This window comes from Thermobia domestica, chromosome 17 (assembly GCF_964235325.1).
Source record: "Thermobia domestica chromosome 17, izTheDome1.hap1.1, whole genome shotgun sequence".
NCBI classification, from domain to species: Eukaryota; Metazoa; Arthropoda; class Insecta; order Zygentoma; family Lepismatidae; genus Thermobia; species Thermobia domestica.
The window spans coordinates 122,706,861-122,778,949 of NC_137470.1; the positions used below are offsets into that span (position 1 = coordinate 122,706,861).

General features: G+C 35.4%; 1 protein-coding gene across 5 annotated transcripts; it reads right to left on the reverse strand.

Annotated features, from left to right (window-relative positions):
- Positions 1-3,905: 3,905 nt before the first annotated feature.
- On the reverse strand, positions 3,906-39,562 carry LOC145674683 (uncharacterized). 5 transcript variants are annotated; one of them, XM_081744912.1, is made up of 4 exons: positions 39,108-39,504; positions 27,164-27,309; positions 20,013-20,511; positions 3,906-4,350 (listed from the first exon to the last, which is right to left on the reverse strand). In XM_081744912.1, the coding sequence occupies exons 3-4, from the start codon at positions 20,495-20,497 to the stop codon at positions 4,041-4,043; spliced, it is 795 nt and encodes a 264-aa protein (XP_081601038.1). In that variant the 5' UTR covers positions 20,498-20,511; positions 27,164-27,309; positions 39,108-39,504; the 3' UTR covers positions 3,906-4,040. The 5 variants fall into 5 exon arrangements, with proteins under 5 accessions (XP_081601038.1, XP_081601037.1, XP_081601035.1 ...); XM_081744911.1 differs by having other exon boundaries at positions 27,120-27,309; XM_081744909.1 differs by lacking the exons at positions 27,164-27,309; positions 39,108-39,504 and adding an exon at positions 39,515-39,562.
- Between the last annotated feature and the right edge of the window lie 32,527 nt (positions 39,563-72,089).

Consider the following 72,089-nt stretch of genomic DNA (forward strand, 5'->3'; position numbering starts at 1 on the left):
ACACAAAATTAGCCATCGAAAACCCACATGTCCTGGGTTAGAATACCATAGATGAAAACTCTACCACTGAGTCATCAATCACCCGCTTATTAGTTTTGTTAACTATTATATTAATATAAATTAATGAATGCCTGCTTATGTTAATTATTGAACAATTACATTGTATACTTCGTAAAGTCAAAAATTATAAATTTGTATTTACTGTACATACAGTGAGCGCAGAAAGTGTTCATACACCTATGCTATTGAAACGAGAATGCCTGCGAAAAAGAAACAGAAAATTTAAGAAGTGTAATAACACACACAATATGAATAATGAAAACTAAGCTTTATGAATATATCAATAAAGAACCACAAAGACAAGTTTAATGGTCAGAAAGTAAATAAATTCCGTAGAAAATGTATAGAGTCGACGCAAAAAGTGATCGTACACCTGACGTACGAATACGAAACAAAGATACCACAACTGGGGTTCACTAGTATTCACCTGAGTATACACCTCTGTATAGTATGACGAGTAACAGAATGAGTTTAGTTGTGAATAGGAGTGAAAAAAACTGCACGGTGGGCTGTCGAAATGGGAAGCAACCGAACAGAAACAAATGAGGAGACAAGAAAAGTAATTATTAAAGTGCATAAGAAGGGTAAGTCTTTGAGAAAGATAGCAAACCTCAGGGGCAGATCCAGAGGGGGGCGATCGGGGCCATCGCCCCCCCCTCCCCACAAGAGGAAACTTTCTTATTTTATATATAAATAAACCCATCCATAACAAGTTTGGTGCTCTTAAAAGTAGCAGTATTACTGCCGACCGCCCCTTCCCCAGAAGTCCGTCCTGGATCCGCCCCTGTATAGAATAGCCACAATCGAGTATTTTCCGCTGTATGTTTGGAGTCGTTGTCTTGCTGAATAATAAATTGTTTTCAAGAACCATCTTCTGCGCACTAGTATGGAGATATTCCTTTAATATGTTAATATACACTTTGTGGATCATCACTCCATCGATAAGGTGGAGACGACCCACTCCTGAGGCACTCATACAACCCCAGACGAGCACGGACCCTCCTCCTTGTCTTACTTTAGGGACGAGATTTTGAGGATTCATCTCTGTATTCACCTTGCGCCATACCATACGCCTCCCATTGGACTCGATAAAATTAAATTTACTTTCGTCCGAAAATATGACCCTATTCCAGAAAGAAGCCTGATCCCTTATCTTTATACTCTTTTTCAAACTTTAGTCTCTTTATACGATTTGTCTTGTTCACCCAGAACATTTTCCTGGCTATCCGACCATGATACCCTGCAAATATTCCGCACTGTACTGGCTGATACTTTAACACCGCGTGTTTCCAGATCCGTTGCCAATTGCACAGCACTACTTTTTGGAACCTTTTTTCTTTCCCTAATAATGTAACGTTTAACTTGTTCACTCAACACTCTTGGTCTTCCAGTTCTTTTTTTTATTATTATTATTTTTTTATTATTTTTTTATGGTTTCGCACAGTGATAGATAGAAACATTATACATCGCAATTATTGTTTGTACTGTTGAACGAGGCCTGTCTGCAAGGTTTGCCAGGGGCGGATCCAGGACGGACTTCTGGGGGGGGGCGGTCGGCGGTAATACTGCTACTTTTAGGAGCTCCAATCTTGTTATGGATGGGTTTATTTATATATAAAATAAGAGTTTCCTCTTGTGGGGGGGAGCGATCGCCCCCCTCTGGATCCGCCCCTGACTCTATAATACCTTGAAACAGCTTCGCACACCTCCCCAATCCCCAGACATGAACCCCATAAAACATCTATGATCTGTTCTGGAGACAAGAATCAGAAGGCACAGCTTGTCTACTAAAGAAGGCCTAAGAAAAGCTATTCAAGAAGAATGGGACATAATCAGTCCCGAAGCTACAGAACTACGAACTACTACAGGTGAAATCAATGCCACGAAGACTACAGACAATCATTAACACACAGGGTAATCCCACAAAATATTAAATAACGTAATATACTTTATAAGCATTAATTCAAGCATAAGTGTACGGTGACTTTTTGCGTTTACAAAAAAGGAATTCTCTCTTTTCTTCTGAACAAAACAGTGATTGTCTTTGTTTGGCCTTTCTCTTGTATATAGAAATAAAATGTATGAATGTGTAGTCTTAATTCTGGTTATACAGTATATATATTTTCCACCTTCCGTTCTCATGCTAGCTGTTTTCAATATAAAGTATGCACGGTGTACGAACACTTTCTGCGCTCACTGTAGGTATGTTGACAATAAGCGAATATTATTAGAATATTTGTTGAGATTTATTTTCCTTCACTGCCTTTCGCCTGGTTAAAAAGTAGTTTGCAGTGCTTTGGAGCAGCTGCAGGTGGGAACGCGATAATGTTTGAGACATACCGGCGACCATTTTGTGTGTGAAAATAAGACCTTTCTCATAAAGTAGTAAATAACTGCAGTAGCAATTGTCTACGTAAATGATAAAGACATATCCAACTACAAGAAATTAATACAGTATATATAGCCTATTCATTATTGTGTTTCTCTTTTAATAGCTACTAGCTAAGGATGGCCAATTCCAGAATTTTTACTTTCCGGAATCCGGAAAGTAAAATCGGAAAAATTCCGGATCTCGGAAAAATTCCGATTTTTTCTAAATTCCGGATTTTTTCCGAATGTCGGATTTTTTCCGAAATCCGGAATTTTTCCGAATTCCGGATTTTTTCTGAATTCCGGAATTTAGAAAAATTCCGGATTTTTTCCGAAATCCGGAATTTTTCGAAATCCGGAATTTTTCTGAATTCCGGAATTTTTCCGAATTCCGGAATTTTTCTGAATTCCGGAATTTTTCGGAATTCCGGAATTTTTCTGAATTCCGGATTTTTCCGAATTCTTCCGAAATCCGGAATATTTCCGAATTCCGGAAAGTAAATTTTCCGATTCCGGAAAAACAAATTTCCGGAATCCGGATTCCGGAAAATTTTGGCCATCCCTAGTATATAGATAGATAGTCTTACAACTGGAATAAAAAAAATTGATCTTTGCCTATATAAATTCCACACAATTAGCACATATAAATATACGGTTCTTTTCTGTGTGTGTTAACATGCAGGTTCGCAAATTGCTGTGGACAAGAAAATTATTTTTCATATTTTTGGACGGATAAGGATGCTTACGTGTTTGGGATTCTACAAACATTAAAAAAAAAAAAAAAAAAAAAAAAACATGATTATACTCCTACATACGAAATTACTCACCTCTATGTGATAACATATGGTTTCTCAAGATTGATATTCGACTGAATCTCTTCCCACATTCCTGACAGGTAAAAAACTTTTCACCTGTATGTGTCAACATGTGGGTTCGCAAATGGGCTTTCAGACCAAACATTCTTCCGCATTGGTGACACATCTGATGTTTCACATCACTATGTTAATCATGTGAGTTCTCAAATGTGATATTACCCTAAATCGCATGCCGCATTTCTGACACATATGAGCTTTCTCACCTGTATGTGTTAGCACATGCCTTGACAACGCATTTCTTTGAGCAAATCCCTTGCCACATACCTGGCAAGTATGAGGCTTCTGACCAGTATGCGTTAATAAATGGTTATTCAATCCTGCTCTTTGCATAAATTCTTTTCCACAACAGTTACACATATAACGTTTCTCACCTGTATGTGTTGTTATATGGTTTCTCAAAACTGATTTTCGATTAAATCCCTTGCCACATTCCTCGCATGTATATGGTTTGTCACTTGTATGTGTAAGCTTGTGAATTCTCAGGTAATTTTTCGAACTAAATAATTTCCCACATTCCTCACAGATATGAGATTTTTCCACGGAGTGTTTTCGTATAATGTGTTCTTTCAAAGCTGATTTGACAGTAAATCTCCTTTCACACTCCTTACATACGTGAGGTTTCTCGCCTGTATGTATTAGCATATGGGTTTTCAAAACTTGATCTTCGAGTAAATGATTTTCCACATTCCGGGCATATATGAGATCGCTCACCTGTATGAGTTAAGAAATGTTTTCTCAAACGTGATTATACATAAAACCCTTCCCACATACGCCACATGCAACACGTTTCTTATGAGAGTTCTTACCTGTATGAGTTAACAAATGCTTTCTCAAATATGATTTACACTTGAAATGCTTCCCACACTCCTGACACGTAACACGTTTCGTACCTGTATAAGTTACAACCTGGCTAGTGAAATTTGATTTTTGAGTATATTCTTTGTGACACACTTCGGAACTATGATAATTCTCATCAGAATGAGAAATTATTTCCTTGGGTGAAATATGTGAGGTCCGGCATCCGAAATTAATCACTTTGTGGAAACTGTAAAGTAATTCAAATTGAAATACAATCGAACAGTTAAAACTGCAATACAGGTCAACATGAAAAACGTGTTCTTGACTTACAATAATCATTAAGACATTCTAGAAGGGATCACTTACAAGCTGTGTATTTTGATAAACAAACCCCGAAATTAACGTGCTATTATATAAAATATGTATTAATAAGAACCCAAAAACTCAACGGAGTCCATTATAATTTGATTTCTCTAAGCTAGAAAGCAAATTACATAGTCGCTATTATAATTATACATATTATACTGTGGTTTGAGAAAAACAGAAATAAATATTGGAAAATTAATCAGATCCCATTCATAGCATTTATATTCATCCATCTATCTGTCTATATATATATATATATATATATATATATATATATATATATATATATATATATATATATATATGTATATATATATTTGTGTGTGTGTGTGTATGAGTGTGTGTCTACACGTGTTACAATATGCCATGATAATGTGGCGTGTTGCAGAAGAGACGAAAGGTACGATCTTCGTAAGTACAAGTGCGTAATATATCGTTAATTTATGGGCACAAAATAACTGTTATTCATACAGTTTTGTAAATAATCGGTCAGAGGCCAGTACATACGACTTAATATTAACACTAAGGTGTTTGAGTATATTTCATAAGTTTACATACTGTCATATTTTCTCTATTTAATTTTGGCGTGGTTTCAACTACTTTAAAGTAAGTCGGTAACTTATTATACAGTTTAACAGATAAAAGAAAGACACTTTTCCGGGCACATGTATAGTTTTGCTAAAATGTGTATATGTTTCTTTCTCGTGTGTCGTGTGAATGTACTGTCATCTGCTAGAAGTAATTCACATATACCCTAGTATTCGCATATATGTAGAAATTCTCGTATACATTTACCCTTTTGAACCTGGCCCCCCCCCCCACCTCGGTACAAACGATTTCCGCATTTCAATAAAAAGTACTTCGTCTGTAACGGTTTGTACCGCAAACATTTTTGTTTGTACTATACTGCAGTATGAGAAATTAAGAAACAAAGTGGGGGGCCAAGTTCACGCAGCCCCCCCACATTGTCCTAGAATCGATTTAATTGGCTCATTTCAAAGACTTTCGTTTGTACCGGATTGTACCGTAGTTTGTTTCGTTTGTACCGTTCTGGATTATGAGAAAATTAACGAAACAAAATGGGGGTCCAGATCAAACAGGCCCCCAAATCATGACTTAATACACCGGGTACACATCATTTTTGTATGTCATATGAAAGTACGTGGTTAGTACCGGATTGTATCACAAAGAGTTTTATTTTAGCCATAATAAATTATGAAAAATTAAGAAAACAAAATTGGGAGGGCTGTGTGAACCTGGCCCCCCACCACGTAGTACAAACAATTTAGTTGGCTCATTTGAAAGATTTTCGTTTGTACCGGATTGTACCGTAGTTTGTTTCGTTTGTACCGTTCCCGATTATGAAAAATTAACGAAACAAAATGGGGGCCCAGATCAAACAGGCCCCCAAATCACGACTTAATACACGGGGTACACATGCTTTTTGTATGTCATATGAAAGTACTTGGTTAGTACCGGATTGTACCCCAAGGAGTTTTATTTTAGCCATAATAGATTATGAAAAATTAAGAAAACAAAATTGGGGGGCTGTGTGAACCTGCCCCCCCCACCACGTTGTACAAACGATTTAGTTGGCTCATTTGAAAGACTTTCGTTTGTACCGCATTGTACCGTAGTTTGTTTCGTTTGTACCGTTCTGGATTATGAAAAATTAACGAAACAAAATGGGGGCCCAAATCAAGCTGGCCTTCAAATCACGACTTAATACACCGGGTACACATGAATTTTGTATGTCATATGAAAGTACTTGGTTAGTACCGGATTGTACCACAATGAGTTTTAGTTTAACCATAATAGATTATGAAAAATTAAGAAGGCAAAATTGGGGATCTGTGTGAACCTGCCCCCCACCACCACCACCACGTTGTACAAACGATTTATTTGGCTCATTTAAAAAAGTTTCGTTTGTACCGGATTGTGCCGTAGTTTGTTCTGTTTGTACCGTTCTGGATTATGAAAAATTAACGGGCCAAACTGGGAGCCCAATTCAAACAAACATTCTAATCAAGTTTTAAAACACAAGATACACACGACTTTCGAGAAATTTGAATTTGTCATGGCAGGTTAACCTGGGCCGCACATCTTAGTTTCCTTTCCAATTCGAATCAAAACGTCAGCAAAGATTTGTACCCAATATGTATCAATTTATAGCATCAAAGATAGAATTTGTACCTCCATCAATTTCGAGAAATTTGAATTTTTGGTAACAGGTCAAACTGATCCACAAAACATATTTTTCTGAATTCGAATGGAAACGGTACAAAAAAAAATAAAAATGTATCCAATATATGGCAATGTGTAACAACAAAATAAGAATGTGTACTATTACCAGGGTGTAGATGTTTGAATTTTAATTGTCGGGTCAAGCTGGAACGCACTTCCTTTTCTTTCTAATTCGAACCAAAAATTTGTACCTAATATATACTAATCTGTACTACCAAAAATTTCAACAAACATGCATTTTTGTTGGCGGATCAAACTGCCCCGCACAACTTATTTTTTCTTCTAATTTGAATCAAAACGACATCAAAAATCTGTACCCCATATGTACTAATTTATATTACGAAAATTACTATTTGATCCCCCATGAATTTCGATAAATTTTAATTTTTGATGGCGAGTCAAACACAACAAATTTTTCTATTCAATTCGAATGAAAACAATACCAAAAATTTGTAAGAATTTTTACTCCCACCAATTTCTACAAATTTAAATTTTTGATGGGTCACGCTGACCTGCACAGTTTGCTTTTTTTTCAATTCAAATCAAGCGGAACAAAAAAATTGTACGCACTTTGTACCACAAAATTTAAATTTGTACTCCCACCAATTTCGAGAACTGTGAATTTTTGATGGCGGATCGAAATTACCCTCATAACTTATTTTTCTTTACAATTCGAATCAAAACGGGACCAACATTTTGTACCACCAAAATTAGAATTAGAACCCACACCAATATCTAGAAGATACCAATTTTTATTTTGGTAGTTCAAATTGGTACATAATGGGTACAAATTTTTGTAAGGTTTTTGATTCAAATTGAAAACAAAGTGTTTGTGGATCAGTTTGGCCCGCCATCAAAAATTCAAGCCCCTCGAAATTGGTGAGGCTAGAAATTCTAATTTTTGTGACAAAAGTTGTACATATCGGGTACAAATTTTTGAACAATTTTGATTTAAATTGGAAAGGAAAATAAGTTGTGTGGGCAAGTTGACCTACCAACAAAATTCTGTCTGATATGACCTGCCACGCTTCACGAAATTTCTTGGGATACAAATTGCAATTTTGGTGTTACAAATTAGTACACATTGGGTACAAATTTCTGGTACCGTTTTGATTTGAATTGGGAAGAAAAATAAGTTGTGAAATCCAGTTTGACCCCCCATCGAAAACTCAAATTTCTCGAAATTGGTGGAAGTACAAATTCTATTTTGGTTGTACAAATTGGTAAGTATGGGGTACCAATTTATGGTGTAATTTTGATTCGAATTGGAAAGAAAAAAGTTGTGCGACTCTGCTCTACCGGTTATCAAAAAATCCAATCTTTTCGAAATTGATGAGGGAACATATTTGTACATATAGGGTAAAAATGTTTGGTACCGTTTTGATTTGAATTTTAATGAAAAATAAGTTCTGCGGGCCAGTGTAACCCGCAAACCTAAATCCAAATTTCTCAAAATTGGTGGTTGTACGTACATATTCAAATTTTGCGACTACAAATTGGTAAATACTGCCTACAAATTTTTGATACCGTTTTGATTACTATTCGAGAGAAGATTAAGTTATGCGTGATAGCTTGAACCGCAATCAAAAATTCAAACTTCTAAGTATTGGTGCGGGTTCTAATTCGATTTTGATGGTACAAATTAGTGCATAATTAGTACAAATTTTTGTCCCATTTCATTCAAATTGTAAAGAAATTGTGTTGTCCCGTGTCCGGGCCAGCTTTTCCTCAACCAGGTACAAGCGAAAAAACTACCGTACAATCCGGTACAAACGAAAATCTTTCAAATGAGCCAACTAAATCGTTTGTACAACGTGGTAGGGGGCCAGGCTCACAAAGTACCCTTAATGTTGTTTTCTTAATTTTTCATAATCTATTATGGCTAAAATAAAACTCTTTGTGGTACAATCCGGTACTAACCAAGTACTTTCATATGACATACAAAAATGATGTGTACCCGGTGTATTAAGTCGTGATTTGGGGGCCTGTTTCATCTGGGCCCCCATTTTGTTTCGTTAATTTTTCATAATCAGGAACGGTACAAACGAAACAAACTACGGTACAATCCGGTAAAAACGAAAGTCTTTCAAATTAGCCAATTAAATCGATTCTAGGACAATGTGGGGGGGCTGCGTGAACTTGGCCCCCCACTTTGTTTTCTTAATTTCTCATACTGCAGTACAGTACAAACAAAAATATTTGCGGTACAAACCGGTACAAACGAAGTACTTTTTATTGAAATGCGGAAATCGTTTGTACCGAGAGGTGGGGGGGAGGTTCTCAAAGGTATCCGGTACTAACCACGTACTTTCATATGATATACAAAAAGCATGTGTACCCGGTGTATTAAGTCGTGATTTGAAGGCCAGCTTGATCTGGGCCCCCATTTTGTTTCGTTAATTTTTCATAATCAGGAACGGTACAAACGAAACAAACTACGGTACAATCCGGTACAAACGAAAATCTTTCAAATGAGACAACTAAGTCGTTTGTAAAACGTGGTGGGGGGCCAGGTTCACAAAGCCCCCCCAATTTTGTTTTCCTAATTTTTCATAATCTATTATGGTTAAACTAAAACTCATTGTGGTACAATCCGGTACTAACAAAGTACTTTCATGTGACATACAAAAATAATGTGTACCCGGTGTATTAAGCCGTGATTTGGAGGCCTGTTTGATCTGGGCCCCAATTTTGTTTCGTTAATTTTTCATAATCGGGAACGGTACAAACGAAACGAACTACGGTACAATCCGGTACAAACGAAAATCTTTCAAATGAGCCAACTAAATCGTTTGTACAACGTGGTGGGTGGGCCAGGTTCACACAGGACCTCAATTTTGTTTTCCTAATTTTTCATAATCTATTATGGTTAAACTAAAACTCATTGTGGTACAATCCGGTACTAACCAAGTACTTTCATATGACATACAAAAATGATGTGTACCCGGTGTATTATGTCGTGATTTGGGGGCCTGCTTAATCTGGGCCCCCATTTTGTTTTGCTAATTTTTCATAATCTGGAACGGTACAAACGAAACAAACTACGGTACAATCCGGTATAAACGAAAATCTTTCAAATGAGTCAACTAAATCGTTTGTACTACGTGGTGGGGGGGCCAGGTTCACACAGCCCCCCAATTTATTTTTCTTAATTTTTCATAATCTATTATGGTTAAACTAAAACTCATTGTGGTACAATCCGGTACTAACCACGTACTTTCATATGACATACAAAAAGCATATGTACCCTGTGTATTAAGCCGTGATTTGGGGGCCTGTTTGATCTGGGCCCCATTTTGTTTCGTTAATTTTTCATAATCCAGAACGGTACAAACGAAACAAACTACGGTACAATCTGGTACAATCGAAAATCTTTCAAATGAGCCAATTAAATCGATCGTAGGACAAAGTGGGGGCGCTGCGTGAACTTGGCCCCCCCAATTTGTTTTCTTAATTTCTCATACTGCAGTAGAGTACAAACAAAAATATTTGCGGTACAAACCGGTACAAACGAAGTACTTTTTATTGAAATGCGGAAATCGTTTGTACCGAGAGGTGGGGGGAGGCCAGGTTCACAAGGGTTATACATTTTCCACAATCACCCTCTTTCCTTAGTATATTATGTTTCTTTGTGCTTTTGTTAGCAGAACAGTTTAGCAACTGAAAATTATTTATTTTTTTCTGTAAAAATAAAGAAAAGTTAGAAACTTATAACAAAAGACCTGAATCGATGTGAAAGCTTAGTCGTGTTAAACTATTACCTAAAAAAATCATCGAAAAATTAAGGGAAACTCAGTCATTCTGGACAGTTAGGATCACACACAAAAATGTAAAGTGAACAAAACATGGAAAATACTACGTATTTCTGGAATGAGAAATAATCTATACAGTATGCAAAGATGAACAACAACCACTAAGATCTAGGCCGACAAATGCGTCTTAATATGGGATAAAATTTATGGTGTGTACCACCGATTTCAATGGAGGAAATATACCATTATATGAGAACACCTTGGGATCATCCAAATTAACAAACTATCACACATCGTTGTAAAGATTATAGAAAACAGATTTCATCTGTGTAGCATTGATCCCTATTTCACCAATCGGATTGAAGAAGAAAGTTGAAAAATTACAAAGTAATTTATTGATTGATTTATTTATTATTGAAACATATAATTGTTGTATCCGGATTTTACTGCAGGAAGTATAAAATTGTGAGAGAACACTTTGCAATGTAATAGTTTTCCTCATTTGTTGCAACTGGAAAATTAACTAATAGAATTGGAATATGTCCCTTAAGAGTTTTAGGTAGAAAAAAAAATTTAAACTGAGCCGATATCTCATTGTAATGTATAATTTAGTGTTGACTTCTTTATATATATATATATATATATATATATATATATATATATATATATATATATATATATATATATATAAATACTTAGCGCCACGTTTCCTAGCATTTAATATCATTATATGTTGAGGATTGTTCGATATTTCGAATCTTATTTTTTTAACAATTGCAAGCAAACTCTTTAGAATTTTTTTAAAAAATATTTTATTACAAAATTTTTTTCATGGTTCACTACAGTTTTATATCCAGTACAGTGTTCAATAATGTCACTGTGTTACCAAAATATTTCTTTCCAAAATATTATGAAAACTATTTATTTTATACATTTCAAAATTTGACCAAATATTTGTTAGTATTAATATTGCATGTTCAGTTTTATTTTTTCTTGCTAGGATAATATTAGAGTGCGTTAATTAAAAATTAGTTTGCTTCTATTTAAAAACAGTTTAATATATGGCCCTATATGTTGCAACAACGCACAACAGCAGACATGAGTATAACGACGTAGGTTTCTTTCATTCTTTGCCCCCGCTAGGTCACGTACGCGAACTTTCGGTTGTCCCCGGAGGTAAAGAAACCGATGGAATGCAGATTGACAGCAGATAAGGGCAAAGTCTGTTTTTTCTCCCTTCATAGATCTTAAAGATTTAATTGATTCTACGTAAACATCTCCGTGAATAGTTACCTGTAGAGATATATTGGGGTTAAGGATGTACGAAAGTTTCAGAAAATCTGTCTAAGTTGCATTCAAGTGAGGGAAGTGTGCATCTTATAAAAGAACGTTTACATAGAGAACGTTTATATAAAGAACTGACAAACGTTTACATAGAGATCAAAGAGGATTTACCCTGTTGTCATGTATAGCGAACTGCAAAATAGTTAATATATGTGTAAGAAAAAAACGACCGAGAACTGCTTTTCGATATATCGTATCGTTTATGCTGTATGAAAATCAATATTGAAACCGTAAATAGTAGTAAATTTTTACCATTTCTGGTTTTCAATAGAAATATAGGAATGGAGATGGTATATTTACTGGAGACATTGAATCAATTCCTTAAAAGCGCTTGCCGCTAGCTATTGTAGTTTTTGATTTATGTCCCGTAAATGGTAAATCTCTATAACATCCGATTTATATAGAAGATTGCCGGCCCTTCTCGATATCTCTTGCTGCTTTTGGTCTGATACATGTTAACAGACAGACGGATATAGCCGTTCTATTACACTTCTGATACTTATGCATAGAATAGTTTGGAAATTTAATAAATCCAGGTAGAGGAAATGTTATTTATCAAATCTATTTTCATGCAGATTAAGAATATGGGGATCTCAAGAATTCTTTTACATAAGTTTTTATGCCCTAAAGAATAACGGAGATCGCGGTGCCTCAGTGGTAGAGTGTTCATCTTTGGTGTGTGGGGTCTTCGGTTCGATCCCAGATCGCATCAATTGTGGGTTTTGTGGTGGATTAACACCATGTGCTTGTGTTTTCTTGGGATTCTCCCGCTTCCTCTCACTTTCTTGATTCCACCATTTCATTCATTCTCAACATCGCGTCCTTTAGCTTAGCCGACATAACAGTCAACGTCATACTCTAAGATTTCATTTTATTACTAAATAATAACCTAATGCATTCTACGGTGATCTCTTCTTGGCTAATGCCCTAATAATAACGTACAGATTGATGATATGCTTGCAGACTGATGTGCCATAACATCGAATATTCATGCGAAAAAAAAAAAAAACTGCACGAACATCTGCTAGGTAGTCTGTAAAGCCAAGAATGATATCCATTTCCTTGATATATATCATTTAATCATGGAAATATATATAATCAGATGTTACCATAGTAGAAGTAAGGTTTGCTCGTCTCGTCTCCTTAATTTAATAGGTCTCGATCCTCGAAGACTTCTTTCGCTCTTATCTCGAAATGTTATTATTCCGTTTTGATAATTTACGTAAAAAATTCCCTACATTTTTCCTTAATTTCATCCGGAAGTTATCACAACCGTTAAGCTCACAATTGCTGCAAGAATAGTGTGATATAACATTTAAACCATACTTATTATTGGAGTCAATTGTGTAATGACTTGCATATATTAAACGTAGATCAATGCTCTTCATTGCTTTAGTACCATCATTTTGTCAATTTGTAGTATTTTACATATGAATCATGTAACAATAAAACAGTGTTTGAGATCAAGACTTGGATGAATTTGTGTTGCCAATGGGACTTGAGAAATTTCTCGTCTCGAAAACGATTCGATAATTGTTGTGTTTCTTCCCTTGTCTCGAATTTAGAAAGGTACTTCTCGTGTGGTTTCCGAGATTATAATCAAGACGAGAAGAGAAAATTATAGTATCGTGGAGAACACTAACTTCAGAATAGGATGAACTGGTGAACTTGCACGGGGTGCATCTGAAGCGAGCAGGTGCGAAAGTAACGGTGGGAATGCGCGTAAACTACAAGTTTACCCAATCATTACGTGAACTAGAAATAAACAAATTATACGTTTCGAATCTCTAAAATGTAAATACATCAAGAATATCGAACATTATCCAGGTTTTTTTTTTTTTTTTTTTTTTTTTACGCCATAGTGATATATATTCCAGTATAAACTGTCAAGGGGCTTGTAGAGATGTTAGTTTGAAATGCAAATTAACAAGTATCTATGACACTTTCATTCAAGAGGTCAATCCTTTGGGAGTTCGTTCAACAATACGACTACAGTTATTACGTGTTTTTATTTCTGTGATAATTCAGGTTGGACTTCCTATAAAAGGATTTCTAATTATAATACCGATTCAAACATTATCAAAACCAGTGGCATATTTAAGATCTTATTTTGGAGTGGGAGACTTGAGAACCTGTAAGAAGAATTTGTATTGTACGTATAATTCGAAAAAAATAATAATGAAATTATTTCGGAGTGGCTTGAGCAAAATAGCCTTCTAAAAATGCCACTAATCAAAACATATTTGTTATAATTATTACTGCATAAATGTAAATTACCCTTAATAATATTACTAAATACTTATGTTCATTGCATTGTTCTCATAGAACAATATCATGGTGATGAAGAAAACATTTCATTGCTGTATCTCAGTTACATGAGTTACACGTTATCCAGGTTTTCGCCAGGCTAGATTGGAGGCCGCGAGATTTTGGTTGAGATATTTCAACCGCAAATAATCAACAGATCAAGTATTAACTCTGATGTGATGGATGGTCAACTACAAAATAGAAGCATGCACAAATCTGGATATATGGACTTGATATAGCTTTCTGTGGATATATTATTATTGATTCCGTCGCGATTTGTGATCATTCCAATTTGCGACAAGGTTCATGTATCGGCCAAATTTGATTGAGAGTTCCATAAGATTCCTCAGTCGAAAATAATAATTCCAGTTTGCGACCAACCGGTAATTGGTTCTTTAAATGAAACAGGAGAGTAGAAATAAAAAAATGTTGCCAGATATTTTCCCCTAAAATTATAAGCTGTTATGAACTACGTAGGGGAAACAAGGATAAACGTCTCTTTGTTCAAAAGTGACGTAATTGTAGATTCCTAAGATGCTACGTAACGTTGGTCAGGAAACTGTGTCAAAATACTATGTAACACACACACACACACAAATATATATATAGGCAATACCCTTGGAATACCAATATAGGGTCCAAATGATCTAGATCCTCAGAAATATTGTAATATTTATCTATTTATTTATTTTGTATATTGCTGTTACGCATACGCATGAAATGCTACCTTTTTTCTTTCATCTTCCCAGATATTTCTTTTAAAGTTTTATTTTTTAAAGTTACATTCCTTATTTTGGAAAGCAAAATATTGATGATAATGCATTTAGTTTTGCGTTTCCTCTGACATGTCTCCTTTTTCCATCGCGCAACAATCAAGATTTATGATCAAAAATTGTTGAAATGGGAAAATAGGGAAAGTACATCCTATTTGAGAAGAAGTTTTGTTGTAACACACAAAGAATAAGATGTGTAGGTATATAAGGTTGTCTCATTTCTGACAGCAGCTAGTTTCGCCTCCTGTAACCATTTCATCTTCCGATTATATGATCAGGTTGTCAACTAACATAACTTCGAACATACGCATTCTCCGCATTTTTAGATGAACGATCTTATCTGATTTCCAAACTTTGTTTCCCTCCCCTACAAACTTTCTGAAGATCAGTGAGAAACAATGGTGTGAATGGATCAGGAGAGCTTGTATCTGCACCTGTATAAGCAGGAAAAGAAATCCTGCTTATGTGCTTTCCAACGCTGTCATATTTATTTGTTAAAAGTAATATTAATTAAGTATAAGAGCTAGATTAAAAATAAAAATGTTAACATGTAGTAATAGGATGGAATAACATCTCAAGAAATTTTGAACTGCAGAAGACAAATAGTTTTCATAATACTTCGGAAAGAATTTCGCTATGTTATTACATAGAGATTGATGATCTCAACTGAAAACGTTAGACACGGCCTTAAAGGCAGATCATAGTTAGTTGAGCAGCAATGCGAACTTTTTCTTTTGATTTCCCACCTGTCTTGAAAACTGCAACATGTTTCTTAAACATCTCATTCCTTTTTAAAATTTTGATACGGTCACATTTCCTTAGGTCGTACGGCTTTGATGTTGTATCGCACTCTAACATAACATTCGCGGAAAGAATGTGAGAGCAAACTTCTTCACCAAGTTCTTGCTTAATTTTGTCACTGTCAGAGACAATTTTCTTTCTGTAGTCTGCTTTGCTTCATTGCGTCATCAATGACATATTGCATAACATCAGCCAGACTAACTTCGATATTTATTTGCTCACGTATGACTTGAGCAAGTTGAGACTTTCCAGAATCTCTTACATGCCCGCTTCTATCAAATTATGAAGGAGGATACGTGCAGAGCTCCTAAGAAAACACTTCTTTCAAATCAAAGCCAGTTGTTCGAGCACAGAGTGCCTGGTGGTGGAATAGTAGTCAGGCTCAATTACGAAAGTTTCAGCTTCACATTTAACACCTTGAACGTACTTCATAGACTTCATAAGTTTACTTTTCTTGAAAGTATATTCAGTAACTGTTCTATGAGTCATCTCACCGATAATTACTTTTCAGACTACTTCTGTCATATCCGGGTTCACTTCATTATCGTACGTTACTTCTATCACTATGAGAGGGTGTTATACAACATCAAAGCCATACGGCCTAGGGAAATGTGACCCTGTCAAAATGTTAAAGACGAATAAAATGTTTAAGAAACATGCTGCTATTTTCAAGACAGCTGAAAAATCAAAAGAAGATCACATTGCTGGTTACGAAACTATGATCTACCTTTATGATGGAAATTAAGGAGATACACTACACAAAATGCACTTTGGAATCTTTATATCAAGAGCGACAAAATCAACAGTTCAGGAGAAACCGGAAGGACCGCCTCCGTCAGCAGATGGATGCACATTTCATATTCAACGAGTCTATCACCAGGTTCAACAGCGGATCGTACTGAAGTGATCTATTTAGCTGGGGATGGGAACTTTGCTACGAACAGCTCACACTAGTAAAAATGGCTCAATCACCAGCACCCAATTATTTATTAAAAAATGTGAAATGCAGATGCAGCGTAAAACAAAGCATTGCTCTACAGTGCGTACGTAGAAGGCAAGGAACGATGCGTACAAATAAATGTACTCGTGGTAGATGTACAAGTTGTTGTAATTCTGTGAAATTGGACATGGATTATGATTGAGGTAAAAGTGATATTATAAGCGAAGGTATATATATCTGCCATAGCTGTTTATGACACATTCGCAAGTATGTTAATTAAGTTTGAAAATTTAAATTTACTTGTGTGAAACATTGGTTAGTTCATTTGCAGTTCCATATAGCAAACCTCAACACAGCAGTATACATTCGTACATGTAATTATTATTTTCAACATTTTGCATATAGGTTAAGTTGTGTAGCATATATTCACTTTAAAGTAAGTATCTTCTAACACATTGACACTCGTGAACACTGTACTGGATATAATACTGTAGTGTACCATGTAAAAAGATTATTAAAAGATATTTTAAAAACTTTTTAAACAGTTTGCTTTCCATTGGTATAAAGAATAAGGTTCCAAATATCGAACAATCCTCAACGTATAATGATACCAAGTACTAGGAAATGTGGCGCCCATACTGGAAAATTCACCATAGCTGACATATGCACTCTCGGAGAGTGGCAGGCTTGTCAACACTGTTTCTGTAAGGTATTTTTCATGAAAAAAAAAAAATCAACACTAAATTGTAAAATTCAATATGATCGCGGCTCAGTGCTTTTTCTACTTAAATTTGTAAAGCTGTTAAGAGCCATATTTCACTTCTATTAGTCAATTTTCCAGATTTTCCAGTTGCAACAAATGAAGAAAGCTATAACGTTGCAGTGTTCTCATACAATGGTATAATTCCTGCAGTAAAATCCGGATACAGCATGCGTATACAGCATTTATAATTTTTCAATAATAAATAAATGAATCAATAGTTCTTTGTAATTTTTCAACTTTCTTCTTCAATCCGGTGGGTTAAATAGGGATCAATGCTACATAGTTGAAATCTGCGTTCTATAATCTTTACAACGATGTGTGATACTGTGTTAATGAGAGTGGTCGCAGGGAGTTCTCATATAATGTTCATTTCCTCCATTGAAATCGGTGGTACACACCATAAATTTTATACACATATTGGGATACATTCATCGGCCCAGATCTCAGTGGCTGTTGTACGTTTTACACACAAATGTGTAAGATGTAGTAACATTTTTTTTGTTGCGCTACTATAGACACAGTGTTCCCAGAGATTAAATATTTTCAGAAATAATCGAGCTTTTTGTAATATCTTAAATTTCTTCTTCTGCTTCTAGTTGGTAAGCAAACTGGGAAACAATGTTACATCGTTGCAATCTTCATTCTATAAGCTTTACAAAGATGTATTACTCATTGCTCTATCTTAATTAGGAGGGGCATAGGAGGCACGTAAGTAAAACAAGGCGAATAGTAGTAGCGCATGGCAACCATGTTGGAAAATTATCCATATACTCCTTAACTCACTTCTGGGACTGGTACACTCTTCACCATCGTTTTCCTCAGATATTTTAATAAGAAGGAATTAACAGAAATTGTATTGCAATTTGTTCCCGGTTGACCTAACTTTCCTAGTCTACAGGGTGTGTTCACAAAGTTTCAAGACGGGTCTCAGAATAACAAATATATTATATAGTTTTGTACAGCAAACTAAAAGTTTTCGAAATATGACCCTTCGAAATCAACACACCACAGCCGAAGTGTTTTCCATTCATCATAGGCTCCCTGAAAGACTTCACGCTCAAGGATGTGAAGGGGCCTCGTCGAAGCCGCCTGGACTGCTGCAATCATGTCGAATCGCTTCCTTTCAGGATTTTCTTGATTCGGAGAAACAAAACAAAGTCGCTAGGAGCAAGTTCAGGGTTGCAGGGTGGATATTTCAGTCTTGCCAAGACCTGAAAGGGAAACGATTCGACACGCTTCCAGCGGTCCAAGCGGCTTCGACGAACCCCCTTCAAAGCCTTGCGCGCAAAGACTTTCACGGAGCCTATGAACAATGGAAAACACGCTGACAGCGGTGTGTTGGTACCGAGGGTTATATTTCGAAGACTTTTAGTTCTTTGTACAAAATTATGTAATACATTCGTTATTCTGAGACCAGTCTTGAAACCTTGTGAACGCACCCTGTATATATATTTATTTGTGTAATTGTCTCAGACTGAAGTATCTACATCATATGTTTTTAATATTGCACAACTTAATTCAATAAATAACCCTTTATAAATCCAAAATATAATTTCGAACCCTGGAATCACCTGAATTTAACATCTGAACTTCCTTTGATATATTACTTTTCTCTAAGCCAGTTTGATTAGACGCGATAATATAGTATACGTAATAATACAATAACAATATTGTAATATGTAATTAAATTTTCTAGATATATTTCCTTATTGAATTGATATCTTACTTAAATAGATTATTTGCCTGAAAATGTGCTATATAAAACTTATAAGTGGAAAATGTATTTTAAAACAATATATTTCATAAAAAGTAATAACGGAAAAAAGCTAAGCATATTAGCGATTGATATATATATATATATATATATATATTAGTTTAACATTTTGATTATTACATTTACTAAACTTGAACGTTATTCTATTCGGAGTTAAAAGACCAAATAGAAATTGTTAGTGATACTATATAGAAGAATGTTTGAACAATTCCTCTAAGTGAATTATGCGGTGAAAGAGTTCCGTAATTTTGAACACTTAAGAAATTTTATGATAATTTGTTTGTGTGATTCGGAAACTGCATTCTTAAAGAGGCACCTGTATATAAGATGATCTCAGTTTCACAACTACGCAATAATATAACACTAACATATGTACTTTGGGCTATAAAATATTTTGTGAATAAGAAGAAAATTGTACAATTGAGGCAATGTAGCATTTTGCCAGTTTATTACAACATGTATTAGTGAATTTTCTCTTAATAAAATAAATGTACTTTCTACAATAATTTAAGAGTATCCGTAATAAAATTATTAATATTCTACAGTGTTTTATATTATGTTACTGTTAAGTGATCGTTCCACTTAGCTACCACATGGTTGTAGGAAGCGTTTCTTGTCACACTAGCCTACAGCATGTTGATGGCCACTGCTATCATTCAAGGACTGAAGCAAAGAAGTGAATCTTAGTAACTTAAAATTAATTTCAGGTAAGGTCGCTCGAACTGTCTAACCTTTAAAAGATTAGGCAATACATTGTATCTTCTTTTAGTTTGCTCAAAAGTATTCAAAGTGTTTATAATATGCATGTATGCATACTCTAAAGAAAATAACACATTTGATCATACCTGAGTTTCTCAGCACCGCTACCTACTTCTAGACAATCATTTTGGTCAATATGCTCTTCGCTCTGGCCTTCATTGGTGCCAGATATGTCGCTGCTTGATTCTTCCAAAGCGTCTGTAGAATTGGTGATTTTTTGTTTCCTGTTACTGTGAAATCCTTTCGCAATTATATCAGACACTGATAAACGCTTGACCAAACATACTGCTTCTGACGTTAATTTCCAATCTCTTACTGATTCATGCTCAGTACCTTCTGAACTAGGTATTGAAGTTTCTCTTAACATGAACAGTGTAACGTCATTATCACTCTCCGTTCCACTTTCTTCCTCATCACCTTCGAAATTTAATACAGATGTTGCAAGAGGATCTTTGCATTCAAACTCACTAGGACTGCTATTACAAAATTTATATTTGCATTCTTCGAAAGACTCATTTTTTACCTCCACTTCAATTTCAGTGCAGTCATAGTTCAAACAACTAGAAGCCATTTCGTTAGTCAATTCTGAAAGGAGTAGCAAACATAGTAAAATTAATTAAACATGAAATTATATCCAACGAAGCAAGAACTAAAAGAATGGAAAGCAGTTTCTCGATTAAAAAAAAAAAAAAAAAAAAAACTCACGATCTTGATGAAATTTGAATGATAGTATACCTTAATCTGTTTGTAAATGCGTGAAATATTAGGTTGCGCAGGTTTTAAGTTCCCGAGTTAAAACTTTTAATTTTCAAAATTGTTAGATGTAAGAAAAGCTTAATTACTAGTTTAAATAGCAAGTAAAAGTAAGTCTTAGACACAAAAGATACTAATGAAGAACGACTTTTTACGACTATGGGTATTTCACTTGTAACATAGTAAAATAGCTAGCCTCACTGATTCACTTGTTGCTGACTGACTGTGGGACGTCAGGTGACCTGTTCAAGTGATATGATGTTACCGAGGTCAATGTCTTCTTGATTTTGGAAGGGGTATCTTTTAACCAACAATCGTAGCAGGAAAGAGAATTGGGTTGGACACATCTTGCGAGGAAATTGTCTTGCTCGTACCGTCATAGGGAGGAAAGATGGAAGGGAAGTGAAAAGTAAGAACCACACAAGTGATAGATAATTTGAAAATAGAAGAAAATATAGGGAGTTAAAAGAGGAAGATCGAGAAACATCAAAGAAACATTTCCAGGACCGAACCTAAGAAAGAGAAAATGATTAGTCCCAGGACTTGCCAACAGGCAGAATACTTAATAATAACAATAATATTAATCTACTAGTAAATTTTGGGAGGGAAGCATAGATCTAAGGCATTAGCATGCCATTATAGGAGTAGTGTATCTGCACCTGTGCTAATTAAATCTTATACATATGGTGCAGTTTAAGATTTTTCACATTTATTAAATTTTTCCTTCCGTGTTAGGTTTAAATTGAGTAATTGTAATTGGAAATGATAGAAAGTGTTCCATATACAAAAATGTTCGCAAAACATAGTAAAATATAACAAGATGATAAGCAAATAAACAAAATTAAGCTCGAGGAAGCCTATCCTGTCAATGGACATTTCCTTTCTGACCGATGGTTGTAATTTAAAGATATCGTGGTGTAGAACTAGTCTTCAATATACCACAGAACAAAAACCTCAGAAAAATGTCTTTGTTAAGAAGATACAACGCTTTAAAACATGCAAAAATGAGCTGATTACGTCAGGGCAACAAAGAGAGAGGTTTTGGCCTGGTGTCACAGATCAGTATGTCTCTGTGACACGGATTGAAAGCTCCAGGGATCTTTTGATATTGCAGTTTCTTGCTGTAAACTACAAATAAATTTACTGAAATAGTGAATGGAAAAGTGGCAAAATAAGAAATACTGTATAGAAGAATAAAATTTAATAAGACATATTATCTTAGTTTAAAATCCAATAAAGGTCATTTGTAATGTTCTACAACAAATATTTTCGATGTTTGTACACTTATGCAGGACTACTTTATTGTTGTGTTACACCAATAGCATTAGGAGTCTAAGTAACTATAGCAGTTCAAATTAAGTCGCGCGCAAATTGAGAATATGTAGGCATCTATATTGTAGATTTTCTCTATTTTTTTAAAATTTCTTCGTGAATCTCCATGCTATTATACTACGGCTATAAAGAAGCACTTTCTACACCAAAGAGCTCTCAATCTCTTAAAAAGTTACCGTATCCGCACATTTTCCTTCGCCCAAAAGTATTGCTACAACTTCTCTTCTTTTAATGTCATAAGAATCGTATTATATAAAGGTTTATTTTTACAACATTTATTCATAGGAAATGCTTTCGTTGTCATCGCCGTGGTTTGAAACTGAAGAAAGCTGTAGCAAATAGAGGCAGACAGATGGTTAAGCTGTCGAAATAGCATCATAAGTTTATAATATAATATTGTTAGTATTTACAAGAAATGTGATAGATTTTTTTTTTCTTCTGACCTAGGTGCCGGTTCTCAAACCTAGGCATCATAATAATAAGATTTCATACATGGGCCTAAGTAATTTTGTTTTGGATTTAAATTATTTAAGAGCTATACTCGTATTTCCAATCGCTTTGACTACCTATCACTTGGGATTTTTCGAGAATGAATAACAGGAACATTGACAGAAATTCATTATGTATTACATGCGATGTTACTTTGAAACTTCAACTTTTTCTTTTCAATAACTTCATACGACAAAATGCTCTAAGTACGAACACGGATTTTACTTATACTCTTTTTCTCGTCAGCTCTGAGGTGATTAATATATGGTATATGAAGATACATTTTAAAACATTATATCATCGAGGTATTGCGTTTTGTGTTTTCCGAGGTCCGCAAAGGGAAAAAAAATCATAAAAGCAAACAATTTAAGAATCTAGCCTTTTGTTAAGTTTCGTCCGTGTAGACAGATTTCTCTTATATTACATCACTCCCTGGAATAGAATGTTGTGTTTATTACACGTCATGATATATCACAAATATTGATTATCAAAGAACACGGTGGAGAAACGAGTCGAGCGCTCACCTCTAGTGTAAGGGGTCCCTGTCTAAAACCCAAGCCATATGACTTTGTGGTGGACAACATCGTGTCCGTGGATTTACTCGCGATTATGATATTTCGTCCCACATGACTATTTCAATGATTTTTTTATATCATTCACTTGCATTAATCATCAGTCTCCCTTTCCCTATAGGGTATATTCGTGGAAAAGTAGAGATTTCATTTAATTTTATTCAGTAATAAGCAAATTGAAACCAGTTTGTCATCATTACTTTGCTACCATATCTGTTGTTGGATTAAATGGTAACTCATTTGTCCACAACACCTCAGTCTATTTATAAATGTTTACATGGACTAGTATAAACAATTTACAAGTATGTTGCATGGGCTAAAGAATACGACAGCAAGCGCGAAGATATTATGGTGAAATAATATTGTTAATGAGTAAAGGGGTTCAATAATAGCACTGAGTAATTCTCAGAGAGCTCGTGGGCATAATTATTATCTTAAGTTTGTTCGATATTGTGCTGAACTTACAAAGAAATGACATTAACCTGTCAACAGGACTTCCTAATCAAACCTAGACCATTCGATAAACATAACAAAGATAAACTCATGCACAAAATATTAGGTGCTATGGACAACGGGGTAAGTCCCTGGGGCCCGTTGACCCTATCAGTATAAAGAAAATCGTAGACTCGCAGAGAAATAGCTATTGCATGAACACTGTTCATTAGAAACTCACGTTTTGTAGTTCATTCTCCTAAGCATGAAACAAGATTTCCAGAGGTGCTATGTATTGGGAGCCATAACCTACTTGAACAGGCAAAACTGGGAGAATGTCGGGAAAAAATCCCTCCAGAAATCACTCCTCTCAAGTTTGGACCCCTCTGGAGAGGTCCCGGGTAAAAACACACAATCCAAATGTATCTCAAAAATAGTATAGGGTATAAGAAATGACTGTACTAAGTTTTGTATTGATAGACGGAACAGATATGAGGGAAAAGTTTGTACACCAATACACGTTCTCCCCTCATACCTATTCTGTCTAGCAATACAAGACTTAGTACACACATTTCTTATAACCTATAGTATTTTCCGAAATGCATTTGGATGGTGTACTTTTCCCCGGCGCCACTCCAGAGAGGTACAAAGTTGATGGGAGGGATTTCTGGAGGGAATTTTTCCGACATTCTCCCAGTTTTGCCTGTTCAAGTACGTTAGGAACCCCAATACCTAGTACTTCTGAAAAGCTTGTTTCATGCTGAAGAGAAAGAACTATAAGGCATGACTTCCCAATGAACAGTGTTGATGCAGCAGCTGTTTCACTGCGAGTCTAGGATTTTCGTTATACTAACAGGGTCAATGGGCTCCAGGGACTTACTCCGTTGTTCATGAGGACTATTTTTTTTTTTTTTTTTGTGTGTGTGTGTGTATGAACATATCTTTGTTATGTTTATCAAATGGACTAGATTTGATTAGGAAGTCTCATTGACAGGTTCATGCCCTTTCCTTGTTAGTAAGGAATTATATTATTTGTACTTGGGAAATGTTCTTTTATGTGTTAATTTCCTCAGACGTCTTCTACTACGAGTCCACGACTACGAATCCACGACAAACTTGTACAAAAGAAATTAACACTCTAGAATCAAATCACTTTGCTTTCATATTGTTGATTTTTCTTAAGAATGAATAAAATTCGCTTCGTAAGGTCGGTCGGTGATCCCAAACATGAGAACATTAATTAGTTTTATTACCTTAGACTATAAACAATGTAATCAATATTGCAAATTAGTACACTACAACTTTATGCTGAGGGATTCAATTATATTCAAATAACTAATACTAAATAGACAAATAGCTTTCTTTTTAAAGATGCCTAAACTTTTGTTACTTTTCTTATTCATTTTGTTATTAGTAACGTCGTACACATTAAAAAAAAAAAAAATTATTCGTAATTTGCGCTAAGCAGTTTCCCTACTGAGCAGCGCAAACAGTTTCCCATGACGTACAAACATGTTGATCATTGTTTTAAGCGCACGAGTAGCAAACCGGAATTCAATCGCAGATTTCGACTAGCTAGAATTATCGCATAAGCAAAAGGAAGTATTCTCCGTAATCAGCTAGCTCTTAAGCCTCTGAGAGCAATAAAAGAATCACCGGAAATGTTCATTATGCTTACAAGGAACATTTAGCTGGGTAAGGAAAGTAAAATGTTGAAAGTATTTGTTTAGTCCTAGTTTCTAGAGTGTTTGCTATATTCTGTAACCAAGATTTCGTAAGCAAATATAGAAAGAAAGAAAAAAAAAACTCCTTTTCTTCAGGCTGTAAGAGACGGCTAGAAATGTTCAATCAAGCAAAGTATGGTATAAACTAGAAAGTTAATTCAATGTAATCCTTGTGGAGGAATGCGCCAGTGAAACACTACAAACTCGCCAAGCGTTTTGATACCGGATCATATATACACGTATATATATTTGCGTTTATTTTGAAATAGAAAAATACCTCTAAAATTTTCATAATCATAGAAACTGAAACACCGTAACTAGAAAGTAACTTTTTAAAAGTTTTCCTTTAATCTTCATATCAACTGAATAGTAGAGTGCTAACGGTAATAGCAGTTACATACTTGCTCCTCTTTCTTTCCCTTCGTTGTACAGCAGACAGATAGAAATCAAACGGTACATACATGTTCCAGTCTACTACCAGGAATGAAATAGGAAACGTTTTTGTTATTAAAAGAGCTTATAGCAAATTATTGTAGCAGACCTATTGCACTATTCAACATGTTAAAAACATGTTTTCTTTGTGATAGGATACTAAGCTAGGAATGCGATCATGCCCACAAGTTTGGCTACAGAGTAAAGGATGACCTTTAAAAAAATAAATTCTTTAAGTTGAAATACGACTATTTTGGGGGGGGGGAAATATTGTGCGTAGGAATCCATACAATTCTAAAACAGATAAAAGAGTAAAATACTGAGATTAAAATACTACAACGAAAACCAGCAGGCATCCTTTCTTTTCTAGGGTGACAAGATATTAACAATATTTCATTAAATTTCTTTGGTTACTGATTATCAACTAATGTGTCACTGTGTAGTTTTAATTAAACATGTCATTTAAGTTTACGCGTATTTACACTACTAATAATCAAATCTAAACGAAAAATTCCGTGCAGTTTATTGTGGCCGCGTCTCTAAAGCAGCTGGATCCTAGTTCGATTTGTGGTTAGAAATTGATCATTCCTGATTTAGCATTGAGGTTTAGATATTACGTAAGTGTAAGAAAAGATAATGTGCAAACCAAATTAGTCAAACAAACAAAAATCAGTGGTACCAAGATACATAATCAAAATATTCAAGGTGAGACTAAAATAGGCAGCTGACATGTGTCATTTCCTAAGGCGAGAAACTGAAAACTACAATATTCAGTTTGGAGTTTCAGCTAGGGCTATACATTCTTGTCATATTTCAACCAACAAATCGATTCTATGACGGATATATTCTGGAGTGTGTGATGCGAACCAGTAAAGAGTACGTTGCACCATCACGTCATCAGCGAACTTTTTCCTGACAAGATGTGGTCGAAATGCTGAAATATGGGGCAATCAGTGGGAGAGAAGGAGAAAACGTTAGTGAAGAAGGGTTTTACACTGTAGATAATGGACAGATTACACCGTCCATTAAAGACGTGCACTCAAGTGAACACTGTAAACGTGCATTTAATAAACGTTAGAACATTAGAAATGAGTGTAATTTGCTTGCGGAGAGGTTAGCAGTGAATTTCACTGAGTTCAACATTGTAACGATCCATATTGATGGTTTCACTTTGAGTAAGAAAGACTTGACGCTACCATCGTTTCCAAAATTACCAACAAACTCTACTGCGGTTGGTGGGACGGTTTTGGAACCTACTCTGAACATTGATCATGGGCCAAAACTGTTATGACCTTTTTGCGATTGCCGCAGCAGAATAATTTTCATCAGAGGGATGATATAGACAAGAAACCTTTCAGGTATTTCCATGTACTCAGAGAATTTCACACCTTCAAACGGTGGTACAAGTTAGATTGTGTCAACTCATGTGGCAACCATGAATGCTCCTTTTTTGTCTTACCCGTTGCACTGATCCGTCAAACGGCTGTAATGGTGTATACCTACTTCGTCTTCAATAACAGGAATCCGAAGGTCCAATTCCATTATTCCTTCCGATTTCAGGAGGGAGACAGGAGAAAATGCGAAGAAATCTCAATGTACTGATTGCATTTGTCAGTCACAAAGCTGGTAAGGCTTTTGTCTAGAACGTCCTGAAAAAAAAAAAAAAAAAAAAAAAAACTAATCATCACGCTGTTGTTGGTAGCCGCGAACCTGTTTCTAATGTGTCACAGGCAGAAAACTTCCTATAAAAACAGTGCATGATGCACTCGTTCATTACTCCTGTCTTAAGTCCAGTCTCGCGGCATTTCTCATTTAGATATGTAAATTGTTCCAGTTCGAGCTCCTATAAGGAAATCATTCGGAATTGTGTGTTCCCATGGTGCATTTTTACATTACCTTAATTCAATGTTCTGTAACCAATGTGTCTCATCAAAGTGAAAGATGTGACACGAACTTTTATATATCGTAAGAAATTAATTGTCGCGTTTTCAATTTTATCCTAACCACTGTCTTTCTTGTATAGTATTTCTGTTATTATATTTTCTGTAAAATGTTTCTCTCGATTGTTAGAAAGAAAGAAAAAATTAAAAACATAGACGTCTGTTACAGCATTTCTTTCGAATGAAGTACAGAAAATTATATATAAGGCCTTTGGAGATGGGTCGCTGGTAAAAGTTTCATCCTGGTGCGATGAGTTCCTGGATCATTTTATAGCCATGTGAATTTATAGTGGACAATATGGTCTCTGTGTGTATTCTAGTGGTTATTTTCTTCCTCCCCATATTGTTATTCCGCCAATAACTCAACCCTTTTAAAGTCCTACTGATAGGAAAATTCTAGAAATAATCAAGAGTTCAGAAGCTGGTAATGAACCTTCAAAATGTCCTTTCACTGCTAGTACAATTAGTCTCCGAGATCAGTTTTAACTGCATAGTTAAGTCAAATGAGATTTTGACGTTGACAGAAATTAAAGATCAACGAGAGAAATACTTAGTACTGTCGGAACAAATGAAACCTGCAGTGTCACCGATTCCTCCACCAATCAGCTGATGTGTGCACTTAAGCAGGCATAAGAATTACACTGAAGGTATGACTGCAATATCCTAACAATGAAACCTAATCGACCCAGTCTTTCCCAAACGCTAATTTCGGCATGGATTTTATGGTTGCTGGTGGTGTAACTAAAAATATAACAAATAAATTTGTTAAATGTAAAAAATTAGTGGTTTTAATTAGGCACGATTTAAACTTACAGTGTATGGCTGGCCCAGTGTAGTCTTCTGCCAAGAACCAGTTTCATAGTAATAAATATGGTGTATTTTCTGCACTAGTTTAACTTCATATATAGAGCTTTAATTGCTTGCACTCATCTGCCATAAAAAATAATAATTTATATTCAGACATTATTCGTAAGTACACAATTATTTTTTTTTTTTTTAGAGCTCTACTACGAATATTAAAAATAATAATAGGTTGATTATTAATACGCATTTAAAAATTTTGTCATATAACTCGTTTCCGAGGTGAATAATGTTTTGGTGTGACATGTTCAGTCATGGACAATTTATGCTGTGCAGCAAGCACAAAACTTGCGCAATAGCTATCCAATAATATAGTGCCAGTTTTCTGACTAGCATCTTATCCCATTTTCTAAACAAGTACGAATTTTGCGACATAATAAGTGTGACCACTAGTTACATTACAGAGGATGTTTTATTATGAGATGTAAAATCGGACTTTCAATCGATTTAAATTTTGTACTACCTGATCCATTTTTAATAGTTGACAATACTATATAGGAAACCTTTCTGGTTATTTAGTACGCGCAGCGACATTTCACACTCCGAGTTGTTGGTCCTTTTTGACCGGAGCCATTTGATAACCGTAAATCCAGTTTTTTCCTTATATTTACTTTATTTATTTTGCGTTCAAGAGACCACAGTATTGTACATTTGTACATGTGATATAGAACATTTCAAATCCTATTATTGTCTATATAATAAACTACTACTACATTTCCTTATACATCACATTAGTCTTACAACATGATACATATATATATACATACACACATTATCTATTCATCTACCTGGTTTTATTCATAGTGCGAGAATCTGTTTTTTTTTTTTCTTCTTTACATAATGCTATCTTCATTTAGTGTTTAGGAAACACGTATTGAAGATATTTTATTATAATAATATATAAATAAGTACGGCTACTCACGTAATAATAAAATAAATACCTTCCTATAGATCCACACAACTGCAAGTTTCTAGCTTGAGCATGTTTGTGAAATTCCGTGACAGTATAAAAGCAGTGCTCTTGTAGGCACTTTGTTAGTCTTTGTTTAAAAAGGTGATCAGATTTTGAGTTTCTTATGTTGATGGGTAACCTGTTATAAATTTGTATTCCTGCATATTTTGGACCTTTTTGGTACAGTGCTGTATTATGAATGGGAATTGCAAGATCGCTTTTGTTTCTGGTATTGTATATACAAATGTCACTGTTGCATTTAAGAGACGGTTTCAGGTATTTTCTTATAAAGATTGCCGTTCGTAACATAGAAAGGCAAGGCAGTGGGTTGAATTTTAAGCTAACCGAATATTTTTTTGCATGATACTCTTGATTTTGTACCTTTCTTTGTTCTCAGTACACTTTTATGAATCTTAAAAATAGTTTTATTTTCTGCTGCGTTTTCCTAATGTACTATTCCATACGTAAGTAGACTCTCAAACTGACTGATAAATTACTTCTAATGCTTATATGTTGAATGATGTTTTCACACTTTTTAAGGCATAGTGTACTTTACAAAGTTTCTTTTGGAGTACAGATACGTGCCTATCCCACGTTAGTGTATCACTTACCTAGAGTCCTAGAAATTTCGTTGCTTTAACGTTGTCTATAAATTTGTGTATTTACATTCGTATTTCGAGAGTCATGAAAGTTTATTACTGTAGTTTTATCGGTAATTAAATTTAACTTATTACTTTCAAGCCACCAGTTTAATTATTCTATTGTTTGTTTGATACTAACTTTCTTTTTATTGTGAGTGTATTCAGTAATGGCTAGACTTGTATCGTCAGCAAATATGGTTTGTTTGGCTGCATTTATATAAGCTGGAAGATCATTGATAAAAAAATATAAAGAGAGTAGGACCTAAAATGGAGCCTTGTGGCACCCCGCATTTTATTGACCTCATGTCAGAGGTATATTTGGAAGTTGTACCCCGCTGATCCGTGTAATCAATTACTACGGCTTGATTTCTATATTCTAAATAGATTTGGAACCATTTATTTACAACTCCTCTTACACCGATATTGTTTGATTTTTTTGAAGTGTATTTGATACGAAACAAGGTCGAATGCCTTAGCTAAGTCTAGAAAGATGCCAGTACATTTTTTCCTGTCGTCTATTGCATCCCGAATATAATCGAGACAATTAAATATTGCCGTCTCACTTGACATTTTTGCGTTGGAAACGATTTTGAGCAATGTCTGATTTTCCAAGAAGCTTACGATACGTTTTTGCATAGTTGATTCGATGATTTTTGAGAAAGGCGAAAGTAAGGCAATGGATCTATAGTTTTCTCCCTTATACCTATCATCTTTTTTATGAATTGGCTTAATTCGTGCTAATTTTTGAGGGAACAGCCCTGATGAAAAGGAAAGATTTCTACAGATCTTCGGAACGACGGTTTTTTACACAAGATACGTCACAAACCCTCATGTTGCAAGCTATTAACAAAATGTAATTACGTATGTTTCAGTCTTCCACCTAAAGTGTAAAGAGGAGTAATAAATTCAGATTTCAAAAGAGTAAAACAAACCGCTTTACTCAAATTATACAATAAATAGTGGATTTTACTTTCAATAATTATGATCCCATATATTAAACGAATAAAGTGTATATAAAACAGAACCCAATATTAGCAGTCAATTAAATAAACGCATGATGAAAATGCCTTATACTTAGCGGTTATAATATTATCTTTAAGAACGTAAATCTCCTGGTGTAATCAGAATATTGAGAAGTCACTCACATATGACAAACAGCTGCCGACAAATGCACAGCATATATATATATATATATATATATATGTGTGTGTGTGTGTGTGTGTAAGTGTGTGTGCGTGTGTGTGTGTATTGAGATTACACGTTTTCTTAACTTATATTTAACATTCACGTGTAATAAACCGACATTCTGTCAAAATCCATCATTTCTCAAATGTTATATTTCCCACAAAAATTACGTATGTCTTGAAATGATTGGTTGGAAATATATGGAACTGGTTAATGTAATTATTTCAAATAATTAGCAAACTCAACATATCAACACATGGAGGAAGGCTATTTGATAATATATATATATATATATATATATATATATATATATATATATATATATATATATATATATATATATATATATATATACAACATGCAATTATGTAACAGTTTTAATACAGCAACTGTTACGTGATTGTATGTTCTATATGTACTATCACATACCTTTGTTTAGTGTGTTGTGTTTAGTTTACAATATGGAAACAAGACATGATAAAATAGTTATAAATAATTAATTATGTACTGAGGAATATATCATTACATAACAAAAGTTTATCCCAGATGGGAAGTGAACTCACGATCTTACTATTAGCAGTCCCGAGCTTTACAATTGAGCTAACATGAACAGCTCTGCTAAAATACTTCAAAAGAAATACACCTGAATTTCCAAGAAAATTACAATCAGATCATTGCAAATGTTCTTATTTCTTTTTTTTTCTCCTTTGTCTCTTTCATAATACTATGAATACGAGAAGTACATTCGCTTTCTTTATTTTCATTGGAAATGATCTTTTATGTACATAACTCTAAAAGCCTGACATAGGCTCAGATGTTTACAGTTTCGAAATAATGTACCATTACGTATTTCAATGAATTTTACCTTGTTTCTTTTAAAACTTAACATTTTACCATGACTCATTACACTTAAAACAAGAAAAACGCATCTGCAATTTTTTTTCCCGATTGCGAACATTGGCTTGGGTGCTCGAACCTGGTCTCTTTGGTTTAAGGTTCCGAAGATACTCCAATTCAAACTTAGAAATTTTCCTGCTTAAACGGTCATAAACAATAGTCATCCTTCTTGGAATAAAGTGTACATAAATTTACAGAATGAGACAAGACAATAAAAGGATTTCGAGAATCGAGACAAGACGAGAAAGAATTCTTTAAGAATCAAGAAGAGACAATTCTACAGACGACACTTTTATAAGGCGAGAAGAGAAAACATTATTTCTTGTCTCGTTTCAACACAACTAGCCTCATGCTTGCCTTACTATTCTGACATTGTATTTAGTCAACCTCATAACTGATTATTAATTCGATTTTTCAGGAACTTAACATTTCGAATGGAATATCAATCCAATATCAGAGTAATTTGTGCACACAGAGTCAATCAACCTCACGATTACAAATAAGGCTAGACTGCACTTTATGGCGAACAAGCGATTTTGTTACTGGCTGTGGCATTGGAGGAATAGAATCACTGTTATTTGTAACAGGTACGGAATCGGTGTTTTTGTTCCTCCTGTTGAGAATGTTGTTTTGGAGTTGGTGGCACTGATGTTGTCTCCTGTTCTGTGGTTGGTCGCTTGTGTTGAAGTCACCGATTAGTTGTTATGTATTCATGATTGATCATGCTGTGTGTTCAAATGTTGTACGTTGAACATGTGTGTTGCATTGATCAAGTGTGCAGTTAAGTTGGTTTAGATGTCGTTCCGTTCTTCTGATTTTGTCAAGTTAGTTTTGGTGTTCGGATATTAATTTAGATTTTTTCTTCAAATATCTTTGTGATACTGAAGTGAATTCCTATCGATTCGCGATGTTGAGTGGACCGATTAATATTGAGAATTGTAGTAGCAGTTAAGGTGGACGATAGTTTGTTTGGCACACGCAAATTTAATGTCGGCCGAATGCGCCGTACTCAGAAGTGGATAGTTGGTGGTATTTGCCGTGAAACTAACGAAATATTTTTGAGTGAGTGTAGCGAGAACTCTCGCAGTGCTGATTCCCTTTTAGAAATTATTTATAAGCATTTACGTCCTGACTCCTTTATTATCACTGATTGTTGGAAGGGTACGTGGTTTTGGATAGGGGACAGTGGATTCATGTAACTGTGAATCATTCGCATAACTTTGTTGATCCCGAGAGTGGTTCACGTACGGGGTCTATCGAGAATGTGTGGTTTCATTTAAAGAGGAATTTAACTGATCGGTCTGATAATTTAATGCTTCATTTTGCTTATATTATTTATGAAAGAGAAGGTTTGCAGCTGGTTTTTCAATTGGTGAAATGCATTTTATTTTTCTTCGTCGTGCAGGATTGATTTATAATTAGTGGTGGTTGTTTTTCCTTTCTTTATTTCTTTTTTTTTTCTTTTGCATTTTTTCCTTCTTACGTTAGATTTATAATAATGTTTTTATTATTGTGTTAGATGTTGTTTTTACTTGTTCTTGAGTGGCGGGTTGGGGGCAGTAGCCTCATTTAATCTCAAAATTGATAGTCACAGTTTCACCTGAATTCATTTCTCGGCATAGTTTAGTGTCAGTTCTCAAGGATAGTTCCATCATTCGTAGCAATTGAAGAGTAAATTCTTGGTGAGTGTTGTGGATCGTTTGGTTAGCAATCGTAATCTGTTGTTTTCATATATCTTAGTTTGCTGGTCGAAGTTACATTACGATTGCATATTAGGTGGTCTGCAAAAGTTGTAAAGAATTTATTTTTCGATTGATGGGATCATTTTTGGAAATTGATCTCTGAAGTGTTCCGAGGAATCGGTTCATGAAAATCAGATTTAATGAATGTCCGGCAAAAAGTGCACTCTTACCCAAAATAACTTTAACTCCCCCTTTCGACATCACACTTACACGATTTCACACTCACATTATCTCGACATCACACTCACTAAACGTGTCGCTGAATTACTAAGGTTGGTTGAACGTGAGTTATACCTCATGACTTCGGTCATCCTTGCCTATGACATCCTCGGAAGTTACAAGGGCATGAGATAGTAGTGCTGACAGCATAACCCTCGTGAGTGCTGAAGTCAAAAACAGAAGAGCTGTAGCTCTTAAAACTTCAAGGGCACTTCTTTCACATATATTCAAACATCTTCAATAACAGGGTTTTTACCATTATATAATTAAGAATTAATAAATGTTTGAAAACTGATGTTATTCAAGAGACAAGACTAGACGAAAAAATAAGTTTTCTCGTTTCGTACCGATTTTTTCTAGACCTTGTCATGTCTCATTTCTCGAAGAACTATTTTTTGTCTTGTCTCGATTCACAAAGTTTTTCTCCTCCGGTCTCCACTCCTCTCGACTAGTTTCGTAAATTTATGCCAAATTTCATTCATCTCATCTAGAAGTAAAAAGATTCATTCTGTATTGTGCAAGGTCCTCGAAGAGGGTAGTGTAAAAACCACTAAATCATATTTATTTTTCGTGTATATTGATTGCATAGAACTTGTATATCTTTAAACGTTGATAAATGCTCATACTTTTCGTATAATAACTTTATGAATTTATATTTTTACACTTTGAGTTATGTAACACTGAAACAGTGTTTGGATCTCAAACTTAGATGAACTAACATATTCCAGAAGACTCGAGTAATTGCTCGTCTCGTCTCGAAAACGAAACAAAAATTATCATGTTCATATCTCGTCACGAATTTTAAAATCTAATTCTCTTCTCGAAACTTATTCGACTATTATCCGCTTTCGTAATCTAGATATAATTCCTTATCTAGATGTAATCCGTTATCTGGATATTATCTATTATCCGGTTATTATCCATATTATCAATTATCCGTCATCAGAATCTTATCCGTCATTTCTATTATCCATTTATTCAAACACGAATACCAGATAATTTCTTATACGGATATATTGGCCATCCCTACAATATTCATCGAACAGAGGAGGTATATAGTTTGAAACACTGATTAACATTAAGTACTATTTTAATTGCATTCTTTCAAAGTTTATCGTAAAACCCAGTTTTAATAAGTTTCAAGAGAGATTGCGTGGTGTATGATGAGCTTTATGAGCAACTTGCTTATGAAAATAAAAAAACGTAAATATGCAAAATAACAATGTGGAAGGACATATAATCGATGAAGACATAGGTCTAAGGTAAGATTCCATGAATTTACCTTAAGGAATAGTAATAAAAGCTCATACAACAATACTAATAAAGGGAATAAACTTGAAAAATATAATCTGAATAGTAGAGATGCAAGGACTCCGAAAAAAACGGCTTTAAAGAAAAAAAAAACTCGTTTTTTTCTGCTTCGCATTTATGCTTGGGAAATTCTGGGCTTTTTCCAAAATTCTGCTTTAAACTGAAAAACCAGATTTTGTTTCGCTTCTCTATAACACAGAAAGTCATTTAATTAGTGATTGATGCCGATAATAATATAAAACCTCGAAAATAAACCATGAATTTCGAAAAGATATTTCAAAGAGTTTTACTTCTCACCATACTTACATTATGAATTCCAAAAGATTAACCAATGTACATAATAACATTTTTTTAACCTCCTACATACAACAGTAAGCAGGGTTGGCAAGAACCATAGTTGTTTTTGAAACTGCCAAGAACCCGCTTTTTTTTCTTGGGGGGGGGTGTTTAAACTAATTTTCTTTCTTTTTTTTCTGTTGAAACCAGGTTTTTTTGGTTTAGATATTTTGCTTTATGTATTTATATTACATATTGACAGAAATAAGTTTGTTTCGCCTTGATGTTATTATGCAACAACAGGGTTATGCTGGAAGAGGTCACATAAGCTTAAAGAAGTCCGGTCAGTAAATCTCTTAAATTGGGAAACTCCCTCCCTAGCCATCCTGTTATTGCTTTGCATGTAAAATTTAAAGATCAACGTATCATAATCAGGACGCTAAAACTCAGGTATTAATTACAAATTTAGTACGTAGATATCATTCAATTAAATGGAAAGTCCAAACCAAACTAATATTGGAAGCTACGTAGGCAATCGATAAATTTTGCCAATTTCTATCAATATATTTAAGCAACCTTGGCTTCTTTATAAAACAACAGGCATTCAGGCATGCAGAAATATACAATTTGGTTTCGTTCCGTATGTTCAGTTTTAACATCCATACGTAATAGCGAGGCTATCAAGGAGAAGACTTTCGCTTAAAGTTACATCCGAACCGCTACTTTGTTTACGCATGAAAAAAGGGTTGTGGTTCGACCGAGAATTGAACATGGGACACCTTGATTCAAAGGTGAAAAGGAAATAAAACTAATGCAGATGGCTTGATGTGGGGAAACGTCACCATGAAGTTCACACGATTCGCATTTTTCGTTCTTTTTATTATTATTATTTTGGTTTAAACCAGTTGTTTATTTTTAAAAAAAGAAAAAAAAAAAACATCTAGTGTAAACCAGCCAACCCTAAAAGTAAATACTTCTTTATAAAATACACAAATGACTAGCGAAATTCTATGTAGTATTTTTCAAAATATTCCATACCATCTTTTTGGAACAAAATAAAATTAAAATAAAACATAAGAAAAATACTTAGATTTATATGACACACTTAATGGCTGCACATCTAGAGCTTTTGGTTTTGTATATTCTTGAAATTCTACAGTTTTATATAACCACCATCACGCTTTTACTCAGTCCTCAAGTTTTCTGAATTTTTAACAGGAGGAATTCAACATATGAAGGGTGTGAGGCAAGAACATGCTAACCCACAATTTTACTATTTTAAGAAATTAGAGATTTTCTCCTGCACAATCCATTTTGAAAGTCGGAAAGCTGATTTTTCACATAAGACTATACATGAAGGATTAAACGAAGCGGTATGCGTTGCTGTCTATCTGGTGCTGCAATTGAAAATTTGTAAGGTACCATGTCCTTGGCTCACACCCTCCATATCATTATGGAACTCTCAACACAAAAAAGAAAGAAAGAAAAAAGAAGAAACTACAGAATATATTTAAGATAAATACAACTGCATAACAAACATGACTGAGTGGAGCTTTTGCGCTTCTATCGGGAAGTCCGGGATCCAACTCAGCATTTGACCATTCTGCCAAAGCTTTTCTTCATTCCATCTGTGAACTAGAATGAGTTGGCCGACTCCCTTTCTTATTGTTTTTAAATCGTTATTATTACTAATTACCAGCAGTGACGGTTTTGCGAAGGTTAGGGGGCGGTCTTTCGGACTGAAGCCTGTTCCCCAAAATTACGCAATGTCTAAAACAAACGAAATATCTATTAGCCATGCCTTTACTCATAAACTTCAAGCTCCCGTCAAGTAAAAATTACGAATGTTTAGAAAAACTAAACATTAGGAAGAAAAAAAACTCCCAAAATACTCTTCTAAATCCGCCACTGATTCTCAGTATAAAATGATCTTCAAGGTTCTATCCTGAAGATTATCGCGAAATATATAAACGAAACGAAATATTAGTTATGCCTGTACTTATAAACTTCAAACTCCTCCCAAATAAAGTTAGGATATTTTAGAAAATGAAACAATCAGAGAAACCCTTCTCAAAGTAATTTTCTAAATTCGCTACTGATTATTTGTATAAATTAGTATTCAAGGTTGTGTGCGGAAAATTATTGCTAAATCGTCGCACAGCTACAGTATAACAGAAATGTGGAAGTACGGTTTGACAGATATATTGAAAAACGTACGCTTTGACGGATATATAGAAAAACACAAGTTTAACTTTTGCGCTAGAAGCTAGAGTACTAAGCTCTTAGAAATGAAACACGGATGACAAACTGAAATGATCCCGAGAAGAAAAAAATGTCAATAACTCAAAAGTTAAAATAAAGGTAAATAGCCTCTAAAATTGCCCTCAAATACTACAATCTTCATGTTAGCTTTAATTCGTAAAACATGTGCTCCATCCATCTTAATGGTGAATTTTAGAGCGAAATATGGCATTTAGGTCATGGAATTCTTATCTAAATATAGAATATACTATAAGAAAGCTATTTATATAGAAAAATCATGAAAATGAAAAAAGCCAAAATTTCCAAAATTCTCGTTTTTTTTTTTTTTTTTTTTTTAAAGGCTTTTTTTGCATCTCTACTGAATAGTAATGGTGATGCCTACCAGTAAGTAATAATTCATGCTAACTTCTTAGCACTAGCAACCCTCGATTTGAGAAATCGAAGAGAAGCTAAACAACGTACCTCTTTCCTCACGCAACTTTTCACGTCCCGTAATTAACACTCAGTGCGAGGTAAATAATAAATTAGATATCTAAAGACAGAGAACTATACGAATATTGCAAACGTAAATATTACATACAATAAAACGCAACGAAAGAAGCAGTTAAACTTCCGTACATGGTATTCCCGAATAACCAATAGATCTCAATCTGCTCGCTTGCGGGTACAAATTGAGATCATGAGTGTACTCGTATGTTAATTATATATTCTAAAATTGAGAGAATATAAAGAAAAGGTAATATTTAAGCAAACAATTTTTTATAGACGCAGAGCACGTAAGTCAATTACTAACGTTTAAAGACTATTAACAACTGTGCGCAATCGCAATGAACTCTATGAGAGGAGAACATGAACTGAGTATATGTATTTATAGAGTAACCTCACTATATCTTCTGCATCGGTAACTAATATTTAGCAAGTTTATAGTAAACTTTAGAATACACGGTCGAACTGCGCATCGATAAGTTGACAGCTTTAAAAAAAATCGAATAGGCTAGGATATCAATAATTAACGTTGGGTTAGCTTAGGGTTAGAGGTGTTTTGACTAATTATGTTAATACTAATCAAATGTAATTTTTTCGTATCTGTGTACGGCTACCAACGGGACCGGGAATTGTAAAGTTCAACCAAAAGTCATTTGCTTAACCTGAATTACTAACCTGTAAATGACAGACACGTGAAGGAGATTTTGTTAGCCTACAAATCCGCGACATCTTATAATAGGCCAAACCGAGCCAATGTTATCGAGACATTTACATCAGCAGAAAGGAATTGCCAGTGCTAACAAAAAAACATTCAAGGTACGATCATCTCATTGTAAAATATATTCAAGAAATAACTCATATATTAATACATTATCGATAAGCTGGAAACAATGCGAGCGACATTTCTACTATAAACTTTGTACTAAACATACAAAAATTAAGGTTTCATTATTAACGTGAAGTTATTTACATCAATGTTAACATCATCTACTATTTTCACAACAAATAGTTGAGCGATGGAAAAAGGGCTGACGCTGCAAACACCCAGTGTTACCAGACATGGCAAGCAAAATTACACACACCTTCCGTCCAAAATACACAATTTTACACACAAACTGGAAGACTGAGCACACAAAATTGCACAATACATAACTACCAGGGTTGCCACACTCGAGACTCGTGATGATGCCAAACACGGGTCTGAATTATGCTAATTTTTTTGTAAATTATGCCAGATATTCAAATTATCTTTCCTAACTAATTTTAAAGACCCGCCTCTACTTATCTTCATTATTTTAATGAAGTGTATTAACTGTATTCATGTACGAAGCTATGACGCAGTCAGGAATGATGGTAAATGACACGTTATAAAGGAGGATGGTCGAATTTATATTTTATGAATGGATAACATTTTAAGAAATATATACACAACATGCTGCTTCCGACACAGCCCTGAGTGTATTACTAGCTGTTACCTGACGCTCAAATCCCTCCCCTCTGAAGTTGTAAATTAAAAGGAACAAAAACATCCCAGATAACGACACATTCAGATGTCAGTTGGAGGTATAAAACTATGGGTAAGTAAATATTTTCGCGAAGTCACATTTGCTATTTTTGAACATTTGGGTTTGCTCTGAATTCAACAAAAAATTACAACCGCAGAAATACTGACTGGTTTCATTGCTCCAACCATCGCTTCAACTAAAAAGAATAATTTCCGACGGTCCTTGAACTATCTAAATTTTCGTTTTTTTTTCTGTTTAACAGAGGGAAAAATGAAATTATGCTAGATATGACCAGGATGCTAAAGTCAAGATGCTAGATGCTAAATGCATGTTAATTATGCTAGATCTAGCACCAAGATGCTAGATATGGCTTCACTGATAACTACCTATCTATATGTATATTATATCTGATGATGTATCCTCGTCGCCAATAGTGCCTTTACATCGCCGTGACGGGTATGTGACAGCGCAGTACTCTAAGGAAGGGATGGTTGCATAAGAATTTGTGATTAATTTTGAAGAGTTTGTATTTTGATTAGGGAAATAACGTAGGTATAGGGAGTAAAGGCACAGATTTGAAGCATCAGTGCACTGTCATCTCTGAAAAGATTCGTATTATTGCCTTATATGTTAAGCACCACAACATCTGTCACTGATAGCGTAGATCATCTTACTTTTTAAAATTGCCTCTGTAGCCTATTTGTCCATACATTAATTTCCAGACATGATGTATAGAGAGGAAAAAGAAAGAGATACAACATCTGTAAGATTTATGTAATTCACTAAGGCACTATAGGAAACGAATGAGCTAATTACTGCTACTAGCGCTTTTTACTCTTCAGGGATTTACTACAACATGTTCGCAAGACACTATTCTAAGTTCTAAATCTGTGCGTGAATTATTTCATTCGCCTCACTGTAATTATTAGAGGATGGAAACTGATTACGCTGAACGTGAATATGTTTCTCGTAAAGCAAGAGCCGTAATAAATGTAAATAAGGTTCTCATTATTATACAAAACACAGAAGTATTTATTCCGTGTATAGAACATTATAATACGGTAACTAAGCAACATCATAATCACTAACTACCGCAGGATTTTTTCCAACGGGAGGATGGAGTCCGATATAGAGTTTTTCGTTTTATTCTATATATATATTATGTTAACAGTCATAACATTTATTATTGATAGCGTATATCGTCTTTCGCCACTGTAGCCTATTAGTCAGAAAATTCATCTCCAGACATGATGTCGAGAGAATAGAAAGAAATAGATATGAACAGTGGTGTAACTAATTTTACTGCGCCCTGGATCGATCGATCATCGATTTACTCATACTCCCCCAGGCCCCCTGCCCCAGGTATTTCAGCTGCTGCGTTATATACTGTATATGGTTCCATGTCAGAAGGGCCAGACAAAAGGGCAAAGACAGAAAGACCCGGGTCAAAAGGGCCCTGCGTCATCAAAAGGGCCATAGTCAAAAGAGTTCCCGACAAATTGACCCGAGTCAAAAGGCCCTGCGTTAAACGGGCCCGGGTCGAAAGGGGCCCCGCTACAAAAGGACGCGAGTCAAACCGGCCTTCGTCAAAAGGGCCCGAATCAAAAGGCCCGGCGTCAAACGGGCCCGAGTCAAAAGGCCCCGAATCAAAACGACCCTCATAAAAAGGGACCGAGTCAAAAGGGACTCCGCTACAAAAGAGCCAGAGTCAAACGACCCAGCATCAAAAGGGACCGAGTCAAAAGTGGCCGAATCAAAGCGGCCCTCATAAAAAGAGCCATAGTCAAAAGAGGCCCCGCTACAAAAGGGCCGAAGTGAAACGGCCGTACGTCAAAAGGTAGCGAGTTAAAAAGGCCTTAGTCAAAAGGGGCCAAATCAAAAGGCTCCTCATAAAAAGAGCCCGGGTCAAAAGGGTTCCACGACAAAGCTACCTGAGTCAAAAGGCCCTGCGTCAAACGGACACGAGTCAAATAAAGCCGGAGTCAAACAGTCCCGCGTCAAAAGGGCCCAGGTCGAAAGGTCTTCTCAACAAAAGGGCCCGAGCCAGAAGGCCCGAATCAAAACGCTCCTCATCAAAAGGGCCATAGTCAAAAGAGTTCCCGACAAATTGACCCGAGTCAAAAGGCCCTGCGTTAAACGGGCCTGGAACGAATTGGGCCCCGCTACAAAAGGGCCCGAGTAAAATCGGCCCCACATCAAAAGAGACCGGTTCAAAAGGTCTCCACTAAAAAAGGGCCCGAATCATAACGCTCCTCATAAAAAGAGGCCGAGTCCAAAGGGGTCCCCCTACAAAAGTGCCCGAGACAAACTGCCGTGCGTCAAAAGGGCGCGGGTTTAAAGGGCTGTAGTCAAAAGGGGCCGAATCTAAACGGCCCTCATAAAAAGAACCCGGGTCGAAAGGGTTTCACGACAAAGGGACCCGAGCCTAAAGGCCCTGCGTCAAACGGACCCAAGTCAAATAAGGCCGGAGTCAAACGGGCCCGCGTCAAAAGGGCCCGGGTCGGAAGTCTCCGCAACAAAAGGGCCCGAGAATCGTTTGTTAACAACGCCAGAGTTGGCGTGGGTCAATGAAAACTTGACCCACGACCCACCATGGCCCACCACCCACCGTGACCCACTCTGACCCACCGTGTCCCACCATCCACCACGAACCAATCTAATCCACTGTGACTTACTCTGACTCACCAAAATCCATCGTCATCAACTGTGAACACGATCCGGCCTCTTCTGTACTGACTAAAGAGTTTACACTTGTAATAAAACAAGACTGTGAAATTCTCACTAATCGGAGTTTGAATTTCTAGTCTATCGATCAAGCAACACTCTGTTACAATAACGGTTGATCTTACCTTTACGATATAATATGGTAAAGTGTTTGTCAGTGTGGAAATTCAAACAGTCCGAGGTGGGGGGAAATTAGTGTATGCCTAAAATATACTTGTACTAAGAGAGTATTATTGGAAGTGTTAATTTCTGAACGCATTCCGCAAGAAACTTCTATTCGCAGGAAAATATCCCTGCACGATATGGAAAAGGTTATGGTTTCTCAGTTCACAGTATTTTTCTCACAAAAGACTTCAAAAATCTGTTTTTCATAGTGTATAAAGGTGCTCGTGAGAGCCTCCCTATGTGAGAGCATCTCCATAAAGTATGCTCATAATTGTAATTTGTGTAATCACTAAAACACTACGTTAAATTTAAGTTACAAGTATGCATAATTGCAATTATTATAAATACTTATTCAAAGTAGTTTACCTAAAGGAAAGAAGAGACTTACTAACAATTAGGTACAAAGTTGAATAACACAAATAAGGCATTAGTAATACAAGTATACATTTTCCATAACTCGTAATTTTCCACTTTAAAACAAATCTGAAATCGGGTTTATTTCTTGTTGGTAACTTTATCGTGGTAAATCATCCACAGCGGAATGATGTCCATCCTTCAGCAAAGAAATAACTAGCTCGTCTACTTTGAGCTTGTCTTAGCGGTGGGCCACTAACATTGATGAACAAATGAGACGATGTTTGAGCACTTAGTCTATTTCTAATATCAGTCATCTGTAAATTCATAAGGGGAAATTCACGTTCCAGTCTATTCTTAATATCAGTCATGTGTAAATTCATAAAAGGAAATCCCCGTTCGCACTCTGTCGTGGAAATTGATAATACTTCTACCCGATTTCTGCAACTCCTCATCGACAATCTGCTTGTTAGATTTAAGTCTGATAACGATTTTTCTTGGTCAGTTATGAAATACTCAGCAAGAAGAATAATCTCTCCATCACCATAAACATCTTTTCCATGTCAGTTGACAATGTCGATTCATGAAGAATAGAAACTTTATCTACCACGCCTTCGATAGGGAATTTTGTGAATAAATTATCAATTAAAGCCTGACAAACTGATGATTTCTTATTTGTTTATGAATTTAATTTTTGTAATTACACATGAAGGTTTGATGCCATTACCAAGTTCCCTCCCCCGTCTAGAAAGTGAAAGGGAACGAGGTTCCTGGAAAGTGTTCAGAGGTAAATGGGAATTTCCCTCCTTATTCCCCTTCAATTATCACACTGATGTTTGCCATGTGCCAAATTACGATGAATTTCAATTAAATTATCATAGTATAATTATTTCCTTGTTGAATTATAGATACTTTTCACTGGAAAAAGGGATGGAATTTGAAAGTTTCAAATCAAGGTAAGTAGACCAGCGTAAAGGGAAAAAGAAGTGTAAAATTTTCCATATAATTATGCGTACAATCCAAACTTAAAATTTCCGTGAAACTAAGCTTACAGTAAAAGTTTTATGTCTATTTTCTCATAATTTTATGGGTTGATTGTCCTGTGCTATAAGCGCTCCATATAATAAACATAAGTTTCAGCAATTATTATAGTAGAAAGCAATGAATATATGAAGCCAAGCACTGTATTTTTTGTTTTTGATTTTTTTCTTAAATAACATCGATCGTTTTCGATCATTTTTACAAACCAACTCACTAGCAATTTTCCATATATAAAAAGTGCACCCCCCATAAAGAAGAATTTTTAAAAATGCCAGGATACATTCTGTTTATTTTCAATAAAGAGTTAATACACTGAATTTTAGCTCCGTAAGTTTAACGGCTTGCGTGATACTAATTTTTTTTTCGCAAAAATTCGGATTCTCGCTACCCCATTAGGATATTATGCATTATAATGAAAGCAATATAACACCCCAGTTTGGATTAAAGCCAAACTATATACCAAAGGTAATTTCATTTGACTTTGCAATTTGACCGTGATGATCAGGCACACATAGTTACATTCATTTTTATATAATAACTTATATATTACAGTGATTCAAAAATGTATTTTTTTTTAGTAGATAGCTTCTCTAGACTAACAGGTCTCGTAACCCAAGTAGTAGTAAAAGTCCTATTGCTACTATTACAATTAAAATATCAATATCCAAAAGTGCCTGAAGTTCATTTTTTCACTTGGTTAGATATACTCACCTCAGGTAAGCAGACAGAAACAAATGGAAAAGGAAGGGAAATGTAGGTCTTGAAAGTGAAACGAAGACAAATTTACCAGTCTTCAGAAGATACTGTCAACAATGCAGTGAGCAGAGTTCGTCTGTAAATCATATTGAGTCCGTGGGTCGCAGTGGGACATGGTGGGTGGTGGACCGCAGAGGGTCACTGTGGGTGGCGGGTCACAGTGGGTCATGGTAGGTGGTTGGTCGCAGTGGGTCACGGTGGGTGGTGGGTCACAGTGGGGCACATGCTGTTGACCGACGACCCACTGATTCACTCAGAAAACTTGACCCACTGACTCACTTCATCTCTGCACAACGCAAAAATTTGTGATTTAAATACCGATAATAAACATAACAATTATAATGATATCTGCAGAATTTTTGTGTAGACTGGTACGGAATGACAACCAACGTCAGTAACAGAGGCGACTCTGGAGGGAAGTGACATTGGTAAAAATTAACATGTTACGAACGCAATCCACAAGAAGTTAACTGCACAAATGTATGATAGAATTTCATTTACGGTGGAAAACATTAACGGTTTCAAAACAAAAGTTCAAACAAAACACATCAACCACTGTTTGGTCATTGTTATGCATATTGTGATTATTATTATTATTATTATTATTATTATTATTATTATTATTATTATTATTATTATATTACTTTTATTATTACCATTTTTATTAATAATAATATGCAAGGTCAGTGGTAGCCTATGCCTTCAAACCAGTATTCACCACTGTTTGAAACTATGAACTCTACATTAACATCGGTCGTCTTTCGATCATTTTATGTTCGAAGGTGTGCAAGGGTGTCTTACCCTTTCCCCCAACGCATGAAAAGCAAACAATATTTTCGCGAACACAGCCAGAGGCAGAGAGCGAGTGACACAGAACACACACAGCTCGCTGTGTAGCTGCAAGAGACCTATGGGTAATAATAGTTGCATTCTTGTTACAAGGAGTTTAGTCAAGTAGTAGGTATCAAGGTCAGTTCCTGCAGTTGAACACAAAGTTGACTGTTAGAAAACAGAAGCATACAACTAGACTCTTCTGTTTACTTTTCACGAATGTTTCTCACCTTCATGCATACAGGTCACGTCTGGCGTAGATTTAGAAGGCATGCTGTGTCAAGTATATATTCCCATAAACATATGAGTATCCAAAAGGCAAAAACCTGAGCTACTTTTTTTCCTTTTTCTATTAGCCAGTTGAAGAGTTGTTTCAACATCCTTCTTGTAGCTTGCTTAGCATTCACTTCCTCTTTTCAGTTGAGCTTTCGGCTATGAATACTACGGATGGCCACATTTTTTCGAAAAATACTTTTTCAAGAAATGCATTTTTCGAAAACGAAAAATGGAAAACAAAAAATTTTTCGAAAATACGAAAATTTTTTTCGAGAAACGAAAAACGATTTTATTTCGAAAAAACGAAAAACGATTTTCTTCTCGAAAAACGGAAAACGAAAACTACCGAGAAACGAAAAACGCATAATTTTTGTAAAACAAACTGAATTTATTTCATTTGTTAGTACCTCCAAACTATAGTATACTATACATACATATAGGAAGTCTTATAGAACGGCTATGTTCATCTGTCTGCCTATCCATCCATTCGTCTGTCAGCTGGTATCAGAGCAAGAACGGTAAGAAATAGCGAGAAGCATCGGTTTGCAACACGAATAGATTCATCTAATGCATTTGACTTTTATTTAATCCAGAAGTGGTAGAGAGTTATCGCTTTCTGCTACAGTGTTGATCAACACAGAACACAAACGGTAACATATAGAAAGACGCGGTTATCCAGAACCAATGCAGTGTCCCAAGAATATATTCAATGTTCGCCCTTATTACACTTGCAGCTTGAGCTATGCATAAGTGTCGGAAGTCTTTAGAATGTCTTTGTCCGTCTGTCTGCCGAGAGGTGTCAGAGCCAAACTGTAACAAATATTGAGAACTCGTTCCTTGCGGTCGATTTATAGCCCCTAAAATAGGTTCGATCTCCTAAATTTACCCTCCATTTAGAACCGTAAGTGTTTCAAATACCATTTTTAATTTCAATCTGTATCGCTATAGAACGAAAAGAGTAATAGATAGCGAGAAACGATTTATTGCAAACAATCTAGCGCCTTAAGACAACATACAACTATCCACAACATTCAATTAAAACCAGAAATCGATTATATTTATTATTATTTCCGGTTTCAATACTCAATTACGAGATATCGAGATGTAGATTTTTGCAATCGATTCAACTACCTAGAAATAGCTCTATCTTTTCCATTAATCCTCTATTCAGATCGGAATTTGTTTAAAATAATCATTTTCGCTTTAACATTGATCAATATAGAACAAAAATAGTAATAGATAGCCACAAGTGTGTGTGTGTGTTTTTTTTTTTTTTTTAAACGAATCGATACAGCGTCTCAAGAGTATATAAGCTATATATCATCTCAACGCACAATACTATCGAAATTGAAAGTGGCTGAATTTACTAGTATATTGAATAGGGATTCAATACGAATTTTTATAAAGCAAAAGCTTGAAGAAATAGTGATGCGTTTTTTCGCGTTCGACTAAGCGTTCAAAGAATAGGCTCTACCTTCTCGCTTGATCTTTATTCACACCAGAAGTGGTTCAAATTAACGATTACAAGTTTCAACATTAATCGCCACAGAACAAAATTTGTAATAGATAGCGACAAGTGGTTCATCTACAATCGATTTAGGTCCTCAAGACGAAATACAATTACAATCCGCAACACTCCGCAAGGGCAGAAATGGTTGAAGTTTATTACTATTTTTGATTTTATAGGTAATACTAATTTCCATAGAGCAAAATTGGTCAGAAATATCGAGATGCATTTAAAAAAAAAAATAATCCAGCACCCCAAGAATAGATTCCACCTTCTTCGTTAACACTTTATTTGAACCGAAAGTGTTCAAATTATCCATTTCCGGTGTTAACACTTGTCACGATAAAACAAAAATTGTAATAGATAACGACAAGCAATTTTCTGGAATCAATTCAGGGTTTTAAGAGAACATATCTTCATTGCCTGCACCGCTCTTCTGAAACGGAAATGCTTGATATTTACAACTACTTTCGGTTCCAATACTTATATTCATAGAACAAAAACTATAAAAGATATCGAGAAGTTTTCTGAAATCGATTTATCATCCTAAAAACAGATTTCGTCTCCTCCCTTAATCCTCTATTCAAGCCGGAAGTGGTTCAAATTAACCATTTCTGCTTTCAATCTTTGTCGCCATAGAACAAAAACGATAAGTGATAGCTAATAATGGCTTTTTGATACGGATTCAGCATCCGAGGAACAGATTCTATCTTTGATCTTATTAATCTATTCCTACCAAGAGTTTTAGTTGTGCTACTTGTTGTACTGAAGTTTGAATATTCAATTCGCATGGAGTGAAAGTCTGCCGTAGTTTTACACTGTGAAACGAAACTCATTTGTTTCTCTGCAAAAGCAGGAAGTAGGAAAAATGTAGCACAATCAGGGGGGATCCAGGGGTCGATCGCCCTCCAGAAGAGAACACTTTTATTTTATATATAAATAAAACCCATCGCAGAGTTGGAGCTCGTAAAATAGCTCTAAGTAGCAGTATTACAACCCCCCCCCCCCAGAAGTCCGTCCTGGATCCGCCTCTGATCACAACTTCCGGTTTCAGTGTTGATCACCATAGAGCAAGCATGGTAATAGCGAGAAGCATGAATTCAGTATCTTCACAATGGACTATCTCCAAGTTTTATCCTGTGGTAGAAATTTACCACCACTTCTAATTTCAACAGTGATGACCATAGAGCAAAAATAATAAGAGATAATGAGATATATGTTTATATATATGAATCCAGGATTCGAAGATTCTCATATCGATCGCTATCCCTCTATGTAAACCGGAAATAGTGAGAAACTACCATTTCCGATTTCATAGTAAAGAAAAGACGATAGCCGGAAGCAGTTTTTGATATGGATTCTGTGCCACAATGGTAGATTCCATATCTAAGTTTAATGCAACCGAAAGTGATAAATACTTACTATATCTCTGGTTACAATCTTTTTTTCTCATAGAAAGAGAGAGGTACTAGGAAGCGACAAACGTTTCTTTTAAATATATAATTTCATAATTCCAAGAAAAGATTTCAAGCCCTGCTACTGGTCTAGTGGCTAGCGCGTATTCCTTTGATGCACAGGGTCCCGAGTGGGAAAACATTGAACGTGTTATGGTGGTTCGGATTCCACTTTAAAATGTAGGTCCACGTCTTGTATAGTGTTGCTCGATACTGAAAAGGGATGCTGAACTTCAACAAACAACCAAATAAAAAAAAATTCATCTAAGTAGTATTCTTCTACTGAAGTTAGTAGCAGTAAAAACTAATACGAAAACGAAGACCCACCCATTTAAAATTTGAATTCTCGTTTGATGAGATTATTATAGTCAGATACTTAGTTCTTTGTCCTACCGTATATAAAACATCTTTAGAACAAATAAACCATTCAATAGTATTTTGTTAGTATTAAATTACCTATTTTTGAAAGTAATCAAATTGTTTTTGATACTGACTTAATTAGTTATAGAAAATAAGAGAAATGAATGGGGGATCTTAGTGAGAAGTCTTTAGTATCAGTACATATAATCACTTCATGTTTCATATTTTGTTAAAATCAATTGTTAAAAGTCAATTTATTACAGAGTTGCCTGATACTATCACGATCAGTATATACAGGATCCTTCTATTTGGTAATTTGTTAGTCTTCTTTTACATTATAAAATATATTGTCGGGCTAATTGCTGTATCGCCGGAGCAATTTGAGGAAATTTACCGGGTCAATTGGAGAATTTATTTAAGTTTATGAGGAAGAGTGATTGAAAGTCAGGTAAGGGGAATAGTAAAAGCTCAGATAGTGCTTATATTTACTGGTTGTTTTGATGTTGTAAGCGGCACTGTATGTGGAGAGGTACACTTGTTTTAGTATACGGATCCATAGATTGTTAAATGTATAGATAAATTTGAGCAAATCTTTAATTTACCCATTTCATGTCGAGAACAGAAACCAACAAACCCCTGTGGGGCTTCTAACCAGTTCCTACTACTAACACTATCCCTACTCCTCCTCCTTCTACTACTACTACTGCTACTTCTACTCCTACTTATACTATGGATCCGTTAGTAAAACTGCACACCTAATAACATAATCTAACGTAACTTAATGTAATCCAACCAAATATAACCGAATGCAGTATATTTTGCTCCATTTTTTTCGATTTTCAAATTGGTCCGGCGATTCATCAGTAATGCCATATTGGTCGATAACACATTAATAATCACTGTTAGAAAAAATTATTTTTTACTATTCTGAAAATATAAATTTTACACTCTTTACCTTTGTGAATTATTATTTCTAATTTATATCCCTCAAGAACCAAAAACCAAGGGTATGTGGATCACAATATTTCATGCTGAGCTCGCACGCGTACCAGACTCGTTAAAGTCTATGACCATATCAACTTTGGCCAATATCGGATGAGATTAACGCGTTTTAATAAAATTTATTGATTTAACTAAGTTCAAGTCCAAATTTTCTGGACAGTATTTTGAGAAAAAAAATACTGCTACAGACTAGTCAGAGCATCAATGCAACTGTGTACTGTCAGCAGTTGAGCCGTGTTCAAGAAAAAACTCAAGACTCTGGAGCCAGCACTTCAATCGCAAAGGGGTCCTCCTGTTACAGGACAACGCTAAGACCCACGTGGCTAGGATGACCCGGGATACCATTCTACACTTTGGATGGGAAACACTATTGCATCCGCCATACTCCCCGGACATTGCACCGTCCCATTACCACCTGTTCCATTCCTTGGACAATCAGCTTAGAGGACGCCAGTTCAAATCCCTAGTAGAGGTGCAAAATGCACTTGATACCTTCTTCGATTCACGACCCACCAAGTTCTACCGCGATGGAATACATAGCCTTCCAAAACTTTGGCAGAAGGAGACTATTTTTGATCTTCCAGGTATGTTTTAGGTTAAATATCGATGTTTGAAGGTGTTGGGTGAAAAAGCGACAAATCTTTCTTGGTTACCTTTATAGTTACTAAGCTCGTCAAGATCTACCACCTTACCAAGTTTGGTAAAAATTGGATGAGCTCCATCTTTCGCGCTTTAATGAAATTTATTGATTTCACTGATCCCAAACCTATCATTCATAGCTAATAACTCAGGAACAAAAAGTCTGTACATCATAATATTTTATATGAGCTTCCATGCATACCAAGCTTGTCAATATTTACGAACCTACCAACTTTCGTCAAAATCATTTGAGTTTAATCAAATGGGACTTAGTGAAATTTCTTGATATCACTAACTTAAAACACAAATTTTATTAGCAATAACTCTGGAACCAAAGTCCCAAACACCATAATATTTAACGTGTGTACTAAATACATTGCAGTCCATAATCATACTAATTTTGGTCGGGATTGGATGAGTTTCGTCAATAGTACGCACTACACACTATCCTTTCATTAGATCCAAATCCAAGGAGCACGGTAGCTCAGTGTTAGAACGCTTCCTCTTGTGCATTTGATCCCAGGCCAAGTAAGTTCGTGGGAGACAACATCGTGTCTGTGTATTTTCCCGGGTACCCCCATTTGCTCCCACATTATCATTCCACGAAATCCGAACACTTTTCGAGAAACGAAAAATCATAGAAAAAGGGAAAACAATTTTTTTTTCGAAAAACGATTTTTTTTCGAAAAACGAAAAATGAAAAATCTTTCGAAAAAACGGAAAACAATTTTTTTTTCGAAAAATGAAAGACGAAAAATTTCCGAAAAACGAAAAACAATTTTTTTCGAAAAACGAACGAAAAAACGAGAAATGAAATTTCAAAAAATCGAAAAACAGATTTTTTGAAAAAAGCCATCTCTAATGAATACTTCCGCGACAAGTCGTGGTTCTTATGATAGTGGCGTATTTTCGTCCGGAGAAATTATGGAAATAATAAATAATGTAGACTCCGATGCTTTTGAAACGGACGATGAATGTAGTTTGTACGAAGATTCTAGCATGAACGGGACGTTAAACTCTAAATCAAATCCAACACATACCTATTTCTATTTAAAAATAGTGTGTGGTATACAATATTCGGAATTCAAGATGAATGCCATGATGTGCACTAAATCATTTAACGCAGTTTATACACCAATTCAAAACTATAACATTTGCTTTTCCTTCGTCTATGCGTCTCTGTGTTACATCCCTGTCATAATACTTTCCTTATTTGATACATATGTAAAACATAGCACACCCTGTCTCAAACAGATGAAGTGTCAAAAATGAATTCACATTCTCATTTCTGGGAATATTCAAGTCTAAGTTGAAGTGTAAAATCATAACATTTTACATTTAAAACAATATTGTGTGATATGCAATATGGCGGAATTCAAGATGCCTTCAGTAGAATAGAGGGTGGATAGAAGGTCGAGTCAGCGAAATTTGATCTTGTTTTCCTAGAAATCGATATCATTTCCTGGAATTGGGAGGCAAGTTTCGACAAGCCTTTAGTTGCTATGTTCATAGCCTTTTACGGCTACCACAGAAGCCCGTGGGAAAATTTTGGTTTATTTGAACCCCCGTCACCTCCTGCTCCTCCTGGAAAGCCAAAGAGCATAAGCGATTTAGCCCCTTGGTCCTATTCCCACGAAATGTCTGTAGATTATGAACTGAAAGCATGATATTCAAATGATCGAAGCTTCTCCGCAGATTGTATGAAATTGGTCTTAGTTGCTAAGGTAAATATTATATTTCATGATTTTTTTTAAACGTGGGATTAGACACAATATATGAGTCTCACAACGAAACACATACCCATGCAAAATCGTGTTGCTTAGCCCCTTCGTCCTATTCCCACAAAGTGTCTGTAGATTATGAACCGAAGACGTGATATTCAAATGATCAAAGCTTCTCACGAAATTGACTTAGTTGCTAACGTAAATATTGTATTTCACGATTTTTTTTAAGACATGGGACAAGAAAAAATATATGAGTCTCATAACGAAACACATACCTATACACTCCTCCCCCAGACCTCCTGCGAATGGATTCCAATGATTGAGCATATTCTAATAGCGGAAGCTTGTCATAGCATATCATATTGTTTAAAAACGTAGGATGTGAAATGTGAACCATATTAAAAATAAACATAAACAGTATATGTACACATAAATTTCAATTCGTTATATGGAAAAAGCAGAAGTTTCAAGGGAAAAATTAGCACACCTTTTAAGTAGTTAAAATTAATTGTAACTTTTTTCGTATTCTCTGGGAGTGAAACAAATGTATGTTCACAGTTTGCTTCAAGTGTGCTGTCTAATGTATAAACGATCTGTACGTGAATTTTATACTTGATGTGTTATTGAGTTCAGAGTATCATCATTGAACACAGCGACCCCGAAAACTATGTATTTGACACTAATATTGTTCATTTTAAATTATTTTTACGTGTCTCGATATCAACCCTGGAGACCCCACCAACTTTAACCCCTTAGATGATGTGTTATTGAGTTCAGAGTATCATTATTAAACACAGCGACCCTGCATGAGTGTTGTGGTTTGACCTCTCTCTCTCTCTCTCTCTCTCTCTCTCTCTCTCTCTCTCTCTCGTTTTATGGATTTCGGTTGTTAGGTGTGCATGGGTCCCGGGTTGAACTCCCAAAAACGCCATGTTTTTGTCTAATACCATGACCAAATTTTGATAACTTTTTTTGGCTCCCTTGTCTGACTCCCCATTGCATGGGTGTCCCAGGTTAAAAATTCCTGTTTCCAACAAGTGAACTTTGTGGTGCACAAACACCGTATGCATGAAAGGTCGCAGGTTCAAAATCCTGCTCCAATCAAATGAACTTTCTGGTGGACAAACACCGTGTACGTGAATTTAATCCAACTATCTCCTTTCCAACATTTCATTTATTTCTCACTATCACCGTTTCCATTAGCATAGCCGACATAAGTGTGGGACGTAAAACTTCAAGATTTCCCATTAGCCTAATCGTCATAAGAGTGGGACATAAAACTCAGATTTCATATCATTGTTTCTCTCGTTAGATCTTAGCCCGGAGGTTTGGGGGTGAAGGTGGTTCACTGGTAGAGCGTTCATCTCTGGTGTATGGGGTCACAGATTCAGTATCCTGTTCCCATCAAGTGAACTTTGTGATGGACAAACGCCGTATACATGAAAGGTCGCAGGTTCAAAATCCTGTTGCAATCAGAATGAACTTTGTGGTGGACAAACACCGTGTACGTGAATTTCCTTCCATTTTCTCCGTTCCAACATTTCACTCATTCATTTCTCATCATCACCGTCTCCATTAGCATAACCGAAATAACTGTAGGACGTAAAACTCAAAGATTTCCAACCGTGGAATGTAAAACTCAAACATTTCCCATTAACCTTGTTGGCATAATCGTAGGACGTAAAACTCAAAGATTTCATTTCAATGTTCAAAGATTTCATTTACAGACAAAAAGACAGACAGGTATGCATATTATCAAAATTAAAACACCAAGTCTACAGACACTTCTTGCGTCAGCTGAGATCTAATTGCAATGCGAGTCAGAAAACATTCAAGAATTCCATCTTATCATTTTCTTAGAAATCAACGTACAGCGAACAGAAGCATCATATAACTCGCTTATGTGTATGTGTTTTTAACGTTAGAATTTCATCTCTATCAAACACGGAAAACACAAAGCAAATACATTGTGTGGAGGGTATCTTAGCTCGGTGGACGTGTTTCTTACCATATTTTTATACTTTTTTTTCATCAGGGACCTCGGTGGATCACTGATAAAGCGACACTTCTGGTGCATGGGGGAGGGGTCCCAGGTTCAATATTCTGTTAACGCCAGATGAACTTTATAATGAACAAACACCGTGTACGTGGATTTCCTCTGGGTTCTCCCGGAGGGTTCACCTGTAACGCATGAAGCACCGTGTTCAAATTCTGCTCCAGACAAGTGAACTTTGTGGTGGACAAACACCGTATGAATGGATTTCCTTGGGAGTTCTCCCGTTTCCTCCCACTTTCTTCACTTCATGCGTCCTCTTGTATCGCTTTAATCTTGCTTTCTGTGTCTTTGTAAGAGGTACATTCCGTTTTAATACATTATAACAACATTCGAATATACTTCGAATCACTGAATAGTCTGCATTGGCCAGTATAGCTTTACGTAATTTAGGATTAGCTTTGCTCAGCGTACGAAGAAGATCTCCGTGTTTTACTCTTGGAGACATATTGTCAGAATGAAGAAACAGTTTAAAACAAACATTATAAACACATCTTTTTCTATTTCGATGGAACATAAACGTAATGATAAATATCATCAGGAAAGATATTTGTTTGAAAACGAAGTTTATCTGGCGTATCCTGTTTTAAATCAATAAACAAATATCCATATTGTAACTTTGTTGCGTCGTTGAAACTTTCTTGAAGAAATTTTGGATTCTCAGGAGTTAGTTGATAACTCAAATGTTTAATTTGTGATTTATCTCTTGGATTTATAAATAATACGAGATAAGAACAATTCAGGGTCATAACTCTGCTTCCTTTTCCCTGATGAATATATTTTGTGTAATAAATAGTACACTGAGATTTCTATGATGAGAACCGTTTGTAAAGAAATCAACTATATTGCGGTTCACTTCACACGTTTGATCATCAATAATAATAAGATGTGGTCCAGTTTCAGGTAAAAAGTCTTTTGTTCGAGGTAATCCTTCAATAAATTGTGCTTTTGTCGACATTTCTCTGTATGAATTTTGCCATTCTGCATAGTACCAATAAATATGACGAAACGATGCATTAACCATACGTGATAAATTGGACAGGAATCGTATTACAGAGGAAGTTTTTCCACATCCACTTGTTCTGGCAACAATTCATGAAAAGGGATGTTTCCACGTCGTGTCCATGTTAAAGAGTATGATCATTCTTTCTTCATACGTATATTTATAAGGACCTTATTACATTTCTCTTCTTCTTTTGTTGGAAGTAGTGTAGCCATATGGAAGAGTATCATATGAATTTGGTATTCTACGTCGTTTTATATAATTTATCTTATAAATTTTTGTTTCGGGCATGCTGACGATAGTATGGTCTTTCCTGCGGCATTTTTTTTTCTCCTTGGTAATTTTGACTTCAGTGGGACGAGATTCTTCTTCTTCTTTTCCTCCGGCCTCCTCTTCATTAGATACTATCATTTTCTCCATTACATCAAAATTTAGGTGTTTTGAAGATTCATAGTTTAATGAGAAGCCCCGTATCTTGCATACTTGAAACTCCTTCTTCGTACTGGGATCAAAAATACGTAAGACATAGTTCTTGGGTCCAGCCGAGACGTATTCTGAAATATAGGCCTCTTTACCATACTCGAGTACTTCATTTGTTAAGTCGCCTAAAAAGTCACCAGTTGGAATTGTAGTTTCACCAGGTTTTTGCGTATAAATGACTGAATCAGTATCAAAATACAATACTCTTTCTTGCAGTTGTTCTAAATACTTGTACAATTCTAATCTTGCTTGAGCTGTTGCATACGCGTCTATGACGACGTTTACTGTTGGTAGTGAAACAGGAACTTCATCTGTGTATTGCCAATATACATATATCATATCATCATTTACTGGAAATATTTGATGAACGTCTATATCATGAGATGTTAATATCTCATATAATTCATTTGGATCATTAATAATGTTTACATGACCCATGTTCTCACGTTGTCCAAATTTTCCCCAAAATGAATTTAACATTAATTTAGCTAAACTCCTAAGTGCTGGATTATGTTGAATTTTATTTTCATCTAGACGTATTCCTTCCTTTTCATAAAATTGCTGAATGTACTTCTGCTTTAACTCATCTGTTTCACACTATGCTGGCCATCCACTAGCTTCCGTTTTTGCTTTCAGGAAGGTGTTTGTGTACTCTGCAAATAAGCCGCCACTTTTTGTTTCTTCATCATATTGAACAACATCATATGCCCAAATTTCATGAATATCTATTATTTTCTATCCTTTTTCTAACGCTTTTCTTACTTCATCTGCTACCCATGTACCATGTAGAACTCGGTCTTCATCGCTGTGATTACAAGATGACTGGGTTAATTCATCACAACATGTACGACAAAGTGGAAACATCAATCTATCATTTGATTTGTAAGGAAGAACTGCGTGTAAGAGATTTTTTTGGAGGTAGAATACTTAGTTTAACTAATCCTTCAACTTCTTCAATCGTGGGAATATTTGAATCTCCAGGCAGATAGATAGTAGGATGACGAATTGGAAACTTCTTAGTCTTACAAATATGGGGTACAACGAAATAACATCTTTATATTGAATTGTTTCTCCTTCAGATTCTTGTGCTTTATGATACAAACGTATGGCATTTACACGTCCTCCATAAAAAGCGTCACGAGGATTTAATGGTGATTTCTTTGTATACGGATGATTATTAACATACTTCTTCATCTCTTCATTTCTTGCCAATTGTTTTTTAAATTCACAGCTCCATATTTCATGCACTTCACAGCCAAAATCTTTTAATTTTTGAATTTTCTTCTTTGTTGCTTCATATCGAAATTCCATGGTATCTGTAGTATTGTTATAGATGGATATATCTCTGTCGTTAGGGTAACAGTAGATACAGCCATGGACCCAATCGCCTTCATATTCCCACACGTGTATTCTTCCTGTGTTGGGATCTGTTCATACACCATCTACTTTCATTGATGCAATTGTTTTTTCTTACTACGTGCAGCATTAGTAATTTGTATGTTTCTTGTTTTTTCTTCCCAAGCTATCCATTGTACTCCTTCAACTGATTGGATATCTCTCCATCGATACCCGTTCTTTGGTATGATACCAATCGTATTTTCCTTTAAGAAATTTCTTCGATACACCAAATTACATGCACTGGCGATTGTAATGCATTCAAGTAAGGGATTTACATTTGTTTCAGATTCAAATGTATTCATAAAGGAAATACATGCTTAGCGTAATACTTAAACATCCTGTACACAATATTTGATGAGTTCTTCTTTCATTTTAAAGGTATCATTTCGATGTTCAGTATACCATTGGAGAAACTTGCGTCTTTCGTCTACTTTCATGCTATCTGCTCCATAATATCTAATGTCTGGAAGTGTACCTTCATATGTTTGGTTCTCACGTCGGTTGAAAAAATGTGGGAAATATCCTTTGCACGATTGAAGACCAAATGCACCACTTAATTTACTTAAGGGCATAGGAAGAAAGCTTGGTGAATCAATGAATGTTACGTTCCCTATTTTAAGACATAGAATTTTTGCCCCATTCATGATTACTTCTGGAGTCCAATTCATCTTCTCAACCATAGTCTTAATGATGAAATGTGCATCATAGCCCATAGAATTATGGGCCACACATGTTACTGATTTAATGTTTGGACGTCGCTGTTGAAGGTGTTTTAGAAAGTCTTCTATTACATTTTCTCCGTCAAATATATTTTCTCGTTTTCCACAAACGATACAATTATTTTTGATGTCGTTGTCTTCATAACATCTGTAACATGTATGCTGACTAACCAAGACATTGGGTATATGCTCATATATGCTTGCGTCCTCCTCTTCTATTTTCGTATCTTGTGTGCATGCAATATCATAAAACACAACCATAGCATTCTTCTCCACGATAATTTTTTCATTGTTTTTTTATTTTCTTCTTTCATTCACTTTCATGTAACATTCATGATTGGGTGGTACTATAGCATAGCAAATGTTGCAATAAGTTTCTCCACATACGTGAGAACCTTTCTCTTTTACTACATAATTTTTCAAACACTGGGCACAACATTTCACAATGGAACATAAAGGCTTTCCATTTTGATACGGCGCTGACTTGTGATAATCATAGCATGACTGACCATAGAATTCTCGATTACAATCATTTTAAGTAATATGGGTTTCTTTAAAGTCACATGGTGGTTTTTGATGAGGTCGGTAACATACAGCTGTACAATGTTTAAAATGTGCATGCTTGTTTTCATATCTCTTATGACAGCTTTCGCAATAATAACTACAGCTAAAACATGCTGTCAAGCTTTCAATGACGTTGTAATGATTATCTATGAACAGTAAATTTAAAGCAGTTCTCTCATTATCACTTGGTGGTGTTTCAAACATAACATCACTTCCTGAAAATCCCCTATACACTGTGATTTTATAATCCTTTAAATATTCCTGAAATTTACGAATTTCAGAAATTCCACCACCATGACTAAGATCTACACCGGCAGTTTCACACAGGTCTTCTGCTTCTTTTTCGATGATATATTTACTTTGAGTTTTTACATATCTATTGTATTCAGTTTGATTTCTTCCCTTGTATTTTTTTTAGTCCTATGGCAACGACAATTGCATGTGCTAAACATCTTGTGCCTTTATTCTTAATTGTGATAATACCACGTTTTGCCTTTACATATTCTTCAGTATTCATAACATGTTGTTTTAATCCCCCTTGTCCTCTCGGCATGCGTACATGATGAAAATTCACGATGCAATCTTCATTTATAAGAAAAGCCGCATTACTTTGCAGTACTTTCTCATAACTTGTCCATAGAACTTCTGCTGAGAGATTTCTTGCTTCTCTGAATGCTAACCAAAAAGAGCATAGTCCTTCTCTCTCATTTGTGATTGTTATTCCTACGTAATCATGCTGGTCCACATTACGTAGCAAATAATCTATTAAAGCACGTAGACTTGATTCAATTGCAGTAAAAGGATATTCACCTGCACGCACGGGCGCTAGACTGAATCTTAACATTGTACCCTCCATATTGTATCATCTGTATTGTCTTTTGCGTTCTTCTTTTATATGAAATCTATTGTTTCCATCATTACGACTGTTATTTCCAAATCCTACTTGTACATTTGAGTTTCGTTCTGCTTCAAATACGGATAGCAACTCGTCCATTCTTTTTTCTATTTCGTCTAAATCGATTTCTATTTCTGCATGTTCTGTATTAGCCTCTGCTAATATTTCCATAATTGATGGATATATTACTTCTTGCTCATCATCTTCTTTTTCATGATTGCGAAATAAATTGGTAATCCATTTTTCTAGCTCAGTTTCGTAGAACTCATCTTCTTCTGTCTTCTTCTCTTCCTTATTGTAAGTCTCTCCTGTTATTTGGGAGAACGTTAGATTTAGCAATTCTTCTTCTTCTTCTTCTTTTGTTCTTTCTTCGACGTTTTCTTCTTCTTTTGCTCCTCCTTGTAACCATTTTGTAATTTGGGCAATACGTTCGGATGCTTCCTCTTCTTCTTCTTCTGTTATCATTCTATTACCTGCACTTTCCAATATTTCTAATAGTTCTTCTTCTTCATCTTCTTCTTTATATTCTTCTTCTTTTTCTTCTGCAATTTGAATTTCACTAGTTGCATCTCTTTTTTTTCTTCGGTAATGATGATCACCTCTTCTTCTTCTTCTTCTAGGAGTTCATCCTCCTTTTGTGTACCTTTCTTCATTTCATCATCATCTTCCTTCCTTTCATGATGATCTTCTTCTTCTTCTATTCTGATTTCGACATCTATTTCTCTTAGAAGAATTTGCGCCTCTAAATTTACTTCGATCATCTCTTCTTCTTCTATGTCATTAATAAATGCGGTAATCTCTTTTAGTAACTCTTGCGTACACTTGTTTTCCATTTTTACTCCCTGGATGTATATACGTAATGCAAAACAAAAATTTTCCAATATGTATATGTAAATAGTGGATATATAAGTATTATTTCAAATCGAATATAAATAAAAGCGCTTTAAAAGAATATATGAATAAATAAAAGGGGCTATATATAAGTTATTAACAATGGAATAATAATATCGGTAAGGATAAGGTAAGTCTGATACAGTTATCTTTATTTGTACTCAACCTAAAATAAAAAAAAGAAATGAACTGGTTACTTATAACCATATTCCAAATAAATATAAACAGTATATATACACATAAATTTCAATTCGTTATATGGAAAAAGCAGAAGTTTCAAGGGAAAAAAATAGCACACCTTTTAAATAGTTAAAATTAATTGTAACTTTTTTCGTATTCTCTGGGAGTGAAACAAATGTATGTTCACAGTTTGCTTCAAGTGTATTATCTAATGTATAAACGATCTGTACGTGAATTTTATACTTGATGTGTTATTGAGTTCAGAGTATCATCATTGAACACAGCGGCCCCGAAAACTATGTATTTGACACCAATATCGTTCATTTTAAATTATTTTTACGTGTCTCGATATCAACCCTGGAGACACCAACTTTAACCACCTTAGATGATGTGTTATTGAGTTCAGAGTATCATCATTGAACACAGCGACCACGAAAACTATGTATTTGACACTAATATTGTTCATTTTAACTATTTTTACGTGTCTCGATATCAACCCTGGAGACCCCATCAACTTTAACCCCCTTAGATGATGTGTTATTCAGTTCAGAGTATCATCATTGAACACAGCGACCCCGAAAACTATGTATTTGACACTAATATTGTTCATTTTAAATTATTTTTACGTGTCTCGATATCAACCCTGGAGACCCGCAACTTTAACCCCCTTAGATGATGTGTTATTGAGTTCACAGTATCATCATTGAACACAGCGACCACGAAAACTATGTATTTGACACTAATATTGTTCATTTTAAATTATTTTTACGTGTCTCGATATCAACCCTGGAGACCCCACCAACTTTAACCCACTTAGATGATGTGTTATTGAGTTCAGAGTATCATCATTGAACATAGCGACCCCGAAAACTATGTATTTGACACTAGTACCGTTCATTTTAAACTATTTTTTACGTGTCTCGATATCAACCCTGGAGACTCCCCACAACTTTAACCCCTTAGATGATATGTTATTGATTTCAGAGTATCATCATTGAACACAGCGACCCCGAAAACCATGTATTTGACACTAATATTGTTCATTTTAATTTATTTTTACGTGTTCTGATATCAACCCTGGAGACCACCCAAAACAACAACCCCTAGATGATGTGTTATTAAGTTCAGAGTATCATCATTGAACACAGCGACCCCGAAAACTATGGGGACAAACATCGTGTACGTGAATTTAATCCAACTATCTCCTTTCCAACATTTCATTCATTTCTCATCATCACCGTCTGCATTAGTATAGCTGACATTACTGTAGGACGTAAAACTTAAACATTTCCCATTAGCCTAATCGTCATAAGAGTGGGACGTAAAACTCAGATTTCATTGCATTGTTTCTCTCGTTAGATCTTAGCTCGGGGGGGGGGGTGACAGTGGTTCACTGGTAGAGCGTTCATCTCTGGTGTGTGGGGTCACAGGTTCAATATCCGTCTCCATTAGCATAGCCGACATAACTGTGGAACGCAAAACTTAAAGATTTCCAACCGTGGAACGTAAAACTCAAAGATTTCCCATTAACCTTGTAGGCATAATCGTAGGACGTAAAACTCAAAGATTTCATTTCAATCTTCAAAGATTTCATTTTCAGACAGAAAGACAGACAGACCTTTTTGGCTTTATTGTGGGACGTAAAACTCTTCATTGTTCAAAGATTTCATTTACAGACAGAAAGACAGACAGGTATGCATCATATTATCAAAATTAAAACACCAAGTGTACAGACACTTTTTGCGTCAGCTGAGATGTAATTGCAATGCGAGTCAGAAAACATTCAATAATTCCATCTTATAATTTTCTTAGAAATCAACGTACAGCAAACAGAAGAATCATACAAACTCGCTTATATGTATGTGTTTTTAACGTTAGAATTTCATCGCTATGAAACACGGAAACGCAGAGTAAATATACTGTCTGGAGTGCATCTTAGCTCGGTGGACGTGTTTCTTACCATATTTTTATACTTTTTTTTTCATCAGGGTCCTCGGTGGCTCACTGATAAAGCGTTCACTTCTGGTGCATGGGGGGTCCCAGGTTCAATATCCTGTTCCCAACAGATGAACTTTATTATGGACAAACACAGTGTACGTGGATTTCCTCTGGGTTCTCCCGGAGCGTTCACCTGTGATGCGTGAGGCACCGTGTTCAAAATCTGCTCCAGACAAATGAACTTTATGGTGGACAAACACCGTATGAATGGATTTCCTTGGGAGTTCTTCCGTTTCCTCCCACTTTCTTCACTTCATCATTTCTCATCCTCACTTTCCCTCTCCACTAGTCTAGTAGTCAACTATAGGACTAAAACTCATAGATTTCATTTCTTTTTTTCTCCCATTCCACATTTTTTATTCTATTATCATTACTTAAAGGTGAAGTGATTCGATGTTCCAGGGGCTCCCCCAAGCACATACTACAGACACATATAACATTTTAAGACATAACATACAAACAAATGTACTGTACCTTTTATCATTCGTTTAGCAGGGCTGTAGGTAGGTCTGTTAACTAGTTGCAATACGAATCATCAAAACATTTGACAATGTTATCTTATCTGTTGCTCCTGAAACTAAACCATTTTAAGATAGAGTTCAATGTGCTAGCAAACAGAGAAAGAAAGAGACTAGCAAAACAGACATTTACATATATGTATGTATGTGTCTGTTTTTTTTTTTAATGTTAGAACCTGAACGGAACTATGAATAAATACACTTGTTCTTTCAACTGCCTTTATAACTAAATAAAGAAAGAACATATATATATATATTTTTACTTACCTATTTTAATAAGAACGACCGGTATCACAAAACACCTACTACAGTTTTAGGCTGAAAACACAATCAATTGGAAGGCTTCAATCGTGATAACTGAAAGCACAAAACACACACTACAGTTTTAGGCTGAAAACACAATCAATGGTAGACTTCAATCGTGATAACTGAAAGGACTCTGATGAAGATCCGGTAGCCGTCCAAGAGTCTTTGGGGGAGGGGGCGGGGCTTGGGAATCCAAATTAGCTAACCAATACAAGACGAATGGAAAAGGCATGTCTTTTCATGAACCTATAGCTGATGGTAACCCTAAAAGGTCGAAAAAGGCATGTTTCATCTTGTTTCTAGCAACAGGCTGTTCTGATAAATCAACATTTTCCCACGGATCCTGTGGTAGCCGTAAAAGGCTATGAACATAACAACTAAAGGCTTGTCGAAACTTGCCTCCCAATTCCAGGAAATAATATCGATTTACTTATCATAACAGACATAATCATGTGAATATCCATATAACACATTTCACATCCTACGTTTTTAAACAATATGATATGCTATGACAAGCTTCCGCTATTAGAATATGCTCAATCATTGGAATCCATTCGCAAGAGGTCTGGGGGAGGAGTGTATAGGTATGTGTTTCGTTATGAGACTCATATATTGTTTCTTGTCCCACGTCTTAAAAAATCGTGAAATACAATATTTACGTTAGCAACTAAGTCAATTTCGTGAGAAGCTTTGATCATTTGAATATCACGTCTTCGGTTCATAATCTACAGACACTTTGTGGGAATAGGACGAAGGGGCTAAGCAACACGATTTTGCATGGGTATGTGTTTCGTTATGAGACTCATATATTGTGTGTAATCCCACGTTTTTAAAAAAATCATGAAATATAATATTTACCTTAGCAACTAAGACCAATTTCATACAATCTGCGGAGAAGCTTCGATCATTTGAATATCACGCTTTCAGTTCATAATCTACAGACATTTCGTGGGAATAGGACCAAGGGGCTAAATCGCTTATGCTCTTTGGCTTTCCAGGAGGAGTAGGGGGTGACGGGGGCTCAAATAAACCAAAATTTTCCCACGGGCTTCTGTGGTAACCGTAAAAGGCTATGAACATAGGAACTAAAGGCTTGTCGAAACTTGCCTCCCAATTCCAGGAAATGATATCGATTTCTAGGAAAACAAGATCAAATTTCGCTGACTCGACCTTCTATCCACCCTCTATTCTACTCCTTCCATGGTGACCAGACTCCAAATCAATGCAATTGATATGTCGTTATTATTGTTCTGTCCCAATACTTTTCAGTAACCCTGTATACAGATCCACATATGTCTTCTCACAGCAAAATTAGACTAATGTTTTCCACAGGATATTTTTCATACTAATATGTATTTATATACTTTGATCCAGGAGTAGAAATGGAATTTTAGAAGTAAGGAAAAAGTCAGCAATAGATAAATTTTGATTGGGCTATGTCACGAGAATACAAACTCAGAAAAACGGTAGTTAGGGGCGGAGTGGCCAAGGCCCTTAGGTCGCAATCGCGGCATAGACCCTCTAAGAAAACGATGATGAAAGAAGAAAGAAAGAAAGAGAAAAAAAGCTAAAACAAAAGAGAGCTAAATAATTCGGTAGCTCAGTGTTATTATGCTCCCAACACACACTCCTCTTCCATCCTTCCATCAATCAGTAAGTTATCTTTTTCAATAGGGTCCTTTTGTTACTAGATTTGTGGCTACGTCAATTTTTCCTATGGTCTTTTATTATCAGAAACTGTGATTTAGTTTGTACCTGGGGCCTTGGGCCCTTCTTTCAATATATTGGACAGTTGGGACCTTCTTTCATTACATTGAGAAGTTGGGGTCCTGGTCCCTTTATTCATTATATTGGGCAGTTGGGGCCCTTCTTTCATTTCATTGAGCAGTTGCGGTCCTAGGCATGTTTTTCATCATGTTGAGCTGTTGGGACCTGGGACCTTTTTTTCATAATGTTGGGTAGTTGCGGCCCTTTCAAGGTTGAAAACTGGTGCCTGGTTTGTAGCTGGGTTAATATTTAACCACAGGCTGATTGGTTCTTTATGGATGTTAATTCATCTTGTAGGTCTATATTTGATAATTCAAAAATGGGAAAACAGCTCATTTTTAAAAATTAATTTTCTATCAAAAAGTTTACAAAATAACAGGAGAAAACAATGGAAGACGCCAAGAAAGCGGGCATTTTCAACATAATGGTTGATTCTATTCAAGATGTTTCAGGGCTTAATCAGCTGGCTATAGTAATTCTCTACGTTATAAACGGTCAAGTATTTGAGTGGCTGTTAGCAGTTGTCGTAAATAGCTTGGGTGTCTCTGGTGGGGGGACGAGGGGGACGTGTCCCCCCAATATTTTGAAGTACAAAATATTCAATATTTTGTTCTAATTTAATTTATTTACTAACGACAGAATAACATATAAATAATAATAATTATATTTATTTGTCATATAATATTCAGGCTGTGTAACAATTATAACAGAGTTCTTGATATGCCTCACGGGGTCCGTGAAGGTAAGCAGAAATGTAACAAATAGAATTAAAGATAATAAAAAGGTAGGGCTAGATAGTACCATTTAAATAACTTTCTTTGATGTCCTCCCCAAATTGTATATGCCAGAGACGCCAGTGGTAAACAGTGACACTACAAGACAAGTAACTTATAATATAATAAAAATCAAAAGAGTACTTTGTGACAAGACAAAAATGTTTTGATGTCTGATATTGTAAGTTGCTGTTTTGATGGAGCTGCTAACTTCAGTGGATGCTTTTAAGGAGTTAAAGCATTACTGGAGAAGGATAATCCTGAAATCATTTACACCCAATGCATGGCTTATGCTCCTAATTTGGTTATGACAAATTCGACTGAGTAGATCCCTGAAGCTGCAAATTTATATGAAACCAAGGCCGTGTTCTGTCTGAATACTACAAAAGAAAGGATGTTTGTAAGAAAATGATTGATGCAAGCCACGAGGGACATGACAGACTACGAAAAGTTCAACAAGTTGGCACAACTAGTGATGGGTAAATTCCCGGGAAGATATTTTTCGGGAATATTCCCTGGGGATATTCCCGGGAAGATTCCCAAAATGGGAATTTATCCGGGAATTTATGTACAATCAGAAAGAAAATTGCATTCTATTACTATATTATGATTTCAAAGTTGAATTAATTTTTATATCACAGCATATTATTACTGTTGTCCACAGAGGATTCTTTAAAATGTATATTCTGAACGGTACTATGTTACTTTATTAACACTTTATTATATTTAGAGAGTACGCATAAATGTATATTTATTTACAATATGTTCTATCGATTAAATATGTTTGAAAAAATTATATAGTAACAGTTTAAATTTATATGTAAGTGGATTTGCTCAACTTGACTCTATTACTGATATTATAAACACATTAAATTTATAAATGTTATAAACCAATTAGATTGGGTAAATGCTAGAAGATACATGTCTCGCCAATTTATCAACATTTGCGCATACATATTTATGTTCACAAAATTTGCAAGATACTTACTTATCTTTATATTTTAGCACGTAATATTGCTCTACAGAATCTTTCATTCTACCTATTTCTCGAAATTCTATACGTTATTTCACATATAAAAGAAGTCCGAGTACGTCTTCAGAAATTCGAGTCACAGAGAGGAGACAGACCGATGTCTGTTACCAATGGTGGTTTAGGGTTTATTAATAGCACTTCATCTCTATTTCTACATAATTCTAAATTACTTTACAAAATGGTTCCTTTTCAGCATTTGTAAATTATTACTTTGCTAATTTTGGGTGTTCTTTAGCATTCTTTTGCACCTACTTTTTTGCGATATTCTATTCCGATGCGGTTGTTTTATAGTTTCATACGTTAAATTACGTTAATAACATTAAATGCAGACAGCATTGTAGAGCGAGCGTTAGCGAATGAAGGCGGTTAGAGCCCCCCATGGCACGTTGTTTTCTTGGAGTTTTACGTCCCACGGTTATGCCGGTTAGGCTAAAGGAGACGATGATGATGAGTAATGAATGAAATGGTGGAATGAAGAAAGTGGGAGGAAACGGGAGAACCCCGAGAAAACCCACGCACACGGACGTTGTTTTCTATCTTCGTTACCCAAAATTCACTTTCTTTTCTCACATAAATCACTTCCACTTACCTTTTCGTTTTGTATAAATCCCCTACTGCCCTAAAAAAAATGCGTACGATACATTCGTGATTACTTGAACATCACTATCAACTCATTTCTTCCGTAAATCATCCTACGTTTTCCTAGTTTTGGCCCCCAATACTAAACAATTTCCTTACTTTTTAGTGCAAATGTAAATGGAACTTACAAAATCATATTATTAATTATATAAATTACCGTCAAATAATTTTAAATTTTTTAACCTTCAAATTCTTTAAAACCTAGAAGTAAATCATTATATATTAAAATAAAGTAATGGTTCTTATAAGTTGGAAAATAAAGTAAAGAAACGGAAATAAATTCCTTCCCGGGAATTTATAGGCCAGGGAAAAAAACCGGGATTATTCCCATTTTTAAATTCCTTCCCACCAGGAATATTCCCGCTGCCCATCACTAGGCACAACACGATGATGGAGCAGAAACAAGGCACAGAATGCAGTAGTGGACACTAGCGAGTTTCGCTACGAAACATGAAGCCAAGACGAGGCCTACTATCTATCATCAAGATTTCTTTCATTTTTATTGTTTCTCAATGATGATGTACAGGACAGGAGTTTTAATGCGAAATCAAAATTTTAAGCTAAACTTTGCTGAATAAGTGGACATAATTTAACGCTGTAATGAGGATTTCTATGTTTCAGGACTTATTTACGGAAACGGAGCCTGTTTCAAAATACCTGCAGTCTCACGGATTGGACTATCTTACCACCTGGAGACTTCTAGACAATTTGCAGCAGCAGCTACAGAAGAAAAAAGAGGCAAAAGATGTCTGTTTAATGCTTTACGAAAATACAAAGAATATTTTGTGTGAAAATAAATCAACCGCTTGCGCAATCTGGTGTAGAGATGGCAATGGAAAAATATTTTCTGCACAGAAGAATCTTAAAGAAGAAGAAAATGTCAGGAGAGCAGATGAACTGGAAAAGAACTTAAATATAAGTGAAAATGATTTATTCAGAATAAAAAAAAACTTCAAAGAAAATTCTGAATACAGCAGTTACATGTGTCAGTGATAGATTTCAGCAGCCAAAAGAACTCCAAATACTGGAACCCAAGTACTTTTCAGAAATAAAGAAGAATGGTGTATCTTCAAGAGTTTTCAGAGATCTTACGAAAAAAAAAACTAAATATAAAACAGGAGAAAATATACAAAGAGCTCCAGCAGTTCTCTGTCGTGTATTTCACAGTCACAAAACGTTCTGGTTTTTGATGATCCTGAAGAGAATGATGCTCCTGAATCCGTAGAAGATGATGATGATTATGAATCTGAGCATGCTATGGGAGATGGAACATCTTTGGACGGGATTCACGATAAGAGTGATAATGATGCTGAAAAACACCTTGTATAAAAACTGTTTGTCATATGCAGGGAAAATTTTGTACCAATTTCTGTCAGTCTAGTTGCTTTAATAATTTATACATTGCATACAAACATGCGTTGTCTCTACCATGCACACAAGTGACATGTGGAAGGTGCTTCTCAAAGTGAAAGTTAGAGTAAACAAATCTCAGAGTTAGTTTGTGTGAAGACATTTTGGACACATTTTTGCTAATGAATATGGAAATAGACATGTTAAATTTAGTGTCTGTGAACGAAGTTATTCAGGAACTCCACAGTTCATAAGCTGAACTGCAAAGAATCTTAACTTTTTAAAATTATTAGTTGTTTAGTGGTTCAGCAGTGTTTATCATTTTCAGTAAAACTGTCGTGTTCATTCCACAGTCAAAAGTTATTATTAGTTGTTTAGTGTTACAATTTTTAGTAAGCTGTCCTGTTCATTCCATAGTAAAAGTTATTCGTGAATATTTTTTTTAGTGTTTCAGCTACTATACAGAGTGTCTCAAAAGTCCCATGACATACAGTAACTATCTTATTATCAGAGTTGCAACAAAATATAATCGGAAAACGATCTCCAAATATGATGTTTTCAATCTAAAGTGAAAGAATTTTTCAAATCGGACAAGCCGTTTGGCCTGTACACTCTATATGCGTCCAATGTTACATGAAAATGCAACGTTACCATTTACCCGGACCCACAACATAAATGAATGAAGTTAATGTCTATTAAAACATTATATTTGTAGGCGGTTTCTCCTCTTACATTTTGTTTTTACTCTGATAATAACAGAGTTATCCATGTCAGGGGAATTTTAGACACCCCGTGTGGCAATACAATAATAATTATAAAATACTCTCTTGAAAGTTTGTTTCTGGAAATCCTGTGCTTGCTGTGACATCAAATTTCCAATGACCAATGATAAATTATAGCTTGCAAAAACTTTCAAGTAACAACGAATTTACAACTGCATAACGCGATGGCTCATCACAGATGTTCATTGTACGCAGTGGCGCAACCAGGATTTTATTTCAGGAGGGGTCAAGAATATCCAGTACAGTAGTCTGCAAACGACGTGCTGCACCATTTGTTGTAGACAAAATTGAAATTTTGAATTCTACTCAGTAGTAGAAAATGGATCGATCTGGAACATACTATGCCATACTAGACCATATTAGAGCATCTCAGGAGCATCTGGGAAATCGAGCACCTTGAACCATCGAACCACGGTCTTTTACGACCTCCATTTTAGGGGTGTATTCATTCCCTTTTATGATCACTTTTTCAACCCCTATTTAAACATAGCAGAGAATACATGGAGACTACGAACACATAGCATAGCAGATAATACATAAGACTACGAACACATAGCAGGGATGTATCCATTCACTTTTATGATCATTTTAGAGGTGTATTTGTTCTTTTTATGACCACTTTTTCCACCCCTTATTTTACCATAGCAGAGAATACATGGAGACTATGAACACATAGTAGAGCAGATAATACATAAAACTACGTGACATAGCAGGGGTGTACTCGTTCCCTTTTATGAGCACTTTTAGGGGTGTACTCGTTCCCTTTTATGAGCACTTTTTCCACCCCTATGTAAACATAGCAGAACTAGTAAAAGAGTATGGCTTATTTTCCAACCCCTATTTTAAAAAAGCAGAAATTACATAAGACTACGAACACATAACAGAGCAAAAGACTACGAAACATAGCAGGGGTGTATTCGTTCCCTTTTGTTACTACCTATGTAACATAACATATAAATACGAACATAGCAGATCGATATAAGACAATGAACACATTTCCAACCACCTATTTAACATAGCACATATTACATAAGAATATGTAACATAGCAGAACTAGTAAAAGAGTATGGATTAATTTCCAACCCCTATTTTAACATAAAAGAAATGACATAAGAATACGTAACATAGCAGAGCTAATAAAAGACTATGGCTTATTTTTCAACCCTTATTTTAACATAACAGAAATTACATAAGAACACGAACACATAGAATAGCAGATAACACATAAGAGTACGTAACATAGCAAGGGTGTATTCGTTCTCTTTTATGATCACTTTTTCAACCCCTATTTGAACATTTTACCATAGCAGAGAATACATGGAGACTAGGAACACATAGCAGGGATGTATCCATTCCCTTTTATGATCATTTTTAGGGGTGTATTCGTTCTCTTTTATGACCACTTTTTCCAACCCCAATTTGAACATAGCCGATAATACACAGACACTACGAACAAATATTTTAACAGCACTCATATATAATAAGGGGGTGTAGTCGTTCCCTTTTATCAACCCCTTTGTAACATAGCATTCGTCAATTACTGCATGTCCCAAAAGCACTGACCAACGAGGTCAAAGGTTAAACTCGTAAACAGAGCAACATATTGAGGTGTTCTTTCCACATTTAGTAATAGGTCATCAAGTACTACATGTCTCAAAATTAGTGGCCATCGAGGCCAAAGGTCAAACTCGAAAACGGAGCCACATATTCAGATGCTGTTTCCAACTACTACATGATCAAAAGTACAGACCGTCAAGGTCAAAGGTCAAAATACTTAAAACCCAATAACTCGAAAACGGAGCCACATATTGTAATTGGTCATCAGATACTACATGTCCCAAAATTAGTGGCCATCGAGGTCAAAGGTCAAATACTTAAAACCCAGTAACTCGAAAACGGAGCCACATATTGAGATGGTGTTTCCACATTTAGTAATTGGTCATCAACTGCTACAAGTTCCAAAAATAATG

Coding starts and splice junctions, on each gene's coding strand:
- LOC145674683 (XM_081744909.1), bottom strand. CDS start 20,497: ATGGCTTCTAGTTGTTTGAACTATGACTGCACTGAAATTGAAGTGGAG. Junction 4,351..20,012: donor AGCGGTGCTGAGAAACTCAG/GTATGATCAAAT, acceptor ATTACTTTACAG/TTTCCACAAAGTGATTAATT.